General features: G+C 42.6%; 1 protein-coding gene and 1 pseudogene across 1 annotated transcript; both read right to left on the bottom strand.

Annotated features, from left to right (window-relative positions):
• Window positions 1–4,528: 4,528 nt before the first annotated feature.
• Window positions 4,529–29,885, bottom strand: LOC122702000 (annotated as a pseudogene).
• A 36,233-nt stretch (window positions 29,886–66,118) lies between these two features.
• Window positions 66,119–66,579, bottom strand: LOC122702073 (60S ribosomal protein L10-like). Its single transcript, XM_043915584.1, has 2 exons — window positions 66,575–66,579; window positions 66,119–66,454 (listed from the first exon to the last, which is right to left on the bottom strand). Exon 2 carries the CDS (start codon window positions 66,434–66,436, stop codon window positions 66,134–66,136), a length of 303 nt encoding a protein of 100 aa, XP_043771519.1. The 5' UTR covers window positions 66,437–66,454; window positions 66,575–66,579; the 3' UTR covers window positions 66,119–66,133.
• Between the last annotated feature and the right edge of the window lie 5,510 nt (window positions 66,580–72,089).

Genomic DNA, 72,089 nt, shown 5'->3' on the forward strand with positions numbered 1-72,089 from the left:
GTTTTTCACGATTTGAGGAGCCTCCACACTGTTGTCCATCTTTGTTCTTACTAAGGTCCATCCTCAACGTCAATGGAGATGAGTTCACTTTTGTCCACACTCTCTCCACAGGTCACTGTCTGTGCAGTTTCTGACCATGGCCATTCTGACTGGTGTAAGGTGATAGATACCCCGTGGTACTTTGGATTTCCATTTTTCGAACACTTAGCAATGTTGACAACTTTTCATGGGACTTGTTTAGAATGGAGTGATTGAAACTTGCCTGTTCAAATTGGCTTCTTGATGGTCTGCCCAAGTTGGACTTCCTTTTCACTGACCAGCCCTAGGACACTTTGTGAGAGGACGTATTTCCTACTGACTGCCTTGTGGACCTTATGAATATGGAGTGCCCATCCGCACACCTTTGCAAGTGGTTTTATGGCAGAAAGCCAGAAGGTGACCACAGGTCTTCAGGCCTCACACTGATTGTTTTTCTGCTATAATTTCATTGTGACTGTATATTGGAGTAGAGTTAATTTGTGTTGTGTACAAGAACTTGATTCAGTTCCGCTTAGACGTTCATCTATTCTCTTTCGGGTTCTTTTTTCCTATAAGGTGATTACAGCGTGTTCTCTAGCCTTTCCTATGGTATTCAGTAGGTCGTTTTGGCTTCTCCATTTGATGCCTATTAAAGTGTATGTCATGGTCTGTGCGAGGGTTGAAAGAATTTCCAGATGGGAGACAGAATGAGAAGGAATTAAAGTTTATTAGAGTGGGAGACAGTCAGAACAGTGGGTGGGCTCAAGGGAAAACCAACATTGAACAGGGGTCCTTAGTCCACTTTTATACTCAGGGTTCAAGGAGCGAGATAGGGGTCTTGCAGGTCATTTGCCAATTGGATGAGGCACGTATACTGGGTGGGGGAACTGTAAGGCAAATAATTTCTCCCTGTGTGGGGTAGAGGGGGAAATAGGTTATACTGCTCAGGAAGACCTGAAATTCGTTCTGCCTTAACATTTTCTTACTGAGAATCATAAGTTGGTTTTGTAAGTCTGTGACACTATTTCTCTTGTGTAAATGAGTCCCTTTGTATGAATTTTTAGATTCCACCAGTCAGGGTTATCTTATGCTATTTTTCTCTCTCACTTCCTTTAGTATCCCAGTCTCTGGGTCAATTCATGCTGTGGCCACTGGCATTATTCTGTGCTGTTTTATGACAGCAGGATTCTGGTGGAGAGGTACACCTCTTAGACTTCAATTTCTGTTTTTGGACAATTGGTTTGATTCTAATGCCTTGGCTCTTGTAAATCATGCTGCCCTGAAAACAAGAATGTGTGTGTCATCTCAAATTCTGATTTTCTCTGGATCTAAGCCCAGGAGTGGGAGAGTAGGATAGCTCGATCAGAAGTGTCGACTAAAATTTATAGTCACAACCTGAAAGTAGAGAGTTATTTTATTTGGTGGAACGTTTAGGCCTCTGAGCCCAGGAGATAGCATCTCAGTAGCTCTGAGAAACGTGCTGCAAGGAGGCAGGAGGGGAGTCAGGCTATATGCAAGTTTGCCACATAGGCAGCAGGTATTCTGAATATCACAGACCAGGTATCAAATCAAGGAATTTAGCGTTCTATGTTGTCGGGAGTTGCAAGCCTCTGAGCTCACTGAATTCTTCCTTTCATATGCATCTCAGCCATCTGGCCTGAATCCTGTGTCCTTGTTTTCTTTCATTCCCCAGCTCCTCAGCAGTCACCCTGAGGGTCGGAAGCATCTGAAGGATCGCAGTTTGGGGTGCCCTCATTCATATTTGGAGGCCAGAAATCGCTGATGACTGTGACATATCCTGTTTATTAATATGGCAGGAGGTATTTTCACTTCAAAGAAGGTTATCCTATTTTAGTTTTTGTTTTTTTGGTTTTTTTTTTAAAGAAATTCCTATGCTGCTTTGCATATTTCCTGTACTCATTTACATCCCAAAGAAGAGAAAAGGAGGATTCCTTGTTCTCTAAGCCCTTTGTGGGACTTAGTTTCAGTAGATCTTTTTGATCCTGGTCTTTCTGAGCAATATGAGGTGATTCCTCATGATGGGTTTGATTGGCCTCCTTTTAGGAAGTAGTCATGTGTGATAGGGCCCACATGGGGTATCATTGATAAGATGGCTTGTTATGTCGACCTCACAAACAAAGAATAAATCACAGTGATCCTTGAGGCTGACCAAATTGCCCAAATGGCATCCTGTTATCTCACTGGCACCTATCTTCTCAAAGCTGCGAGACCACCAGATTCCAGACCTCCGGCTACATGACCATCCCTTCAGAGAATTTTTCATTGGTGGGGTGTTAGAAGGATTCCGTCAAAAAGGGAGGACGCTGGTTCTGCTTAAGAGCCAGTCACCATCTCTTTTCCCTCTAATAAATTTCCCTTTTCTTGCATGACTGCCTAGCTCACTCTCTTTTTCTTTGCACTCGCCTTACAATGTGGAGTATGTTTCTAAGTGCTTTTGGACTTGGACCCTGCTTTGAATCTTTTTCAATGAATTTTCCCACAGACGTTACTTGAAGGGAAGGAATCATTTACAGCCTCTCAGGCCTTTTGAATAAAATTAGGCTTTCCTGGTGGCTCAGTCAGTAAAGAATCTGCATGCTATGTGAAGACCAGGGTTCAATCCCTGGGTCGGAAGCTCCCCTGGAGAAGAAAATGGCAACTCACTCCAGTTTCTTGCCTGGAGAATCCCATGGATGGAGGAGCCTGGGCTACAGTCCATGGGGTCACAAAGAGTCGGACACGACTGAGCGACTAAATCACCACAGGCCTTTTGAATAGTAAAACTCCTTGAGAATGGGTTTTAAAGCTGTTTTACTGGACACAGTCACAAGGCGGCAGCAGTTCTTCATGCCCAAGTCTGGTTCCTCAGGCAGGCGAGAGCCTCAGGGAAAATCCTGTTCTTGGATTGTCGATTAGAGTGGAGTACTTTGGCCACCTGATGCGAAGAGCTGACTCATTTGAAAAAACCCTGATGTTGGGAAAGATTGAGGGCAGAAGGAGAAGGGGACGACAGAGGATGAGATGGCTGGATGGCATCACCGACTCGATGGACATGGGTTTGGGTAGACTCCGGGAGTTGGTGATGGACAGGGAGGCCTGGCGTGCTGCGGTTCATGGGGTCGCAAAGAGTCGGTCACGACTGAGCAACTGAACTGAACTGAACTGAACAGCTGAACTGTACTGATCAGCCGCTTTCGGTGTTGTTGGTATGGAAACCGGCCACAAGGCGGCAGCATTTTTTCATGTCCCTTTCTTTTTTCTTTTTCTTTCTGTGCAATTTCATTTTGATCTTATATTGGAACAGAGTTGATTTCCAATGTTGTGTTTGTATAACGTGTACAGGGACTTAAATTCAGTCATGCATAAATGCATATCTATGCTTTTTCAGGTTCTTCTTCCCATATACAGAAGATCCTAAAAAGTACTGAGCATCATAAGTCAGAGAAGAGAATAAAAATGCAGCAAGAGGTTGTGAAGGTGTTGGAAACAAATGCAAAATCCAAGAAATGTAATCCAGTAGAAGCAGGGCTCTACAAATTTAAAGCATGGAAACTGGATTCTGGTATTCTTTTACAGGGGGTGCATTTTCCCTAGGAAACTGCCAGAGAAGACACCCACCTTGCCTATTGGCTTTGATTTTGAAACACAGAAAAGAATCAAGCAGCAAGAAGCAAAGAGGGTATTGGAGGATAAACAATTTAAATTTAAGCAAAAACTTGCCCTACGGTATTTTGTTAGGTGTTGTGGGTGTTCCCGATAAGAAAGAAATTCCACTCACTGTCCCCAGGACTCCTACCTTTGTTCAGAAAAAGAGAACCCCCAAACCCACCCAAGATGATGAGGATGAGAAGCAGTCAGCAGCCAACAATTGCCCCATTGTGGAATGCCTTTTAAGCCCAAAATCCCAGCGAGGAAACCGGTGGAAATACACCCTTTCTCTTTTGATTCAGAAAAGTCACTTACAGAAAGAGAAGAAAATAAAACAGCTGCAGAAAAGGGAGGTGCCCAAGTTCTAGGAGCTTTCTTTGCCTCATTTTACCCCCATTAACCTGCAGCAGAAGGTGAAGAACACAACTCAGGTTGAGCCTTCTGCTTGGCGCCTGGCAGAAGAGGAGCCTGAAGGCACAGTCTTGGGTTCTCTCTATACCCTGGTGACGAAGAAGGCTCCTCCTGGTGTGATGGAAAGAGCAGCTCTGGTTCCCAGATGGCGTCTGCAGCCAAGTCTAGCAGTGGAGTCAGCTGGAGAACTTGGGTGGTACCCCCTTAGTCAAGGGCTGCTCACTTACAGGAGTTTGTGTTGCTTCCATCCTTCTCCTCTTTTTTATATAAGCCAGATTATATAGTTAATTTAGTTTGTAATTTATTCACTTAAAGTGTAATTTTTACTGCTTTTATCCTTCACTTTTTATATTTAAATTTAAAAATAAAGATACTTGATTTAGTTTCTAGTTTATGTCTGGTTCTTTCCTCTTCTCAGTGCAAAATGAATTTGGAGTTAAGGAGCACTTTGCTATGAGGAGGGAGCCTTGTTAACCGCCTGACGAGGAAGAGACTGGACTGGTGTGTCCCTCACGGAGGCTGTCTGCCGGCTTCGGATGGAGCTGCTGTTCAGGCACCTTCTTCCCTTTTTGGTTCTGACAATGAGGGAACGCTGAACAGGACATGTTTTAAGTCCTCCTGTGATCTGGGCTGGAATCAATATGTTTGCCTTACTAAAAATTAAAAGAGGCAGTTCCATACTCCTCTCAAAGTGATTATTAGCATTTACATCTCATCAGCACGATAAGTGTTCTCTTTCCTCCATGTCTTCTCCACCATTTACCTTTGTAGACTGAGGATGGCCTTTCAGACAGGTGCAGTGTTCCGTCACTGTGGTTTTGATTTGCACGTCTCTAACAATTCCTGATGTGCAGCACATTTTCATGGGCTTTGATTTAACTAGTGTGTGTGGAATTGACTGTGGAAATTTTCTTCTTCACAGTCTGCCCAGTTTTAATTTATTTTCAATTAGTTACGCATGGAAATTTTTAAAGTGCTAGTATCATTAGAGCCCAGCAGTCCTTGTGAATATGAAGAGTTTATGTGTTGCAGTGAAATAAAAATTAGTTTTCTTTTTCTCTTTTGTCTTTTGAGTCCTTGTCTACTTTAACTGTTCCTGATCTACAATCCAGAGAAGGCAATGGCAACCCACTCCAGTACTCTTGCCTGGAAAATCCCATGGACGGAGGAGCCTGGTAGGCTGCAGTCCATGGGATCGCGAAGAGTCAGACATGACTGAAGAGACTTAGCAGCAGCAGCAGCAGCAGATGTACAGTCTGCATTGATAATCAAGTTTCCTTCTTTTCAGAAGGCTAACCTGTTATGTCGGAGAAGGCAATGGCACCCCACTCCAGTACTCTCGCCTGGAAAATCCCATGGACAGAGGAGCCTGGTAGGCTGCAGTCCATGGGGTCGCTAAGAATCAGACACGACTGAGCGACTTCACTTTCACTTTTCACTTTCATGCATTGGAAAAGGAAATGGCAACCCACTCCAGTGTTCTTGCCTGGAGAATCCCAGGGACGGGGGAGCCTGGTGGGCTGCCATCTATGGGGTCGCACAGAGTCGGACACGACTGAAGCGACTTAGCATCAGCAGCAGCAGCCTGTTATGTAAGCTATATCCGGCACCTGTGTGGGTGTGTGGGTGTGTGTGTGTTAGTTGCTCAGTTGTGTCTGACTCTTTGTGATCCCATTTACTGTAGCCCACCAGGCTCCTCTGTGCATGAAATTCTCCAGGCAAGAATACTGGGATAGGTTGTCATGCCCTTCTCCAGGGATATCCCGCACCTATCACCCTCTAACTCTGCATGAGCCACACTTTGCACCTATTATCTTTTAATTTTACGCTAGTCACATCCTGATGCTTAACTTTATGGTACTCTCTCTACAAACCTTCCCTTATAGTTTGTTTTTCCCTCTTTTGGCATTACAGAAAGAAAGCTGCAGTGCAGTCCACAAAAGACAAAGGACCCAACTCCTGGGACTGCCAGCCAGACCCAAGTTACTGGGCTCTCTGATGCCAGCCTATTGACTGTTTTGAAACAATGCAAAAAGAAAGAATACAGGATCCTTACATGTTTGTTTTTTTCTCCAACCTCTGACTATGAGCCCCAACTGTGTGATCCCCTTCATTCCCCATGGAGGGAGACACAGTTCTTGAGGCACAAGCCTACTGTGTTCTCTCCTCTGCCAGCTTGGGGATTAAAGTCATCTTTCTATTTCCTCCAAAAAAAACATTTATTTCTACAAAAGTATAAGGGTCCTATATTCTTGTTCCTTTTTGCATTGTTTCAAAACAGGTCATAGGTTAATCTTCTGAAAAGAAGGAAACAGTTATCAACGCAGACTACAGATCAGCAACAGCTAAAATAGAGGAGGACTCAAAAGGCCAAAGAGAAAATACTTTTTCTTATTTCACTGAAGCATAAGCGATAGCTTTAAAGTTTCTGTTGCAGGAAATGCAAAAGAGGCAGGATTTCTTCATGCCCTAATCCTGTTACTACAGTAACCAGAGCCTTAGGGTTACTCCTAGTCCATGGTTTCTTCTGGCACATGCCAGAAGCCTGTGTCTCATTAATCCTTGTTTTTTTGTTTCTTTTTTAAGTTAGTGTTTACTTTTTTTGGAGGATAGCCGACTTACAAAGTTGTGTTTGTCGGTGTAGAGATTCTTCGTCAGTTATTCCCGTGCACATATTGATTCATCTGTTTTTTTTCACATATACATTATTACAGAGTGTGTAGCACACCACTCTTTCTAAAAATAGGCCCATGTTGATTCTATAGTCTATACGTATTTGTGAGTATAAATGAATCCCAGCCTCCTAATTTATCTCTTCCACCCCCCACTCCCCTTCGGTAACCATGTTTGTTTCCTAAGACTGTGCGTGCATTTCACTTTTATAAAATAACTCATTGGTATCAGTCTCTCCTTCTGAAGTACTTCACTTACTATGACTGTTCTAGATTAATCTATGATTGTTCTAGACTATCCCTGCAAAAGCCATTATTTTTTTTTCATGGCTGAATCATATTCCATTCTATGCAAGTATGACTTCTTTATTCATTCATCTGCCCACATACACATTGCTTACTTCCATGTCTCAACTGTTGTAAATGCTGCTGCAGTTCACACTTGTGTGCATTATTGTTCAGTCTCTACTTCTAATTTGCAAAACCAAAACAGCCCCCATGAGACACTCAGTCCCCATTCCCCTCCCTCAGCTGCTGGCACCCACCATCCTGCTTTTTGTGTCTATGGAGCCAACTGCTCTAGGGGCTTTGTTTGAGTGGACGCAAGGATCATTTGTTCTTCCCTGTCTGCCTTATGTCACTGAGCATAATGCCCTCAGGGTTCGTGCACTCTGTAGCCTGTGTCAGAACTGCCTTCCTTTCAGGCTGAACAACATTCATTGTGTGGATGGACCATGGTCTGCTTGTCTGTTCTGTCGAGGGACCCATGGAATATCTACATGTATCTCTCATGTCTTATAATATTTGTGGAATAACTTCAGAAAGTCCCATGATCCAAAAGTCATTCACCATTAGCTACTTCATAAACTTTTTTTATTTTGAAAACCATCAAAGCTCAGAAGAAGCGAAGAATGTATGTGAACCTCACTTGTGTTTAGGAATGAACACTTCAGGGTATTCATTTTATTTAAGCCCCAGTGTGTGTGCCATGCGTGTGTGTGCGCCTGTTTGCAGACATGTGCTGTTCATGTGCACGGTGTGTGTAGGTGTGCACTGCATATGTGTGTGTGAGGGTGGTGGTGGGTCATGAGGTTGGGGCTTGGAGCCCTAGGTAGGCAGGCAAGCGCAGGTGGGAGTTCCCCATGGGTTCTCTGCTCTGATGGCATCTATGCCCTACCTCTGCCCACATTCTCTGCTTGGATGCAACATGGTGCCCTGTGGGCGTCAGCCCCAGCATAAAGTCACCTGACCGGGAGCCTAGGAGGTGTCAGCCCCCTCCCACCCCCACCCCACCACCAACACCCTTCCAGGCTGCGGGGAAGCAAGACCTGAGTGCACTCCACCCAGAACTGACCTTCAGGATGGACGGACCATCTCTCCACACCGGACCGTGAGGGACCGTCCTTCCTGGGCATCAGGGGCAGCACCTCCGCTGGTGAGCCCCCTGTCCGACAGTGAGAGACCCCAGGTATATGACTTGTGCCTCCTGGGAGTGCAGCCCTAAGCTACTTTGAACCTGACCAAGTTCTGTCTTCATGGTAGATTCAGACCTCTCCAAGTCCTGTCTACACTGATTATGTTTAGATGAGACCGTGTGCTTCGACAATGGGAACATTTACACCTGACCGGGTTCTCTGTGCGGTAGGACGTGGAGACCTGGGCAAAGACCCAGCCTGGCCTCCGTCCTGGAAAACTCCATGCCTGCATCTGAATGTCAGTGCTCAGATGTCTGGGGTCTGGATCTGAGGTGAGCTTCTCTGGTTAACCGTGCTCTTCTCTGAGTGGGGTTCCATGGCCCTCCCAGGGGTCAGCATTGAGGAAGGGCTCCTAGGCTTTCCCTCTGACGTGTACACCTTCCCTGGTCTCATCAAGACACCTCAGGTAGGCTCCCTGCTTTTTGTCATTCAGTCTCTAGATCGTGTCCAACTCTTTGTGACCCCATGGACTGCAGCACACCAGACTTCCCTGTCCTCCACTATCTCCTGGTGTTTGCTCAAACTCACGTCCATTGAGTCGGTGATGCCATCCAGCCATCTCATCCTGCATTGGCAGGACATGTCTCCTGCATTGGCAGGTGGATTCTTTACCCCTGAGTCACCAGGGAAGCCCCCAGCCATCTGTATTTAAATAAGCCTCTGGGTGATTCTGTCGTGTCCTAAAGTGTGAGAACCATGGTTACAAGATATCGGTAGAGCTGTGATGAATGGATCTGGGGAGGAGCGTGTGGTAGCGAGATGCCAAAGACAAAAATGGGTTGAAAGAAGAGGGATTTCCTCTTCTAATCAGGGAGCTACCTAACATGTCTCGATAAGCCAGCAATTGGTGGCTCACCAGCCCAGCATCTGGTGTGTTTTCTCAGCACCTCAGCGGGACAACTGCAGGTTCGAGCCTGCAGGAACCAAGGTAGTGTGTTCAACATTTTCATGACAGCTGTAAAAACAGTTAATATCACACAGAAGCAACGGGAAAAGAGGAGGATTTCTCTGGGACAAGTGGGGGGAGGAGAAAGACCCTACACTTCTATCTACCAAGCCAGGAGCTTACAGGAACTCACTCGTTTCCACTGTAGGAGCTCAACCAGCAGAGACCTGGTGTCCTAACCAAGGGTCATGGGAATCGGGGTGCAGGGTCTAGAGAGAGGGGTCACCCTGGAGACTGTGGACATGTGACTCCAGTTTCAGGGTCTGGGGAGGGGGGTCACCCTGGAGACTGTGGACATGGGACCCAAGGTACAAGATCAGGGGAGGGAGTTCACTCTGGAGACTATGGGTTTGTGACCCCAGATGCAGGTCTAGGAGGGAAGTCACCCTGGAGACTGTGGACATGTGACCCCAGGTATAGGATCTGGGGAGGGGGGTCACCCTGGAAACTGTGGACATGTGACCCCATTTTCAAGGTCTGGGAAGGGGGTTCACCCTGGAGACTGTGGGTTTATGACCCCAGATGCAGGTCTGGGAGGGAAGTCACCCTGGAGACTGTGGACATGTGACCCCAGTTTCAAGGTCTGGTGAGGGGGTCACCCTGGAGACTGTGGACGTGTGACCCCAGTTTCAGGGTCTGGGGGTGGAGTCACTTTAGAAGTTGTTGATGTGTGACCCTAGGTGCAGGGTCTGGGGGTTGTGTGGGTCTCACCCCTCTGCACCAGTCAGGACCGTGTGTACCCAGAAACCCCCGTCTCGGCCCTTTTCCTGCAGCGTGTCTTGTTGCCTCTGGGATTTCCAGCATCTGAGTTGAGGGCGTTGCCCTGGTTAGCCTGTGGTCCTCTGTCTCCTCCTGTCACAGTCACATGAAGTCAGGCCCTTGGGGCAGCTGTGCCCCATGGTCTGCGGAGTGACCGATAACCCTTGGTGAGCTCCTTCTGAACCCCACTTGAGTCTGGCCCCAGCACAGTGAAATCTGTCCACTGACCCCAGGCTGTGAACCCCACTTGAGTCTGGCCCAGGCACAGGGACGCCCGTCCATTGACCGCACGTTGTGCCGAAGGAAAGGAAGCGTGTGTTGCAGGTGCTGAGCAAGGAGTCCAGGGCGACCCGTGCTTAAAAGGCTCACATCTCTGAAGGCTTTCATGGGAAGCTTAAAGACAAGGTTAAGGAGGGCGTTATGGAGTGGGTGATGAGCTCAGAGACCTTCTCCTGATTGGCTGGTGGTGAGGTCATCTGGAGTCAGCATCATCACCTTCTGGTTCTAACGGGTCTGGAGTCTGTGTACCTGTGGGCAGCGTGCAGTCAACTTCTCCACCTGGTGGGAGTATCAGCGTGTATACGACAGCTCACAGGGCACGGCTCGGAATTTTATCTACAGCCGTTGAGGAGGAACATAGGTCCTTGACTTTGTTTAATGTCTAGCATTGTTTTATCTTCTTTGAATGTTTTTCTTTCATGTTCTCACTTGAAAGAACCTGCATGTTCTCACTTCTCTGGTTAAATGTGCTTTTTGGAGATCAGAGAAGCCTGGGAGTCTAAAGGTTTTCTACAGACAGAAGGCAGGCAGAGGACATGCTATGTTATTCCTTAAAATTTGATTATTTTTTGGATTAATGGATTAATCAGCGCTTCGTAGGTTCTTCTCTTGTTTTATTCCCACCTCATCCTGGGAAAGTCAGTTTCACTGATTAAAAGACACAGTAGGGATTTCCCTGGTGGTCCCGTGGCTAATAGCACTTATAGTACAGGGTACCCAGGTTCATTCTCTGGTCAGGGAACGAGATCCTACATGCCACAGCTAAAAGATCCCTCTTACCAGACTGGCCCCAGTCAAATATATTATAGTAAATGTATTACACATATAAATAAAAATTCTAATTAAAAGTGAAATACTTGGTAAAACCCATACATAGCCATTCTTGCAAGTCCTTATCCAGAGTTCACAAGGCCGTGCTCCGTGTCCACAGACGGGATCCCATGACAGTTAGAGAGATGTCACTGGACAAGTAGTGCCTCGAATACCAGAACTCCGAGAGGCAGTGTTCTTGATAAACAGGCAGGATTTGTGATTGCTGAGTTCATTCACTTATTTCACTCTTTCCTTAAATGTAAGTCTATGCTTGAAACAGAGCAGGACCCTGTGGTCCACGCACCCCCACCCCCCGGCCCCCACATCATGTCCTCTGCCTGCCTTTTGTCTGTGGAAAATTTCAGTCAAAGAGTAACTTTAATCAGAGAAATGAGAAATGATGAAACAAAGGAGAAGAGTCAAAGGAGACTAAGTAATAAAAATGTAGTCATTAAGCATCGTCAAGGACCTTTTGTTCCTTCTCGAGGTCTGTAAATAATATTCTGAGTCACATCCCGTGAGCTGTCTTATAGATACCAAAACATCAGGTGGAGAAGTTAACTACACGATGATCAGATTGTACCCAGGACATGAGCTGCCACAATCCAGAGAACTGGCCACAAAGAAAACTGAACAAACTGACCCTGGAACTGAAGATTAACTCTACTTTAAACAAGTTAATGCTGGTCAGACTACCGATGACCAATTTCAAGATGACTGTCCCCGCTGACTGTTCTGTTTCTGCCTGTATCCCCACCCCCGCCTCATCTATTAAAGTTCTCACGCCCTGCTTGTGGGGGAGGGAGGGGAGTCAGCCTTTGGACAGAGGTCCAGCACCCCGCTCCCCAAGCTGCTGGCATCTAAAATAAAGCAAACTTTCCTGTCCACCAACCTGGCCTGTTTATTGGCTTTTGAGCAGCGAGCAGCCAGACCCCACGTACTCTTTCACTAATGTGCTGATTAACGATTGTTTTGATAAACAACTAGGTATTGGTTTAGGTTTATTTTACTGTTAACTATCTGTGGGTTTATGCTTTCTGATATAAGCTTTATGCAAGGAGAAGTATTTCTTGTTACTAATGTAAACAGTATTGCTTCTATTAATTAATTAATTCATCTGGTATTAATTCACAGGCATGTGTTTTCTTTTGGTATTTAGGTGATGGTGTGATTGACCTTGAATGCTTTCGTAATTGATGGCAGCTTTTAAGCCAACTGTGGTGTTGTATATGCTTATTCTCTAGAGAGACGTCTATTGTTGTTGTCATTGTTTAGTTGCCAAGTCATGTCTGACTCTTTGCAACCCTATGGACTGTGGCCCGCCAGGCTCCTCTGACCGCGGAGATTCTCCAGGCAAGAATATTGGAGTGTGTAGCCATGCCCTTCTCCAAGGGATCTTCCGCACCCAAGAATCAAACCTACATCTCTTACATCTCCAGCATTGGCAGGCGGATTCTTTACACTGCACTACCAGGGAAGCCCAGAGACATTTGTACCCTGTATCTAAAAATCTGCATCTAAAAACTTGTGTCTTTTAAAATAACACTGAAAGTTATATTAAAAGTTATGTTTTTAAATAATATTTAAAGTTGAACTAAAGTTCTTTTCTGGACAACCAGCTATCACCAGGCTTATAAGACTTACTAGCTCTACTCATAAATCATTGGATGAGTTTGTTCTTGTAACTGCCCATGAGCAGCCCCTCTGGCTCCAGAATATTTAACTTCTTTCATCATCCTTTCTGGTACTTTATCTGTAGCACCAGCTTTTAATTTCTATCTTCTACACATAAATGTTAAGTGAATCTTTCATTTACTTATAAGAGTTGAATCTGGTGGGAAGTTTGGGCTGGTTTTAGCACAAAGTGTTCTGAGGTTTAAAATCTCCTCTAGGCTTCACTTTGATCCATCCAAGCACACTTTCCAGGATGCTCATCTTATCAGGACTTATCTCTTCTTGTATGTTAGGAGCTTATTAATGGGTTATGAAGTTATTGATATTGGAGAAGGTGATTGTGTGTGCTTCATGACTCAATCAAGCTCTCTATTCTTTATTTACCCTAAATTCGCCTTTGGTTTTTTTATTTCATAAAAACTTTTGTATAAGTTATGTTCCTGAGACACAAAATGTAGCCTACATCTTCCTCTCCCATGGGCTATGTCTTGACCAAACATCTGATAATTATGGTAATTATGCTTTCTGCTGTTCCTCACCAGGGTTCCCCAAGGATGGGGTTTCCCGGAGTATGTTGATTATCAAACAGGCTCCTCTAGAGGAGCATGAATCACTGTCAATTTCTCTAACTTTTAGGCTGATGCTCATCCTATTCTGGTGAATAATTTTGTGTTATAATTATGTGAACGTAGGGTTAAGCATAGAGGGATATCTAATCCCAGTGTGGATCTTCGTTGTGGTGTAATCAGAAGTGTTAAAGTCAGCTTCATAGCTTATTTATATTTTTTTATTATTTTTATGTTTTAATTTAAAAGCTTGTCTTCCACTTTTATTGATATGTAATTGACATATAGCACTATACAGTTTTAAAATATATGACATAAGGCAACTTACATACATGATGAAATGATTACCACAAAAAATTTAGTGAACACCCAATCTTATATAAATACAACATTAAATAATTGAGAAATATTTTTTTGTGTTGAGAACTCTTAAAACTCTCTTAACTTTCATATGCAACTTACACAGTGTTAATTTTATTTTGTAGCTTATTTTCTTTTAGCTATGGATTTTTACAGCTTCACTAGGACTTAACTTTATTTTAAGGTAATCTTTAACATGCTTTACACTGGATTTCTACTGATGTGAGTTAATCTTAGGACCAAAGTGGCTGACATACCATGTGCCAACCCAAATTATTAGTTGATATAACTTACTCAGACTTCCTCTTGTGTGTGTTTAGCCTCTCAGTCGTGTCCGACTCTTTGTGACCCCATGGACTATAGCCTGCCAGCTTCCTGTGTCCATGGGATTCTCCAGGCAAGAATACTGGAATGGGTTGCCATTTCCTCCTCCAGGGGATCTTCCCGACCTGGGGATGGAACCTGAGTCTTCTGTGTCTCCTGCATTGCAGACGGGTTTTCCACCTGCTGAGCCTCCTCTTAGGGCTTACCTTTCATTCCAGCCATTTCCCACGGGGCAGGGTTACACAAGGCATAGCTTTTATGCACCTGGTATCTGCTCCTTTTAATCTTCTATGTTTAGAGACCATTTTCACTGGATTCAGATAATTACATGTGTAATTATATCAATATTAGACATTAGTACACTAGAACTTGTGTGTTTATGGGGTTATTAAATCCATCCAGGCATTTACAGGGTTTCATTTTAATTATTAAGCTACATCACCAGGTTGAGTAGGACTTTGCATGGATAAGATTTATGTGTTTAAGCGATATATTGGTATTCAGTGTAGTAGTTTGGGTTGGGTTAAAATTAGAATTGAAATATTTAACATTTTTTTTCTTTTGAAGATTGTTAAAGTATACTTTATTGCTTATTTTGTTTGAGGTACATGGCAGGTCCAGAGGGATGTCTTTTTTTTTTTTTTTTTAACATACATTACCTTTTTTATTGGGGTATAGTTGCTTTACAATGTCGCGTTGGTTTCTGTTGTACAACAAAGTGAATCAGCTAAGGTATAAATATATCCTCTTCCACCTGAGCCTCCCTCCTCCCCATCCCACCCCCCTAAGTCATCACAGAGCACAGCGCTGAGCTCCCTGTGTTTTACGGCAGATTCCCACTAGCTGTCTATTTTACAAATGGTAGTGTATATATATGTCAATGGTACTCTCTCAACTCATCCCACCTTCCCCTTCCCTGACTGTGTCCTCAAGTCTGTTCTCTAAGTCTGTGTGTCTACTGCTGCTCTGCAAGAAGATTCATCAGTACCTTGAATCAGCATTTTACTTCAGTAGGCCAGGACACGGGGGCTCAGACACGGTTCATTAGCTGGGGCACAATTAGCTCCTCATGCTGTCTACTCCTTGCCCAGTGGCCAGAGACAGACTGGTCTGGAGGGGAAGGGGCATGTATTCAGCAAAACTAACTGGAAAATGGGACGGCAGGGGAGACAAAATTGTGATAATTTAAAGTGGCTCTGGGTGGTGGCTTTTGTTAAAAGCACTAAAACAAAAACCCAGTTCCAGGAGCGTCTCCAGGAACCAAGCCTGCAGCTGACTCAGCGCATCGTATTAAACCCAGCCGTGCCACTCTCTGTGTTTCGCCACACGATCATTTATAATAAATCTGTCAATTTATTGGGCTTTCCTGGTGGCTCAGCTGGTAGAGAATCTGCCTACAGTGCAAGAAACCTGGGTTCGATCCCTGGGTTGGGAAGATCCCCTGGAGAAGGGAACAGCTACCCACTCGAGTATTCCGGCCTGGAGAATTCCATGGACTATACACTCCATGGGATTGCAAAGAATAGGACACAACTGAGCAACTTTCACTTTCACTTTGTCAATTTATTACAACTGCTACACTCAACAGCTCTTTAATATACCGTGGGTATCTCTGCAGTTTGCTGTTGTAAAATCATGCAGAATGTATAGTGATACAGCTCAGTTCAATTGTGGGTTTCCATTAAACAGCTTCAGTCTACTCATCCATAAGATAAACTTTTAACCATGGTCAGAGTGCACCTAGCCCAGCTCACTTAAAAACCAAGTGAAGTAATTCATTTATTTATTTGTTTATTTTTGGCTGTGCAGGGTCTTCATTGCTGCTTAGGCCCTTCTCTAGTTGTGGCAAGCGGAGAATACTCTCTAGCTGTGATGTGTGGACTTCTCATTGCAACTTCTCTTGTTGCAGAGCACAAGCTCTAGGGCACAGGCTCAGTAGTTGTGGTTCACAGGCTTAGTTGCTCCACAACATGTTGGATCTTCCTGGACCAGGTATTGAACCCATGTCCCCTGCACTGGCAGGCAGATTCTTCACCACTAGACCTCCAAGGAAGCCCATGAAGTAACTTAAACACAAGAGAATTTTATGGAAGCCATACAGGCAAACAATTCCAGTAGTTGAAATTCTTCAGAAGGAAGTAATGAGCGTATAATTTCAGTTTTATATTTAAAGCTTTGCTTGTGTAATAGTTTGAAATCATTTCTTAAAAACACAGCAATACCCACACCCCCAAACAGGAAACTGATATAGTGGAATGCTGTGGAGAGACAGCAGGGAACTGTGGGTTTATCTACACACACACTAATCAGAAAAATCATTAGTGGCTGTTTTCTCTGGGTAGTGGAATCACAGAAAATATTTAAAACTTTCTGTTTGCTTTGCAGTAAGTTATGAATTTTCCCATATATGTATAACTTTGATAATTTTTTAAAAAGAGAATACTTGAGGGGAAAAAGTCAATGTTTCCCTGTAAAACAGCATTTAAATAGCTCTTTCCAGAATTTTCTTTCTACAGAATTCCATTATTCGAGGCTTGTGGTAGAACAGTAAGTGCAAGGCCATTCCTGAGCATTATCAGAAAAGTCTGTTTAGCAAAATCACTGCCTTTCCAAGTAATCACAGCAGCAAAAGAAAAGGATTTCTTTCCCATTTCCCATCATTATAAGTTTAAATTAAATTCTCTCTTCTCTTGGTTTCTTTGTTCTCACATCTGTGCTGTTTCTCTGTGGCTTAGAAGAGGGCCATTTTGTGATATTGTCTTGTCTCTATGGAAACTCTAAGAAAATACGGAAAGAATTGGCCAAGTTGGAAGGAACACACACAGTGAAATCCATTCCTTTGGTCCTTTTGTGGACTGTGATTGTCCAGGGCGTCTCTGTCTCCTCTGGTTCTGATGCTGAAACACTTCACCTCTCGTTTTGTACAACCTCTGACCCCTCTGAGACACAGTGTCCCTCCAACCTGCGGAGGAAGGCTTTGCTCCCTACCTAACAGCACCAGCAAGAAAGTTGTTCTCATCTGGGCTAACGTGTCTGGGGATCCGAGGTAAAGGAAACAATGCTTTACTTGCTTTATGTACCCTTTTCCTTCTCCTTGATGGAAGCTAAGGCTCTGTAAATGTTATTGTGTTCTCTACAGACTACTTAGCAAAAGGGTTTATCCTTTCTTCTCTGTTGAAACTCAAATGAGAGCCTTTAAAAATGTAACCTCTCTTCAGGTAATGCAACAGTAACACATATATTGATGTGTGTGTAATATAGCATACACTTGGCCCAGATGGACTTGTTAGGGTCCACACAGGGCTCATAGCATATTATTTAAAGATGATCCATTGTGGTGACCTGCCAAACAAGGGATGAAGTCACAGTGGCCACATTGCCCTGTGGCATCCTGTTTTTTCCTTAAAGTGATATCCTGCTTTTCCCTGCTGGTGCCAGTTTCTTGGGACTATGTGACCACCCGACCACGAGACCCCTCTGACTACATGATCACAAGACCCCAGCTGCGGGCTGAAGATAGACAAAGGCCCCCTCCCTTCAGGGCACAGTTTCCCATTGATAGGGTATAAGAAGGGTTGGTTGTGAAGGAAGAGTACTGGTTTCTCTCTAAAGCCAGTCACTTGCTTTCTTCCTATAATAAATCTTTCTCTGCCTGACTGTCTGGCTCATTCTCTTTTTCTCCACACTCACCTTACACTTATAATAGCAAAAATTTCAATGAAATTATTTAATATGTACCATTTTCCAAAATATGCCTTATTGAAGATCAGCTCAGCAGATGAACTGCGTAGAAGCGCCAAAGCACTTCCCAAAGCCATACTTGCAAGAAAAAAATGTCATGGTAAATGTTTGGTTGTCTGCAGTCTGAACTGATCCACTACAGCTTTCTGAATCCCAGTGAAACTATTACACCTGAGAAGTATGCTCAGCAAATCAAAGAGATGCACCAAAACTGCAAGGCTTGCAGCCAGCATTGGTCCACAGAAAGGGCCCAATTCTGCTCCATGACAGTGGCCCACCCCACGTTAGCACAACTAACACTTCAGAAGTTGAACAAATCGGGCTACGACGTTTTGCCTCATCTTCCATATTCACCTGACCTCTCGCCAAATGACTACCACTTCTTCAAGCACCTTGACGACTTATTGCAGGGAAAATGCTTCCACAACCAGCAAGATGCAAAAATTGCTGTCCAAGAGTCTGTCATATCCCGAAGCATAGATTTTTTTTTTTTCTACAGGAATAAACAAACTTATTTATCATTGGCAAAAAATGTGTTGATTCTAATGGTTCCTATTTTGATCAATAAAGATATGTTTGAGCCTAGTTATAATGATTTAAAACTCATAGTTCTAACTCATATTTACATTTGCCCCAAACTAATAGATGGACAACAGGCACATAATAAGATGCTCAGCATCACTAATTATAAGAAATGTAAAACACTTGAAGTACCACCTCACACCAGTTAGAATGGCCATCGTCCAGCCCTCCTCATAGATGGGACACAAATCAGGGGTCTTTATGAATCTTTGTACCTATTTGTGTCTTTCACTCATAAAAATGATTAATAACAGAGAGGCAGAAAGTAGCACGATGTTTTGAAAGGTTCTTAATTCTCATCAAATGAGAATTTCTAGCGAAGTATTTATTTTAGATAAAACTGAAAGATGGTATTAAATGTGAAATTACGAAAAAAAAGGAACTGAAGAAGCTCTGATGCAAACACTGTTTAATTCTTTTGTCAATCACAGGGAGAGGGTACTAAATGTTTAATGGCATTTTAATTATGATAACCTGGGAATTAGATTTCTCCAGCAGTGTTAATGCTGACGGAGGCTATTTGATACATTTTTAAAAGGTCATGTAGGTGGGATTTACATAGACAGGAGCAGTTATATACACATTCAGATAACTAACATTTGCTTTGCTAGTATGTATCACTGTAAATCTAAGACAGGACACAGAACAATAGATTGAAACATTTGTAGAACCAATGAAACAGGCAAATTAGCTAGTTGCCATGGATTTTTAATTGGAAAATTGCTGAGTAGATGCAGGTATGGTATGGTATTTTAACTTAGTATCTTCCTTTATCAGATAATTTCAATAATTTGAGGATGTGAGAAAGAAGCAGCACATCTTCTGTCTTCCATTGTTTGTGATTGCAGGAAAAGGGTGTTTGATATTCTATATCTGAAAGACTAGAAGGCTTTTAGTCCTCAGGGCAACAACCAGTGTGTTGTAACTCTGCTCCCTTGGGCACATGGAGCTTTAGAACTTCCTATAAACCCAAGTTCAACACTGTTCCTTTGCTTAAGTCTCAGCTCTCTGAGTAAGCTAGTATTCATGCTACCCCCAGGAGCGTGGGTAAGCAAGTTTCATCTAGAGAACTAGAGTGCATGCCCATGGAATTTCATGTAGAAAGAAAACAATCCTCCAGCCCAAAGCACAAGATCTTGTCTGTTTAATAAACACAACGTGTGTCTTCTTGCTTAAACCCTTTAGTGTTGCAAGTTATTGTTCTTATCAAAACTCTAATAAAACATCAAGCAAGCCAGTATAATTAGGAGCAACCTTGACTGGAAAAGGAGTCTATGTTCCCTGCCAGGAGAAAGCTCTAGATAATAGTACTTGACCAAGAAATGTGTCCATTCCAGGCTGTGTGACTGCAGCAAATTGTTTCCCTTTTTCTTTCACATATTTATATTTATGGGCTTCCCAGGTGGCTCAGCGGTAAAGAATCCACCTGTCAATGAACGAGGCACAGGAGATGCAGGTTTGATCCCTGATTGGGAAGACCCCTGGAGGAGGAAATGACAACCCACACCAGTATTCTTGCATGGGTAATCCCATGGACAGAGAAGCCTGGCGGATTACAGTCCATGGGGTCACAAAGAGTACAAGTGACACAATCATTTAACAGTTTGCAAAGGACACAGCTCAGCACTATCATTTAATAGTCGCAAAGGTCATGACTGAGCACAATTATATAATAGTTATTTTACTTCTTTTTTTAAAGCAAATTTTATAGAGAGAATAAAGGCTGAGCACAATTGAGTTCTCAGAAGCTAGAATGGATATTCAGCCTATTAAATTGATCATATCACCAAACGTTAGCAAAGTCCTTCATATTCCAGCCTTATCAGCAAACTCGTCCATCTGTATAGGTATTTAAATACTGCAAGACCTGAAACAAAGCAGAAGCTAGGAACACATAGTTTGCTTTGACTTGAAGAATTTTTTTTTTTATCAAAATAGCATTTTCAATGTTAAACAAGGAATGGTGAAGCCCTCTAACTCTTCAGGGCTATAACTGTCAGTTCCTGGTGGTTAGTTTTATTTTCAGTACTCTTTGCAAAGACTGTTTCAGTACAAATAGTTTGTGGGAGAGAGACTTCTCTGAGTGGGGTCTGAGGCCAGATCCAGGGCACTCTCTTACTAACACCATTAAAGAAAAAACTCAAGTGAGCACTCCTGGATGGCAACTTACTCTTGGCCTGTGGATCCATCAGACTGGCTTTTACATGGAAGTTCCTGAGGACAAATGTGTGTGACTTAATCTTCTTCTCAAACCCAGGACACCTGAACACTTGCTCGAGATCCCCAAGGAAAACAGAGATCTTGAGAGGACAAAGCAAACTTCATCACCAACTCCTTTATGATGGTCTCCGGTGATAGACGTAACAACATGGAGAACATGCCTACCATCAGATGGTCCCCAGAGCCCAGGACCCCAGCAGGAGGACCACAACCACAACCATGGGCCACCCAACTTGGAGTATCAGACCTTCACTTCCTACCACATCTCCCAGCATGCAACAAACACTAATTTTGTTGAATGGATGAGAGAGTATCGCCCTCATGACAACGAAAGATGATCTGGAGCAAAGAGCCTGGGTGGAGGGAACTGTGCGTGTCTCATCACCTGTTAAATGTGAGAGTCAGTGGCCTTATTCTGCACAACACACACACCCAGAACACACACACACCATAGGTGTGGGACACACACAGAACACACACACACACAACTCACACACGGAACCTTTTTCATGGGAGCAGAGTAAGAGCAGGGCCTTGGTCTCTTTGGGCTGCTATAACAAAAGACACAGTCTCGGAGGCTTATAAACAATAGATGATTCTGGAGGCTGAAGCCCAAGTGTGGTTCTGGTCAGGGTCAGGGTCCGGTCCACGGGGACCTCACAGGGAGAAAGAATCTAGGGGAGACACAAATGTAGCAGGAGCTGAAGTGAACATCCCTAGGCCAAATTTTGAGTTATTGCTTTTTCTATCTTTTTACTTAACAAGATAAATTTAAAAGCCAGATGTGATTAACCAGGATTATTATTCTTTTTAAAATTAAAATTAATAGAAATGTTGCACCAACTTTGCATACTTGGGATCAACCACCCTTGATTGTGGTGTATAACTATTTTTATACATTGTTGGGTTCTATTTGCTAATATTTTCATGTAGATTTTTCTGTTTATGTTCATGAGAGAGATTGGTGTGTAGTTTCCTTTCACTTTTTAGAATTCACTTTCGGCTGTGCTGGGCCTTCATCGCTGCGTGGGATCTCCTCTAGCTGTGATGAACCGGGGTTTCTCTCCACTTGTGGTGCATGGGCTTCCCTTTGAGGCGGCTTCACTTGTCGTGGAGCATAGGTCTAGAGCACGGGTTCAGGAGGTGTGGTGACAAGCTTAGTCGCTCTGTGGCATGTGGAGTCTTCCCAGGCCAGGGATAAAATCTGTGTCCCCTGCATTGGCACATGGATTCTTATCCACTGTACCAACAGGGAAGTTCATTGCATGACTTCTGTTGTTTTAAATTTCTCAAGGTGTGTCTGTGGCCCAGAATGTGGTATGGTATATCTTTGTGAATCTTCCATGTGAGCATGAGAATAACATGTGTTCTGTTGTGGCCATATTTAAAAGGTGTGAATTGTATCCAGTTGATGAATGTTATTTTTTTGATATTTATTTATTTGGCTGTGTTGGGTCTTTGTTGCGGCACACCGGATCTGCATTGCATCATCTGGAATCTTTTGTTTCCGCTCACACACTCTCTAGTTGCGATGAGGAGGCTCAGTAGTTGGGGGTGTGGGCTCTAAAGCCTGTGGCTTCAGTAGTTGCAGCACACGGGATTAGTTTCTCCATGGCATGTGGGCTCTTAGTTCCTGAACCGGAGTTTGAACTCATGTCCTTTGCATTGCAAGGCAGATTCTTAACCACTGGACCACCAGGAAATTTCTTAGATGTTATTGTTGGGTTTAACTGTGACCTTCCTGATTTTCTGCCTGAAGATCTGTCCATTTCTAACAGACAGGTGTTGAAATCTCCAGTTCAGATAGTGGATTTACCTATGTCTTTTGCAATGCTATTAGTTTCTCCTTCACACAGTTTATCCATTATTAGGTTCATTCACATGAAGGATTGTTATGTCTTCCTGATAACTGATCCCTTTATCATTATTTAATGCCCTCTTTATCCCTGATACCTTTCCTCACTTTGAAGTTTGTTCTCTGTGAAATTAATAGGCTAATCCTGCTTTCTCTTGACTACTGTTTACAAGTGTATTTTCCTTCCTCTGTTTGTCTTTATACACAGCATGAGTTTCCTATAGACAATGTATGACTGAGTCTATTGTTTTGATCCAGCTTACAATCAATTATTGGTCATTTATATCACTGACTTTCAAAGTGATTATTGATGTAGTTGATTAGTATCTGCCATATCTGTTACTGTAGTTTATTTGTTGCCCTTTTCTAATTTTTTTCTACACTTTTCCTGCCTTTGTTGATTTTACCTGAGCATTTTGTATGATGTCATTTTCTCCCTTTTATTAGCATGTCACTTAAATATTCTTTTTAACTTTTTTTAGTGGTTGCTGTAGAGCTTGCATCATACATTTACAGCTAATCAAAGGCCACTTTCAAATAATGTCATAAATCAAAGGTAGTATAAATACTTAAAAACAACAAAATAATCCTAGACCCTTCATTCGATCCCTTGTATCTTTGCTTCATTCAATCCCTTGTATCTTTGTCATTTTTAAAATTTATATACAAGCATGTTGTTGTTGCTTTTTAGTCACTAAGTCATGTTCGACTGTTTGTGACCCATGGACTGTAGCCCTCCAGGCCCTTCTGTCCATGGGATTTCCCAGGCAAGAATACTGGAGCAGGTTGCCATTTCCTTCACCAGGGAATCTTCCTGACCCAGGGATCGAACCTGGATCTCCTGCATTGGCAGGTGGATTCTTTACTGCTGAGCCGCCTGGGAAGCCCATATACAAGCATGCATTAGCATATATAAGTATATAATATATGCTTACATAATTGAATATACTGTTGGTAGTACTATTTAACAAAATGTTATCTGATAGATACATGAGAAATAAGAAAAATAAAAGTTTATTTAGACTTCACTTTTTCATTCTTACTTTATGTAGGCCTGAGTTTCTGACCTTCTCTCTAAACAACTGTTTTTTCCTTTTGTCTAAACAATTTATTATTTTCCTTCTCTAAACAACTGATTTTTACCATTTCTTGCAAGGCAACAAATTCACTCAGTCTTTGTGTGGCTGAGAAAGCCTATATTTCTCCTTCATCTTTGATAGATAATTTTGCAAGATATAGACTTCTAAGTTAGTCATTTTTTCTCAACACTAAATACTGTACTCTCTTCTTACTTTCATGGATTCTGAGAAATCAAATGTAATCCTTAACTTTGTTCCTCTAGGGTGTTAGAGAATGCTCAAAGAAAATTTATGCAATGCAAACTTTAACCCTTCATGAAGCAAACAGTCTCCACTAGGAAAACTGAAAAATGGGGGAGAAAGCAAGAAACTTCTCTAAGAAAGAGTGAAGAACAAGATGGAGACAAATATGAAATTTCTGATTGGCGGGGCAACACAGTCAATATTGTTTAGGATGAGAAGGAGCAAGGTAATAACTATAGAGCCCAGAATGGGGATTGACTGGCTGGATATGCAGTGTTTCTGGTTCAGAGAAGAATTATGCCCAGAGACACAAAAGTCATGTTAAGTTGTTTTTTTTTTTTTTTTGCCTGTCATGACTCTTTTATTGATTCAGTCAGTTTCAGGTTTGGGATGCAGCACTCCGTGTGCAAGGCAGCCGAGAGAAGGGGCAGACATCCATAAAGGAGGGAGATAAGAGAAAGAGAGAGAGAAACTCTTGAGGAACACAGACTGGAAAGATGTTAAGGAGAATCCAAGGCCAAGATAAAGAACTACTCGGGATGCACTTTTGGAGCTGGTCTCCGGAATCCTTCTTCACCATTGCCATCAGCACCAGAGCGCTGACTAGCACAGGTACAGGATGGGCTTCCCCAGCAGGATCTCATAGAGGAGGGTGGCAGACAGGACCCCTTGCTGGTAAGACACGGAGGTGACACCACAGTCTGCTCACACACCCAGGCCTCAGTGCTGGTGTTCTGGGTGACAGGCCTGCCCTGTCCTCCTCCTCCCACTTGTCCTGGTCCGTGAGCCCATGAAACTGGACTTGGCGGAAGTGGTTGCGGGGGTTGTGCCAGAAGGCGGCAGTCACTCTCAGCTGGCTGTTCAGACAGCATCTGGAGTCATCTCGCGTGGGGTCCTCCCTGTAGGGCTCAGGGTCCGTGCTGACCCCAGTCGTGACCTGCTTCCTGTTCATCCACCAGGTCAGCTCCACGTGGTCGGGGTAGAAGCCCGTGGCCAGGCACACGAGTGTGGCCTTCTGGGTCCAGGAGATCTCTGCTTCCGAGGGTTCGAACACAGCCACCTTGGGCGGGTGCACCTAGCTCAGATCGTCTACGACAGTAAGCTTGGTGGCTGGGCCGAAATACTGCTCACATGAGCCTGGAGGAAGAGCCCCGCACTCCGCGTTAAGTTTTAATTTGCTGCCATGGCACCCTAGGCAGGAGCAGCTCAATCTTGGACCTAGAAAGTTATTTCAACACCAGACAAGATGCTTTTCTTGGTTTCCCCCCGCCCCCCCCCCCCCCCCCCGCCTGATGTCCTGATGTCTCTCAAGATTTCTTGTTTATCTTTAGTCTTACATAAATTGAGCATAAAATTCCAGCCAGTATTGTTTCATAACCCTAAAAAAGAAGAAGCCATTAAAGTGCTGCACTCAGTATGCCAGCAAATTTGGAAAACTCAACAGTGGCCATAGGACTGGAAAAGGTCAAATTTTATTCCAATCCCAAAGACGGGCAATGCCAAAGAATGTTCAAACTACCACACAACTGTGCTCATTTCACATGCTAGCAAGGTATTCCTCCAAATCTTTCAAGCTGGGCTTCAGCAGTGTGTGAACTGAGAACTTTCAGATGTACAAACTGGATTTAGAAAAGGCAGAGGAACCGAGGTCAAATCAACAACATCTATTGGATCATAAAAAAAAACAAGAGAATTCCAGAAAAAACATCTACTTCTGTTTCATTAACTACACTAAAGCCTTTGATTGTGTGGATAACAACAAACTGTGGGAAATTCTTAAAGAGATAGAAATACCAGATCATCTTACCTGCCTCCTGAGAGACTTGTATGCACATCAAGAAGCAACAGTTAGAACTGGGCATGGAACAATGAACTGGTTCAAAATTGGGAAAGGAGTACATCAAGGCTGTATATTGTCACCTTGCTTATTTAACTTCTATGCAGAGAACATCATGTGAAATGTGGGACTAGATGAGTCACGGACTGGAATCAAGATTGTCGGGAGAAATGTCAATAACCTCAGTTATGCAGATGATACCACCCTTATGGCAGAAAGCGAAGAGAAACTAAAGAGCCTCTTGATGAGAATGAAAGAAGAGTGAAAAACCTGGCTTAAAACTCAACATTCAAAAAACTAAGATTATGGCATCCCATCTCATCACTTCATGGCAAATAGATGGGGAAATAATGGAAACAGTGACAGACTATTTTGGGGGGGCTCCAAAATCACTGCAGATGGTGACTGCACCATGAAATTAAAAGACACTTGCTCCTTGGAAGAAAACCTATGACAAACCTAGAAAGCATATTAAAAAGTAGAGACTCACTTTGCCAACAGGTGCGTGTCTAGTCAAAGGTATGGTTTTTCCAGTAGGCATGTATAGATGTCAGAGTTGGACCATAAAGAAGGCTGAACACCAAAGAATTGAAGCTTTCAAACTGTGGGGCTGGAGAAGACTCTTAAGAGTCCCTTGGACAGCAAGCAGATCAAACCAGTCAATCCTAAAAGAAATCAACCCTGAGTATTCATTAGAAGGACTGATACTGAAGCTCCAATACTTTGGTCACCTGATGCTAAGAGCCAGCTCATTAGAAAAGACCCTGATGCTGGGAACTATTGAAGGCAGGAGAAGGAACAACAGAGGATGAGATGGTAGATAGCATCACCGACTCAGTGAACATGAGTTTGAGCAAGTTCCAGGAGACCGTGAAAGACAGGGAAGCCTGGAGTGCTGTAGTCCATGGGGTTCCAAAGAGTGGGAAACAACTTAGTGACTGAACAACAACTTGTTTCATATGTTTCATTTGTTTCTCTCTGCTCCTTCAGTTAGACTCTGAAGACCCCCAGGTGGGTCAGGTTTGAGCTCCTATATTTCCCCAAGTGCAGCCTTATTAAGAAGAACAGAGTGCTCTCTCTGTCAGAGTATAAAGGGTTTTCTCACTGATATTTAATGTAAAGACCTGGTTGAGCTCCTCAGGATAAACCCCCAAAAAATAAAGTCTGACGCTCTTTCCACTGTTTCCCCATGTATTTCCCATGAAGTGATGGGACCAGATGCCATGATTTTAGTTTTCTGAATGTTGAGCTTTAAGCCAACTTTTTCACTCTCCTCTTTCACTTTCTTCAAGAGGCTCTTTAGTTCTTCTTCACTTTCTGCCATAAGGGTGGTGTCATCTGCATATCTGAGGTTATTAATATTTCTCCCAGCAATCTTGATTCCAGCTTGTGCTTCAGCGTTTCTTCCAGCCCAGCGTTTCTCATGATGTACTCTGCATATAAGTTAAATAAGCAGGGTGACAATATACAGCCTTGACGTACTCCTTTTCCTATTTGGAACCAGTCTGTTGGTCCATGTCCAGTTCTAACTGTTGCTTCCTGACCTGCATACAAGTTTCTCAAGAGGCAGGTCAGGTGGTCTGGTATGCCCATCTGTTTCAGAATTTTCCACAGTTTATTGTGATCCACCCAGTCAAAGGCTTTGGCATAGTCAATAAAGCAGAAATAGATATTTTTCTGGAACTCTCTTGCTTTTTCAATGGTCCAGCAGATGTTGGCAATTTGATCTCTGGTTCCTCTACCTTTTCTAAAACCAGCTTGAACATCTGGAAGTTCACAATTCACGTATTGCTGAAGCCTGGCTTGGAGAATTTTAAGCATTACTTTACTAGCATGTGAGATGAGTGCAATTGTGTGATAGTTTGTAATAAAATGTTTATAAACAATGTCCACAAGAAAGGCACAGGATCTGTATAAATAAAGCAACTGAGTCATTCTGAAAGAAGTAATGGAAAATGCCAACAAAATGGAAAGTATGAGAAGAATAAAAGTATCAGTTTCTCCCAAATTATCATAGAATTCAAACAGTCTTAAAGGACCGCAATACTTTACAAACATTTTACCATGTTAAACTATTAGCACCATTCTCAAATTGGTAGCTTTAGATGAAATATGTGTGGAGTGTTACATCCGTAATTTATTTCGGCAGCTAAATGATATTAAACTAGATAAACACTAGTCTTATCTTTATAAAAATAAATAAGATTTAATTACATCTTCAAAAGCATTTAAATTCAGCTTAATTTGTCATTCTGATTTCTTTATATTTTTCATTCCAGTTTATCTTTTAGTTTTAAAGATAATGTTGAAGTAATATAATTTTCATTGAACAAATTGAGGTTATCTATTGAAGGGAAAGTAATGTTTAGATGGAAGAAAAAAATGAGTCATATTTTGTAAACTTTTAATGCCTTCATTTTAGCAAAATCACTGTTTTCAGTTATTTATATAAATATCCCTTCCCTTCAACAGAACACCAAAGCCGTGCAGTGATAGTGGTCTTGGATATTTTGTCAAATTTCAGTCACATAGCACTCATAATTTCACACCTGTTAAAGTCTTGTCTTGGAGATTCACATATTATTTGGTAGTTTATTGGTATTTGTAATTTTATCTTGAAAAAGGTAAACAAGACACACTCACCTCACTTGCACCGTGGCTCATGACTCTTAGGAGGGGCTGCAGGGGAGTTCCTGAGTTCATCTGAGAAGCTGGCAGGGCGGTGAGGAAGCGCGGGCGTCCTGAGGAGCCGGAGGGGGGACGGGGCACAGGGGGGGCCTGGAGGAGCTCTAGGTCCAGAGAAACTATGGAGGGGCTTTGACCACGCTTTCTCGACCACAGTACTTATTTATTTTTACTGTGGTATCTTTATGCTTTTATTTGTACCTTTTACTACTGTAATACAGACAAAATGGAAGACCAGTATTGGACTGTAAATTCCACAATGTCATATCACTTAAGACCTATCTAGTTCTTGGTGAGGATTATTCTCAACGTCATGATCTATGAAGCTATAGCACTGATTACTGTAAAACTCTTTTTGCATAAGTATGAAAATATAGTATCATGGGTCTGAAATGTTTCTGAAACAATCTCATAGGAAATAGAAACTTTTATTTGTTTTTTAAATATTTATTTATTTTTCTGTACCTGGTCTTGTTTGTGACATGTGGGATCTAGTTCCCTGACCAGGGAATTGAACCCAGGAGAAAAAAATGCATTGCCTAATTGCATTGGGAGAAAAAAATTTTTTCCCTAATTTTTATTTAGTTGTTAGCTCTGAATATGGCCACTAAGATTCTGTACAGAAAGGTCTGGATATGATGAAGAATTTAAGAATAGAAGACTTAGAGAGGAGTTTTGTGGTGGTAAACAAAGCAAAACAGGGAAAGAGCAAGTAACACTTTGCTTTAAATGTAAGACAAGTGCAAGTTCAAAAACGCGAAACGTGGGAAAGGCCTCTCCAGTATTTATTGAAGAAAATATTGTGTGATGGGCCAGGCAGTTTCCAATCCTGTGAACTGTACATTCTAGCAGGCAGAGGGGACACCCCATTTTCTGAACCCCAAGCATGCCCTTGACGTGTTTTTACCAGAGAGTGTGGTTGAACCTATTTGAGTTGTTGTGTGAAGCAGCAGAATCCGGTGAGTCAAAAATGCACACGTTCTGACGTTCTACAGGTTATGAGGAAGGCCTTACAAACAGGTTTTAGTGAACAGATTTCACTCCTTGTGTTGCTTCCATTAAATATTAACAGTTCTGTGATGAGGCAGAACCAAAGAGGGTCAAAATCATGCATGGATCATTGGAGTCAGACTTTGTAAAAAATGTTTGCCATGCTAAGTCATTTCAGTCGTGTCCAACTCTTTGTGACCCCAAAGATTGTAGCCCACCAGGCTCCGCTGTCTGTGGGATTTTCCAGGCAAGAATACTGGAGTGGGTTGCCATTTCCTTCTCCTTAAAAAAAAAAAAAAAGTTTATTTATGCATGTATTTATTACGGCTGGGTCTTTGTTGCTGCATGGGCTTTCCTCTAGTTGCAGGGAAGGGGCTACTGTCTAGTTGCAGCGCATGGGCTTCTCATTGCAGTGGCTTCTCTTGTTGTGGCGTGCAGGTTTGCTGCTTGTGGCACGTGGACTCAGAACTTGCGGCTCCCGGGTGCTATGATGTGTGTGCTCAGTAGTGGGGGCCCAGGGGCTTAGTTGCCCCGCAGCATGCGGGATCTCTCTGGACCAGGGATGGAACCCAGGTCTCCTGCTCTGGCAGGCCGATCCTGTACCCCTGAGCCACCAGGGAAGCCTTGGAGTTAGTCTTTTAATAAGTGAGCCTCAACAAGAAATAGCTGAGCCTTATGGACGACCATGGTCCTCTTACTTGCATTCATCTCCCTAATAATAATCCCTGGTGTTTATTGAGTGCTCTCTATGTACCACACAATCATAATGCTCTTTAAATGCATTATCCAATTTGTTATGTAATTGTACCAAAGATAGGTTGATGTTTAACGCCCCATTTTCAAGTAAAGTGCATTCACCACCATCTATTAATACTGTTTCCATGAGCTCAGCTTCTCTAGATTAATCCTGTTATGGAAGGCTTGCAAGACACATGTCTCAGCAGGTTATAGTTGAAGGATTTTCTTCTAATGTATTCTTTTATCATTCACATTTAATGTTTTTGTGTTATGCCTACTGGTGTTGTTTCTTACTGAAATTAGTCCATTTCTACCTAAGTACATCTCATAATGTCAGCATATTATTTGTGAATTCCATAATTGTAGCTTAAATCATGGATGATACTTTGGCATGAGTTATGTTTATTTGTTTTTTATGCAAAACCTTCTCCTGATCATCACTTTCTCCTTTCTTAGCTGTCTATGATTTTTATCTGTTTCTTACAACTTAAATTGATTTGTTAAAAAAATCACATCATCCAGGTGGCCTGTAAAATACTTCCTGTTATTTTTAGGTAAGAAAAGGGAGAAAATAATTCCCTGGTAGTCCAGTGGTTAGGGCTCCATGCTTCCACTGCAGGGGCTCAGGTTTGACCCCTGGTCAGGGAACTAAGATCCCACAAGCCACTGGGCCACTAAGCCCATGAGCCACAACTAGAGAAGAGCCGTGTGCTGCAAGGAAGACCCAGCACAGTAAAAATAAAAATGTTCCCTCCCTCCTGTGTCCCACCTCATCCCACGCCTCTAGGCTGATACATATGTATACTCATGGCTGATTCACATTGTTGTAGGCAGAAACCAACAAGACATTGTAAACCAATTATCCTCCAAACAAAAATTTAAAAAAATAATAATAATATCAGGCCTCCCCTCAAAAAATCAGTGGAATATGTAATGAAGGTACATGAGTCAAAATTCAATTATTTGAAAAGAAGTTAAAAATTTATAAATTTAAATGAAAAAAAATTTTTAAGTCATGAACTTTGCTTTATCTTCCTGGCTTATGTATTAACCCTTTCCCTTCCCAGGGGTAGGGGGTGGAAATCTCATGAACTAAAACAGAATATATTTGAGAAAGACAAGTATTTGAGAAGAATTGCAGCAAATTTGCAAATATTTATTGACTTGTGCAGATTCAATAGCTAAATCATTTTATGAATTTTTCCTTTTTCTCTCATGAACACTTTCTAAATGACTCAAGAAGCTGTCATTGGTAACTCACATGGAGCCTGGCTATTTTTAATTATTGGTTCAGAATTCAGAAAGACAAGTAAATACATATGCAAGTGTTTGTGTATTCATTCAAATTTTCGTTTAAAATTTCAGAATCAATAGCAAATGAATACATTAACTCTTTTGCTCTAGGGAGTATATTTCTACTTTCAATATTGGTGGTGGATGCTTAGTCACTAAGTTGTGTCCAACTTTTGTGACCTCATGGACTATATAGCCTGTCAGGCTCCTCTGTCCATGGGACTCTCCAGGCAAGGATACTGGAGTGGGTTGCCATGTCCTCCTCCAGGGGATCTTCCCAACCCAGAGATTGAACCTGCATCTCCTGCATTGGCAGGCAGATTCTTTACCACTGAGCCACCAGAAGTCCATTTTCAATAATAAATTACTACACCTACTGTGCATTTTTGAGCTGAGTAAGGTAACACAGAATCAAATTATGTTATTTTTCTATTCATGAAACAATATTTCATGTGACGAACTAAGGGCAAAGTCATCTTTGAAACTGTGTTATCAGAGAAATAGGTAATTAAATTAACTTTTAACCCAAGAAGGCTCTGCAGTGGTGATCTGACATTGATTAAAGTTATATTAAAACCACAGTGTTTTCACAAACTGTTTCAGAAGAGAGAAGAAGTTGTAACCATGCATCTAGGTATATCTTCCCTTCCTGGAGTTGCAGTGCCTTTCAGAAATGCATGTCTTTACCCCTGTCCCAGAACTGATTTTCAAGTGTGCACAGTTTCAATTATTAATCATTATGGAATCATGGGAAGCAAAACCTTTCTTAGATGCACTCATCTTAACCACTAATATCATCTTGTCTTTAGAACATTCACACATCAGCTTTTCACCTCATCGTCATCTACCTTTGGATCCACATACATTTCTGATATTTTTTGAGACCAGAAAAGCCTAAGGAAGAAGAAAGCCCAGAAAATAAATAATTACGTTGTTTTCTCCATGTGTACTTGAGAATTGTCAGAGATTTCTCATTTTTCCATGACCTGAGGTTAGTTTTCCCTTTGTGACTTTTTCTTCACATCTTTAATATGTGCTGTGTTTTATCACAGAAAATACTGCTTTTCAATGAATTCCAATCTCTCCTTTGAAAGCTGTCAGAAATGTTCAGCCTTGTGTGAACAAAAGAACGAAAGCTGCCTAGAACAAATCTGAAACTGTAATACCTGAATGCTATTCTCCACAAAGAAATAAACAAGTGTTTTAGAACAAGATAATAGTAATATAATAAAAATAAGATTGGGAGTAACAAAAGAATCAAGCAATAAAGTTTGAAGACACATTTTAGCTTGGGAAAGCAAACGTAAGTTGTGGATAATTTGTATGTGCTCAAACAAATTAGTTAGTGCACTTTCAGGGTGAAATGCAGATTGCTCTGTTTAAAGATGTTTCTTTTTATCTAGACAGATATCTTGATGCCGAATCCAAGTGGAAGATATCTAAAAGTCACATTATGTGTGCACTATAATTATATCATGTCCATAGTTTGAATAATTCTGAGTTTGTATATTTGCAAAAAAAGTTTCACTGGAAATCCAGAACCACAACTAAATTTGTTCAAAATGTCAGTGGTATTGACGGGTAAGAAGCAAAGTCAGGTGAATAATCTGGAGAACAGAGCAGAAACTATTTTAAAATAAACACCAGTTTAAACTGTTCTGGCTATGGCATTTGGTTTGCCTGAGTAAATATGATATTGTTTCATAAGACAATTTAAAAATGACATGAAAAAAGAACAGCCTTCCAAATTAACAGCTTAAAGTCCATTTTGTAGTACTGAAATAAAAGGATGAAGTTTGAAAAAAGAGAAGAATCAATAAAAACATATTTGTGAGGAGATGAGAGTACCCACGTTTTGTTTAAATAGTGTGTTGATTGAATGTTGGCTTGGATTACTGCATTCAGCCTTTGAAACAGTTCCATGCACAGCCCTGATGCTAACTTCCAACGTAATGCCAGGGCTGAGTCACCAGAACCGGGTGGTGGGATTTTACCAGTAAGGCTTTGTGCTGTCCCATTTCAGTGTGGACCAGAGGAGAATGTGGGAGTCATTGCAGGGCCTCAGGCAGAATAGGGTTAGGATGAGCACAGTCGCTGCAAGCTGATGTGCTGGTGATAACTTGCATTCGAAGATGCGACTTCAGAGGCAGATATTATTGAATGGTGAAAAAAAAAAAAAAAAAGATATTTCCCTTGATATGAAATTAACCCTCATGCTCATTACTATGTATGAAACAGATAACAAATGAGAACCTACTGTATAGCACAGGGAACTCAGTGCTCTGTGGCGATTTAAAAGGGAAGAAAATCCAGAAAAGAGGGGGTTTATGCACATGTATAGCTGATTTACTTCGCTGTGTGGTAGAAATGAACACAAAATTGTAAAGCATCTATACTCCATTTAAAAAAAAAAAACCTGATTGGATACAAGGCACTTGTGTAGGCTCTAGGGTTTGCAAGCACTGGATAAGCAATCGGAACCTGTCCTCGTGGAGCTCAAGGTCTAGTGGGGAGAAAGAGAAGATGGGGGATTAATAAATCCATAAACAAGGGAAACTGCAGAGATATATGTCGTTAAGTGTTGTGAACAAACAAGAGCGAAGCGATTTAGGGAATTTCTGGCGATGATACGGTGTTTGTAAAGATGGCTAAGGGTATCTCTCTAAGAAGGTAGCATTTGAACAACAGCCTGAGAGTGCGGGAGCTCCGTGTGTGCCAGAGATGAGGGCACACTTGTGGAAGCGTGTTCTCAGGAGAGGGAACAGAACCTGCAAAGACCCTGAGGCGGGGGCGCAGCGAGGAGGCCTGTCTGGGGCCAGTGAGTGGGAGCAGGACTGAGGAGGCGCAGGGCGCGCAGGTTATTTATTGTGACGACTGTGACTCCTGCTCCAAGTGACAGGAAGGCTTTTGAGGGGGTGGTAAAGAGAGGTTTTTGTCGACTTAGTGTGAACAGCCATTAGATTTACATTTAACCTCCAATTCTATCACACTGACGGTTTGTTTTTAAGTTTCCAATATAATATTAAGGCTTCTTAGGTGGTGCAATGGTAAATAATCCACTTGCCAGTGAAGAGATGCAAGAGACACAGGTTCGATTCCTGGGTCAGGAAGATCCCCTGGAGAAGGAAATGGCAACCCACTCCAGTATTCTTGTCTGGAGAATCCCATGGACAGGGGAGCCTGGGGGGCTACGGTCCATGGGGTCGCAAAGAGTCAGACACGACTGAGCATATTGTCAAATGAAAAAAAGCATTAGAAATGCCCAGGGGTCCAGTGGCAGCTGGAGAATGAGATGTTGACTGTCTCCTGAATATGAAACCATCATAGGAGATGATACACACTTTCTCTAGCATATAAACCCTTCTATAACCATAGTATTCTAAAAAAGGCACTTTCCGACTTTCAAATATTTCATGTGTATGTATTCTTTCTGTTGTAAAGAATGTAAGATAGTAACAGCACACTTTATTGATCATTAGAAAATATGTGTTTAACAGAAAGTTGTTTTCAAAAAGCTGATAAACACTCAGCAAAGATCATTAAAATGATTTCTTTTTAAACTCTCTTCTTAGAGTAGGTCACTGCAGTCCATAAATGTGTTTTTCATCCTTTTCAGCACAGTCATAGTCTTGCTATTTAAGACTTACAGCGTGGACCTCTTGTTAGTCTTATTTCTTTGGTTTTGATTTTTGTTTTATTTTTGGCTGTGCTGGGTCTTCTTGATGCACACAGGCTTGGTCTAGCTGCTGCGACAGGGGGCTGCTCTCTAGTTGCCGTGCGTGTGAGGGCTTCTCCTTGCGGTGGCTTCTTCTTTGCTGTTGTGGAGCATGTTGTGGACTCTGGGTGCACGGTTTCAATGGTTATAGCTCTCGGGCTTAGTTGATCGCAGCATGTGGGATCTTCCCAGACCAGGGATTGAACCCCATCCCCTGGATTGACAGGTGGATGCTTACCCAGTGGACCACCAGCGAAGTCCCAGTTGTTAGTCTTGATACATGACGTGGTGCCCCTGGATCTTGGCGTGTTGGTTTTAGGCTCACAAACGCTACAAGTGTGTCTCACTGGAAATAAAGCTGTGATGATCAGTCTACTTACTCCTGAGAAACAGTCATCAGAAACATTAGTCTAGTTTTTATTGATGTAAACACACTGTTTTTCACAGTGAACCATAGTTGGCGCTGGAATGTTTGTGTTGTCCTCGATGCTTGAGGAGAAAAAGTTTTTCTTTTTTTTGTATTGAATTTCTAGTCACAAGTAAGCAAGTCTAATTTTTTTTTTCTTGACACACCTGGGTAAATAATTCAAATGTAATCCTTTCTTTCAAGTCATAAGAAATCACAAATTGTCTAATATGTGCTTAACTGACTTTGTGCTTAAGATCACTAACAGTGAGACTAAAAATGATAATAGTGAAACACAGCCATTATTTCTGCTGATGATGAATTTTTAATAGTAAGTACAGAGCTGAACCTCTACTGTTCTCTTGCCATTTATGTAACATGAACCAAAATATTTCCATTTTAGATCCCATTACATTGTATTTCTTGGTGGCTTAGAGGGTAAAGCGTCCGCCTGCAATGCAGGAGACCTGGGTTCAATCCCTGAGTCAGGAAGATCCCCTGGAGAAGGAAATGGCAACCCACTCCAGTACTCTTGCCTGGAAAATCCCAAGGACGGAGGAGCCTGGGAGGCTGCAGTCCACGGGGTTTCAAAGAGTCAGACACGACTGAGGGACTTCACTTTCACTTTCACATTGTATTATAATTGTGGAAATTGTCACAGTTCCCCACTCTACACTTTAGGAATGTGTTGTAACAAATTTTTATAAGTCAAGATATATAGATCAAGCAAGTTGTTTCCACTTGGAAAAATAACCAGGCTCAGCCTGCTGCAAACCTTCAGGAAGCATCTCAGTGGGCTGTTTAGTTGGCAGAATAACATGACAAAAAGAGAGCCAATTACATGAGAAAAATAAGGGCCACTTTTGTCAGCCATAGCATGCATAGTTTTCTTGCAATAAAATGATGGTTATAGTCCTTGTTTATCTGAAGTTTTTAAATGTGTTACAATAATATTTTCCTTCAGCACATTTCACCGTCTTGTAACATTTCTTTGCAATCATATAACATTACTCAATATTCTTACTTAGTAAAAATGGACTCAGTATTTTTTTTCTAAAAACTTATTTTGAAATTTATTTGGCTGCCCTAGCTCTTAGTTGCAGCATGTGGAATCTTTCATCTTCATTACAGCATGCACACTCTTTAGTTGTGGCATGTGGGATTGAACCCACACCCCCTTCACTGGGAGCATGGAGTCTTAGCCACTGAACCACCAGGGAAGTCCCTGGACTCGGTATTTTTGATTCATCCAATTGCCACTGTCCTTCCTTTTATGATACATTTGGTCTTGTGCTTGAGCATTTACTATTTCAAATAAATTCACTATGGTTCCATTTTTTATGTACTTTTCCCCACTGCAACATGGTATCTTAGATTCCATCTGGTTTGGGTCATGGAGATGAGAGTGAGGGATGAAGTGTGTGTGGAGCTTACAGTACCATCAGTCCCAGTTTTCCCCAAACATGAATTTAGAAACACCCTTCACTCCTCCGTCTCTGAGTCACTCTCTTCTGTGGAACACACCAAGCACTGCTGATCAAATAGAGCTTTACTGTTTTCCTTCGATCTGTCATTGTTAGCGGGCCTACCTGGTGGCTCAGATGGTAAAGAATCTGTCTGCAGTGCAAGAGGCCTGGGTTAGATCCCTGGGTTGGGAAGATCCCCTGGAGGAGGGCATGGCCCTCCTCCGGTATTCTTACCTGGAGAATCCCCATGGACAGGGGAACCTGGTGGGCTACCGTCCCTGGGGTCCCAAAGAGTCAGACACGACCGAGCGACTAAGCACAGCGCAGCACATCACTGTTGATGTAGCAATTACAGGCCTCCCCTAGTGCCTCTGGGGGGTAAAAAATCCACCTGCAATGCAGGAACCACAGGAGATGGGGGTTTGATCCCTGATCAGGAAGATCGCCTGGAGGAGACAATGGCAACCAGTCAGGGAACGTTTCATTTTAAGGAATCCTATATGTTGTTTTCTGTTTCTCAAAGGCCCTCTGTTCTCTATCAGTTCCTGGAAAACAGGAACGAGAAGAGCTGCACGCAGTTCTCAGGACTGAGGTCATGAGACGGAGCGCATACGTGGATTCCTTTCAGTAGCCTTTTACTTTCCTGTAAAACTACGTAGTCATGTTCCTATTTCTCAAGATAGGGATTGTCTTTTGGCCCAGTGACATTGTTATTCCCCTAGTTACTCTTGTTATGGCCCTATGATGATTTTTATTTCCTTAGTTACTGTTCTTATGAGTCTGGTTTTGGTATTTTTGCTCAACCTTATTTTCTGCCTAAAGCTTCCTTGTATAACAATATATAAGCACACGCTGCCTGAAATAAAGCACCCTTGTTTCACTCGAGACTTTGGTCCCCCACGTCCTTCTTTTCATCGCTTTCTCTTCGTTGACTGTCGTCCTGGGTTCCCAGTCTGCAAAGACCACAACAGCAACCCATTCCCGTATTCTCACCTAGAGAATCACAGTCCGTGGGATCACAAAGAGTAGGACATGACTAAAGCACGCACCCATGCATATGACAATTACCCTTCAGTACCTCAATGAAACAGTAACTACCAGTAATATAGATATTTCCATTGTACTTCTATAAAAGTAACAGGAAATACTTTTTTAAAAAATTGGGTCTTATATTCGCTTTGTTTCTGTTCAGTTGCTAAGTTGTATCCAACTCGTTGTGATCCCAGGGACTGCTGCCTTTTCATACCATTCATGGGATTTGCCAGGCAAGAATATTGGAGTGGGTTGCCATTTTCTTCTCCAACAGACCACATTCTATCAGAACTCTTCCCTGTGACCTGTCTGTCTTGGGCAGCCCTGCATGGCATGGCTCATAGCTTCATTGAGTTATTGCAAGCTGTTAAGAATCCACCTGCAATGTGGGAGACATTGTCCTGCCACTTTGCCAGGACAAGGCTTTAATGTATAAAATAGATAACTAACGAGAACCTGCTATATGGCACAGGAAACTCTCTACTCAGTGCTCTGTGGTGACTTAAACGGGAAGGAAATCCAGAAATAAGATGAATGTTAGCTAAGCCTACTGTGGTAATCATTTCACAACACGTATCAATCAAAACTGTCATGCTGTATGCCTTAAACTTAAACAATGATGTATGTCAATTATTTCTCAATAAATCTGGAAAAGTAATAAAATAAACTTGAAAATTAAAAAACAAAAAAATTAGGTCTTATTGGGGCCATTTAGATAAGCCCCCTGAGAAGCCTTCTGTCTTCAAGGGGGTCGTCCTTCAAACACCAACCTCCCCTTCTGAAGTTTCAGTGTTTCTTCAGTTCCTATGTGCGAAATTCAAAGCCTCTGAAATGGTGTACAGAAGTGCTCCTAATCTCAACCTTGTAAATCACCCTCACCTTCTCTTATACCCACACACTTCTTTGTCTTAGGCATACAGAGTCATCTGTGATTATTTCTGTTCATCTTCTCTCCTCACTGCCTGGAAAACTCCCAGCAACCTCTAAGAGGTAACCTAAGTGTTAACGTCTCTAAACTGAATCCTATTCAGGATTGAGCACCTCCCCTGAAAGGTTTTCTTCTGGACCCTGGACCTGCTTTCCTTGTGCTGGGGCTTGGCTCAGCCTGGCGACCCGATACGCTGAAGCCCCACAGTGAGCTGTATGTGCCGTGAATAATTTGTATCATAACATCGGATATCACTGAGTGACTGAACAAGGACTCACAAGCAAATCTTTGACAGTTGCTATTGCAGGGAATGGCCACAAGACTACAGGCCTTTCTCAAGCCCAATTGTGAGTACCTGGGAAATGAAAGCTTTTGAGAATTTTAATTCAGGGTTGTAATTTAGTGTGGAATTACTTGAATGAAAACCCAAAAGCTTTTGTGTTTTTCCTGAGTATTCTTTTTTAAATTAACCTTTAGTTCTTATAGTAACACTGATAGGCAACATGTTGTCAGTGGCAGGTGAACAGAATATATTTTCTATTTTGCTGTTGTTATTTCTGCTTTCTCACCATTGTGCCCTGATTAAATTCTAGAGACATAACTTCTGTTTCTTTTTAATTTGCCGTCTAAGCCACTGGGGAAGCCCCTCATCGCATTAGCAGAACAAAATGTATACCACCAAAGTTAGAAATCTGATTATGAAATAACATGTTCCCAATTATTTGGAAGTAGTTAGGTCTTTCTTTTTGAAAGGAATGACTTTGAAATAACCTAAACTTTGGGCAATCTTGAATTTCTGTGTCAAAATAGCAGAGGTATTTGAAACATTCTTTCCATTTATTTGAACCCTTCTCTGACAAACTAGACCACACAGTTCTTTTGCCCATTAGGCTCAGGCAGTTTGATAAAAAAGAATGAATAAAGCAAGACATCTCAAATGTCCTGAGACAGTCTGGTAAGTGATTTGTCTCACAAGAAACTGCGAGGCTTGAGTTCACTGCTGCTGACACATAATACACCTCGTAAGCATGGACAGGTCACTGAGCATAATCTTCTGTCAACCAGAGACCAAGGGTTTCAGGAAAAGTGACAGTAAGCGCTCACCTCCCACTGACTCTGAATCTGACTTTCTGAGCTTCTTGAAAGTCAAAGTCACTCAGTCGTGTCCGACTCTTTGTGACCCCATGGACTGCATAATCCATGGACTATACAGTCCGTGGGATTCTCCAGGCCAGAATACTGGAGTGGGTAGCCTATCCCTTCTCCAGGGGATCTTCCCAGCCCAGGAATTGAACCAGGATCTCCTGTATTGCAGGTAGATCCTGAGCTCCTTTCTTTAATGAATTCCATCCCCTTGCTTTCCTCCTGAGGACTGATGGCGACAACAGCCCACAGAGCAGAAGGTCTGGTCCAATAGCTGACGACGGGCTCTTCTCTCCCCTTCCCAGTCCTGCCTTTTCACCTCTTTCTCTTTCCTCTGCTCATTGCTCACCTTTGCCATTATCGTTGGGAGGCAGTGGGCAGGCATTATCCTTCATCCAAAACAGAACAAGTGAAAATGCATTGCTATCCCAATAGGAACATTTTAATTTAGACATAAGAGCAGCTCACAATGAATATGGACATGTACGGTTTTCCGTAGATTTGTTATTGTTCAGTCACTCGGTTGTGTCTGACTCTTTGGGACCCCATGGACTGCAGCACACCACACTTCAATGTCTTTCATCATCTCCCGGAGTTTATTGAAGTTCATGTCCATTAAGTCGGTGATTCAATCCAACCATCTCATCCTCTGTCACTCCCTTCTCCTCCTGCCCTCAATCTTTCCCAGCATCAGGGTCTTTTCCAGTGAGTCAGCTCTTTGCATCAGGTGGCCAAAGTATTGCAGTTTCAGCATCAGTCCTTCCAATGAATATTCAAGTTTGATTTCCTTTAGAATTTACTGATTTGATCTGCTTGCAGTCCAAGGGACTTTCAAGGGTCTTCTCCAACACCACAGTTTGAAAGCATCATTTCTTCAGTGCTCAGCCTTCTTTATGGCCCAACTCTCACATCCACACATGACTACTGGAAAAATTGTAGCTTTAACTAGACAGACATTTGTCAGCAAAGTAATGTCTCTGCTTTTCAGTATGCTGTCTAGGTTGGTCATAGCTTTTCTTCCAAGGAGCAAGCATCTTTTAATTTCATGACTGCAATCACCATCTGCAGTGATTTTGGAGCCCCAAAAAATAAAGTCTGTCACTGTTTCCATTGTTTCCCCATCTATTTGCCATGAAGTCATGGGATGGGATGCCATAATCTTCATTTTTTGAACGTTGAATTTTAAGCCAGCTTTTTCACTCACCTGTTTCACCCTTATCAAGGGTGAAACTTTCTGCCATAAGGGTGGTGTCATCTCCATATCTGAGGTTATTGATATTTCTCCTGGCAACCTTGATTCCAGCTTGTGATTCATCCAACCCAGCATTTCAGTGATGTACTCGGCATAGAAGTTAAATAAGCAGGGTGACAATATACAGCCTTGATGTACTCCTTTCCCGATTTGGAACCAATCTGTTATTCCACATCCAGGTCTAACTTGCTTCCTGACCTGCATACAGATTTCTCTGGAGGCAGGTCAGGTGGTCTGGTATTCCCATATTTTAAGAATTTTCCACAGTTTCCTGTTAAAGGCTTTGGTGTAGTCAATAAAGCAGATGGAGATGTACAGCCTTGATGTACTCTTTTCCTGATATGGAACTGGCCGCTTCCTCTGCCTCCCCTTGGGACCCTTGTTGGGCGGAAGTGGCTGCCACGTGATGGGGGACATAGCAGCTCTGGAAAAGCACAGGTGACCTGGAAGTGGGGCCTCCCTCCCACTCTTACCTGTGCAGCTGGACCACACAGAGGCAGACGCCCCAGTTCCGGCCAAGCCTTCCCGCAGCCCCCATGACACTCTGCCTGCATCCTGCAGACACCGATCTCCCAGGTAACCTGCCCCAAGCGTCCCATTAAGAGAGAGAGCAGTGAACAATGGGATACATGTGTCTTTCTCAATTTTGGTGACAATACACAGCCTTGTCCAGTTCTAACTGTTGCTTCTTGACCTGCATACAGATTTCTAAGGAGGTAGGTCAAGTAGTCTGGTATTCCCATCTCTTTAAGAATTTTCCACAGTTTATTGTGTCCAGTTTATTAGAACTGGACATGGAACAACAGAGTGGTTTCAAATTGGGAAAGGAGTACATCAAGGCTGTATATTGTCACCCTGCTTATGTAACTTCTGTGCAGAGTACATTATGTGAAATGCTGGACTGGATGAAGCACAAGCTGGAATCAAGATTGCCGGGATAAATATCAATAACCTCAGATATGCAGATGACACCACCATTATGGCAGAAAGCGAAGAAGAACTAAAGAGCCTCTTGATGAAAGTGAAAGAGGAGAGTAAAAAAGTTAGCTTAAAACTCAACATTCAGAAAACTAAGATCAAGGCATCTGGTCCCATCACTTCATGGCATACAGATGGGGAAACAATGGAAACAGTGACAGACTTTATTTTGGGGGGCTCCAAAATCACTGCAGATGGTGACTGCAGCCATGAAATTAAAAGGCACTTGCTCCTTGGAAAAAAAGCTATGACCAACTTAGACAGCATATTAAAAAGCAGAGACATGGAGAAGGAAATGGCAACCCACTCCAGTGTCCTTGCCTGGAGAATCCCAGGGATGGCGGAGCCTGGTGGACTGCCGTCAAAAAAAAAAAAGCAGAGACATTACTTTGTCAACAAAGGTCCATCTAGTCAAAGCTATGTATGGTTTTTCCAGTAGTCGTGTATGGATGGGAGAGTTGGACTATAAAGAAAACAGCGCTGAGGAACTGATGCTTTGGAACTGTGGTGTTGGAGAAGACTCTTGAGAGTCCCTTGTACAGCTAGGAGATCCAACCAGCCCATCCTAAAGGAAATCAGTCCTGAAGGACTGATTCATTGGAAGGACTGATGCTCAAGTTGAAACTCCAATACTTTGGCCACCTGATGTGAAGAACTGACTCATTAGAAGAGACCCTGGTGCTGGGAAAGAGTGAAGGCGGGAAGAGAAGGGGACGACAGAGGATGAGATGGTTGGATGGCATCACTGACTCAATGGACATGAGTTTGAGTAAGCTCTGGGTGTTGGTGATGGACAGGGAGGCCTGGCATGCTGCGATTCATAGGGTCGCAAAGAGTCCGACATGACTGAGTGACTGAACTGAACTGAACTATTGTGATCCACACAGTCAAAGGCTTTGGCATAGTCAATAAAGCAGAAGTAGATGTTTTTCTGGAACTTTCTTGCTTTTTCTCTGATCCATCCAATCTTGGCAACTTGATCTCTGGTTCCTCTGCCTTTTCTAAATCCAGCTTGAACATCTGGAAGTTCACATTCACCTACTATTGAAGCCTGGCTTGGAAAATTTTGAGCATTACTTTGCTAACATGTGAGATGAGTACAACTGTGTGCTAGTTTGAACATTCTTCGGCATTGCCCTTCTTTAGGATTGGAATGTAAACTGACCTTTTCCAGTCCTGTGGCCACTGCTGAGTTTTCCAAATTTGCTGGCATATTGAGTGTAGCACTTTCACAGCATCATCTTTCAGTATTTGAAATAGCCCAGCTGGAATTCTATCACCTCCCCTAGCTTTGTTCATAGTGATGCTTCCTAAGGCCCATTTGACTTCGCATTCCAGGATGTCTGGCTAAAGGTAAGTGATCACACCATCGTGGTCATCTGGGTCATGAAGATCTTTTTTGTATAGTTCTTCTGTGTATTCTTGCCACCTCTTCTTAATATCCTCTGCTTCTGTTAGGTCCATACCATTTCTGTCCTTTATTGTGCCCATCTTTGCATGAAATATTCCCTTGGTACCTCAAATTTTCTTGAAAAGATCTCTATTTCTTCAAGAAAATTTCTTGAAGAGATCTCTATTTCTTCATGAAGAGATCACGTAGGCCCAATCAGCTCCCAGGAGCCCGATTTCCTCATTTAGTGGTGTTTTGATATGACCGAGTGATAGTCCATCATACACACGGAGCACATCTAGTTGAAGCTTTAATCTGTCGGTGAGGATTTTGCTGTTTCTCGGTGTTGCCTCTTGTAGGCGGTGCTGCAGTGCTCATTGGGGTGCATGTGTCTTTTAAATGATGGATTTCTTGGGATCTAGGACTAGATGGGGTAATGTTAGATCCTAGACCTAGTCTAGTTTATTTTCAGGCATTTGGAGACTGTTAACTATCCTTTGTGTTGCCAGACTACCTTCCCACCTATTGTGTAGGGGGTTCTTTTTACTCAAGGCTCTCTCCTACATTTATTATTTGTAGATTCATGAGGAAGCCCAATCTGAAGGGTGGGTTTTGATTTCTGGTTGTCATTTTTGATTGGCATCCCTGCAGTAATTAGGGATGCAGAGCATCTTGGCCTGTGGTGGAGATTTGGGTTTTGTATTTTTTTTTAAATTCCTTAAAGGGCATGCGGAAAATTTCCCTTTGCTTTTGGCTTCCTAAAAGTCCATTGTGTTTGGAATTCCTCTCTGCAGAGCCCACCCCAGGAAATGGCCTCAGGGTAGCTGTGATTAACAACCCCCCAGGACATTTGAATGTTGGCTTAAAACTCAACATTCAAAAAACGAAGATTATGATATCTTCATAATCTTTATGGCAAATCGATGGGGAAATAATGGAAACAGTGACAGACTTTATTTTCTTGAGCTCCAAAATCACTGTAGATGGTGACTGCAGCCATGAAATTAAAAGACACTTGCTCCTTGCAATAAAAGCTGTAACAAATCTAGACAGCTTATTAAAAAGCAGAGACATTACTTTCCTGACAAAGGCCCGTCTCGTCAAAGCTATGGTTTTTCCAGTAGTCATGTATGGACGTGAGAGTTGGACCATAGAGAAGGCTGAATGCCGAAGAATTGATGTTTTTGAACTACGGTGTTGGAGAAGACTCTTAAGAGTCCCTTGGACTGCAAAGAGATCCAACCAGTCAATCCTAAAGGAAATCAGTCATGAGTATTCATTGGAATATTGATACTGGACTGATGGACTGATGCACTGGACTGATGCTGAAGCTGAAACTCCAATACTTTGGCCACCTGATGCTAAGAGCTGACTCACTGGAAAAGACCCCAATGCTGGGAAAGATTGAAGGCAGGAGATGGAGACGACAGAGGATGAAATGGTTGGATGGCATCACCGACTCAATGGAGATGTGTTTGAGTAAGCTCCGGGAGATACCAAAGGACAAGGAGGCCTGGCGTGCTGCAGTGCATGGGGTCGCAAAGAGTCGGACACAACTTAGCGACTGAACAAGGACATCTGAAGTAGAAGTGCCATTAAGCACAGGTGGGGCTGTTGTCATTACAGGAAGTCTCCACAAGGTGGCGGCAGTACGTTTCCCTGCCGGCCTCTGGTTCCGCAGACAACCAGAGCCTTAGGGAACGTGGGCTTCCTGGGCTGTGAATTGGAGTGGAATGTGCCAGAGCGAAACACCTGCAGCCTTGTGTCTCACGGCTTCTTCCCCCTAAAGCTTCACACACCCGACCCCCAGACTAATCCCAACCGGGACCACGGCACCCAGCTGAGGGTACTTAGGTGCTAGGAGGCTGCACTCTCAGGAGGAAGGCTTGAGCTGGGAACCCCAGCACCAAGAGATGTGCAGGCTAGGTGACTATTGCCTCCACGAGCCTCCAGGCTTTGATCCCCCTCAGGACTCTGGTCCCAGCTGAGACAAGCCAACAGTTGTGATTTTCAAGGGGCTCAGAAATAATAAAATTAACTAAAAAGGGGCTCAATGAAGGTCACCTTGCCAGGCTGTCTGGACTCCACCCCAGTCCAACCTTGGGACTCAAGCCTACTCAGGCTCCTGGGATGCCATAGAAGCCCAAATGAGGGAGGTTGGAAAGAATAAAGTTGGCACTGATTTTCTCTCCTTTCCTTTGACTTCATGTCGATGCTATGTAGGAGTAGAGTCAATCTGCCACCCTGCGCTTGTAGGCAGGGTACAGTCGCCTGATTCAGGCACGACGTATCCATGGAGCATATCCAGTCTTTTTTGGGTTCTTTTGCCACAGAGTTTATTGCAGAAGGCCGAGCAAAGTGCTGAGCATCTGGTCCTTGTGGCTTATCTATCTCACATACACTGTTCTGTGTATATGAGGAAGGAAGGAAGAAAACAGTCTATGTGGAGTATCTCTTAGAGATGCATGTTTCCATGTATATAGATGAGAGATAGAGATTTCTGTATGTGGAAGAGAGGAAGGAAGGAAGCTGGTAATCCTTGTGGATTACTATTACAGACACAGATTTGTGTCTATATTAGTCCCAACCGCCTAATTTATCCCAGGCACTTCACTTTTTTCTTGAACTCTTGGTTTGAATTTGAATTCTCAGTCTGTCTTCAGGTTGTAAATTCTTTCGTTTCACTTTTTTTATTTTGCCTAGAAGGGACATCTTATGTTATTGCCTTCCTTTGTTTGGCTGAGTTCCTTTAGGGTATGATCCTTCTAGATCTATCCCTGTGGCTACCAGTGGCACAACTTCCTCACTTCAGTTCTGGTTTTATGGCTAATAGTCCATCGTATATATGTAGCACATCTTGTTTAAGCTTAATCTGTGAGTGAAGATTTTGCTGTCTCTGTGTCAGCTATTGTGAGTAGTGCTTCAGGGCTAGTTGGGGTGCAGGTGTCTTTTTGAATTATGGATTTCTCGGGATCTAGGCCCAGACGTGGGGATGTCAGATCCTAGACCTAGCCTCTCTCGACGGTGTCTTTTCAGGCATTCAGAGACTGTCCATTATACTGGATGTTGTTAGCGTTCCTTCCCGCCTACTGTGTAGGGGCGTTCCCTTTCCCCAGGCTCTCTTGCCTTTAGTGTAGCCTCCTGAGGATGCTCTGATGGGACTTGATTTCTTGTTTTCATTTTGATTGGCATTCCTGCAGTAGTTAGGAATCCTGAGCATCCTGTCCTGTGTGGACATTTGGGTTTTTGTTTTTTCCATGAACGGTGTGAGGAGAATTTACCTGTGGCAGTTGGCTTCCTGAAAGCCAGTTGTGCTTCGAATTTATTTCTGCAATCCTTGCCCCAGGACTTGTCCTGAGGTCAGCTGTCATTAACAGACCCCAACGCTTGAGAAATAGAGGCGCCAGTAAGCGCCGGAGGTGCAGTTGTAGTTACAGAACGTGTCCACAAGGTGGCAGCACTTTCCCTGGGGCCACCCCTGGTTCCTTGGGCAACCAGAGCCTTAGGGCAACTTGGCTTCCTGGGCTGTGAATTGAAGTGGAAAGTGCCTGAGCAACACTTTAAGAGATTGTGTCTCACTTCTTCCCGCTAAAGCTTCACCCCTCCCCTCCAGACTCATTCCAGCCCGGGCCACAGCACCCTGCTGAGGGGCCTAGGAGGCTGAACTCTCAAAAAGGAAGCTTGAGTTGGGAACCCCAGCACCAGAGGTCCTAGGGGCTAGGTAACATTTCCAAGGTCCTGGAAGATAGAGGGTCGGATCCCCATCCTTGGGGAGCATTAGGGACTCTGGTCTCAGTCAGGGAAACCAAACAGAAGCGGTTTAAGAGGGGTCTCAATTAAGGGCGCGTTGCTCGGCTGTCTCAGCTCCACCTCAATCCAGCAATGGGACCCAAGTCTGCTCAGGCTTCAGGGATGGAATGGCAGTGCAAGTCAGGAAGGTTGGATGGGATAAACAAGGCAATGCTTTTATTTTCCTTAATTTCATGCCTATGCTATGTTGGAGTATATTAATTTTGTGCCTTTCTGTTTGTCATCAGCGTACAGCTGCCTGATTCATTTATGAAATATACAAACAGCACATCTGTTCTATTTGTATTCTTTTGCCATAAAGTTTTTGCAGATGGTCAGCATAGTTCCCTGGGCTGACCATCAGGTCCTTGTGGAGCATCTAGTACAGACACAAATTTCTGTGTATGTGTTATTCCCAACCTCCTAATTAATTCCTTGGCCTTTCCTTTATTTTTCAAAAAATTCTTGTATTTGAAATCTCAGAATCAATTTTTGCGTTGTAATTTGCTTCCTTTGTATCTCTTTTTAAATTTTGCCTAGAAGGGACATCATATATTCTTGTCTCCCCCTGGTTGATTTTGCTTAGAATGTGATCCTCCAGCATCCATTTCTATGGCTACAAGTGGAATAATTTCATAATTTCAGTGCCAGCTTTTCACTGCTGAATAATAGTCCATTGTTGGTAAGTCCCAGGTCCTTTTTGAGCTTTAACCTATCAGTGGACATTTTGCTGGGTCTGTGTCTTAGCTCTTGTAAGTAGTGCTGAAGTGAATGTTGAGGTGCATGTGACTTTTTGAATAATGGCTTTCTCAGGATATAGGCTGAGATGTGGGAATGTCAGATTCTAGGGTTAGCTCTCTTGAAAAAAAATTTTTTTTCTGCCATGCAGAGGCTGTCAGTTCTAGCAGCTGCTGCCAGTGTTCCTTCTGCCGAACATGTGGGTGGCTCCCCATCCCTCCCTGCTCTCTCCCACGTATATTGACTTAAGAGAATGGCCTTTCTGCCTGGTGGGATTTGATTTCTTGTTGCCGTTTTGATTAGCATCCTTCCTGCAATAATTAGGGATGCTGAGCATCTTGTCTTGTGGTGGTTAGGGTATTTTTCCTTTCATTTTTTTCTTTTAGGCATGTGTGGGAAATTTATGTTTCGATTGGCATCTTGCAAGTTGGGTGTGTTTGCAACTTTTTTCTCTAATACTTACCCCAGGACCTTTCTTGAGGCAAGCTGTCATTGACAGCACCCCCCCCCCCCCCCCCCCCCCCCCCCTTTGTGAATTGGAGGTGCCAGTAAACACCTTTGGTCAAGTTGTAGTTTCAAAAAATGTCCGCAAGGTGGCAGCACTTTTGATGACCACTGCGGTTCCTGGGGCAAACGGAGCATTAGGGAAAGTTAGCTAGGGTAATGGAATAGAGTGGAATGTACCTGAGCGAACATTTAAGGGGTTGTGTCTCACTACTTATTCCCCCTAAAGCATCACAGACACGCGCTCACACGGCTTCCAGACTACTCCCAACGGGAGCCACAGCGCCTTGCTGATTGTGCTTCAGTGCCTAAGGAGTCTGCACTCTCAGGAAGGAGTCTCCAGCACCAGGAGACTGGAGGTTAGGTGATTCTTGCCCCCAAGGTCTTTGAGGACTTGATCCCACTCGGGTCTCTGGTCCCAACCAGACCACAGCGGACTGTATAGGCTTAAAAAGGGCTCAACGAACACCCTGACGGGCTGTCTCGAAAACACAGCAGTCTAGGCTGGAGACCCAAGCCTGCACAGGGGCCAGGACGGATCACACCCCAAGTCAGGGAGATCGGAGGGAATAAAGCAAGCCCTGCTTTTCTTTCTTTTTCTTTAACATCGTGCTGATGCCATGTTGGAGGATAGTCGATTGCAGTGTTTGCTTGTCCTCAGTGTACAGTCACGTGATTCGAGTATAACATATCCGTGGTTTATCTCTATTGCAGTTTTGCACTATTTACCATAAAATGTCAAGAAGAGTGCCAGGCATCAGGTCCTTGTGAATTATATGTCTCAGATACACTTTTCTGTGTACATAAAGAAGGAAGTTAGGAGATAATTTTTGTGGATTATCTCTTAGAGATACAGATTTCTGTCTTTAGAGATACGGATTGCTCTCTATATATGGAAGGTAGAAAGGAAGAAATGGGATAATCACTGTAGATTATCTATTACAGTGCAGATTTCTTGTGTATGTATGCCCAGACGTCCTAATTCATTCCTGGGCCATCACTTACATTTCTCTGGAATGCTTCCTTTGAATTCTCAGAGTCTCTTTTTGGGTTGTAAGTTTGTTGCCTTGTATGTCTACTTTTATTTTGCCTGGAAGGTACCTCATAAAGCGTGGTCTTCCTCTGCCTGACAGACTTCCCTTAGTGTATGATCCTTCAAGGACCACCCCTGTGGCTACTACTGTCATAATTACCTGATTGCAGTGATGGTTTTTTATGAGTGAGAAACAGTCTACTGTATATATGTACCGCAGCTTGTTTCAGCTTTAATCCCTCGTTGGAGATTTTGTTGGTAGTGTGTCTCGGCTATTAGAAGCAGTGCTGAAGCTTTGTTGGGCTGTCTGTGCCTTTTGATCAATGGTTTTCTCAGGATATAGACCAAGGTGTGGGAATGTCAGATCCTAGTTTTAATCTCTCTGAGAGTTTTTTTCCAGGCTTTCAGAAACTGTCCATTATACTGACTGTTGCCAATGTATATTTCCAGAGACAGCTTAGGGGGATTCTTTTTCCTCCAGGCTCTCGCCCACATTTTTTGGCTGCAGATTGGTGATGATGACCGCTGTGACTGGTGGGATTTGATTTTCCATTGTCGTTTTGAATGGCACTCCTCCAGCAATTACGGATCCTTAGTATCTTGTCCTGTTGTGGAGGTTTGATTTTGTTTTGGCTTTTTTTTTTCCCCCTAAAAGGTTGTCAGGAGAATTTGCCTTTGACAATTGGGTTATTGAAAGTCGGCTGTGTTTGGAATTTATTTCTCCATTATCCGCCCCAGGACATTTCCTGAGGCGGGTAAAGTTAATTTCTGTCATTAACAGAAATCCAGCCCTCCTGATTTGAGTTGCCATTGAACGCCGGAGAAAATGTTGTAGTTACAGAAAATTTCCACAAGGCGGCAGCATTACTCAGGTCTACCTTTGGTTCTTGGGGTAACAAAAACCTCAGGGAAAGTTTGCTTCTTGGGCTGGGAAATAGGGAGGAGTGTGCCTGAGCTAACCCGAGAGGGCTTGAGTCTCAATAATCTTTCCCCATACAAACAGCCCGCCCCGGCTAATCTTTCCAGGACCACAGCACACCGCTGAGGGTGCTGAGGTGCTATGCTGGGAGGCTGCACTCCCAGGAACAAGGCTTGAGCTGGGATCCGCAGCACCTGGAGAGGTCGAGGCTAGCTGAGCCTTGCCCTCAAATCCCCGGAGGCCCTTGATGCCATTCGGGACTCTGGTCCCAGCCAGAACGTAGGAGACAGTAAACCTTTAAAAGGGTCAACCGAGGGCACCCCCCCAGGCTGTGTCTACCACCCCAGTTCAGTAGTGGGACCCAAGCCTGTCCAGGCTCCAGGGACATGATAGCCTCCCCAGTCAGGGAGGCCAGAGATAAGAGAGGAGGCTCTGCTCTTCTCTGCTTTTCTTAGCATCCTGTCAATGCCGCGGTGCAGTGCACTCGATTTGCAATCTTGTGGTTCTTGTCAGCAAACAGCTTCCTGACTCAGGTATACGTATTTATGGGATGGGGTAGCACTATTTTTTTTTGGCCATAGAAGGATGAGAAGAGTGCTGAACATCAGCTCCTTCTGAATTATCTATCTCCGTGTATACATAGGAACAACTTAGGAGATAATTATTGTGGATTATCTCTTAGAGTTACAGATTTCTGTGTATCTGTGCAAGGAACGAAGTTCCCAAAGACCATGGTCTCAGGCTAATTTCAGGGGTTTAATCTGCTGCACCTGGGGGTGCAAGACCTAATTTCTTTCCCCTTCGTCCACCGCATAGCCCCTGGTGTTCTGCTTTGGTTTCGGACACAGGTCTGCCTGTATGCTGCTCTGGTGTCTGTTCTCTGCCCAGACAAGAGGGGGTGAAGGCCAAGACTTATCAGGGCTCACTTGTTCAGTCAGGCTGGCATATGGTAGCCACAGCTGGGACTTACTGGGGAGTGCCTGCAGCTGTAGAGACCTCCTGGATGTTGCTATAGTCTGAGGTGTGTCATGCACTCTCCCAGAGGAACTGGCCCTGCATCGTGAGTTCCTAGGAAGAGCCAAGCTGCTTAGGCTCCCAGCAAGCGGCGCACAGTAACCTCTGCCTGCTCACAGCTTGGAGGCAACGGCCACCTCTAGAGTCAAGACCACAGGGGCAGTGTTTTGTCCGCCGCCTCATGTGTTTTCCCTGGCTTTGGCAGTGGCTAGTGGCTTACGTTTTCCCCTCTGGAATCATAAACTGAAGTCCTTACATAAGCATAAAGTGAGTGATAACTAATGTAAAATTAATAATGTGCTATTATTCTTCGCAAGAGTTGGACACGACTGAGCAACGTTCACTTCATGATGATCATGATTATTCTTCCTGTTTGATAACTTTGCTTTCAAAGAATTACATTACTACACATTATGCCCTTCTTACTCTCTTTTAACTGGAGAAACCGCGTTTCAGTCTATCATCACAAATAAGCAGGTTTTTTTTAAATATAATGTTACTACTATTGTATTATGAATATGACTGTAATTCTATATGCCGAGAACTTTTATGATTCATTCATTAATGCATAATGTGAAGCAATCATGTGGTTTACTCTAGGCTACCAGAAAGCAATCATATTTCTGCTTCTTCATTATCAATGCATGAATCATTGTACCTGGTAATGATATAAATAAAATTTTCTTTTTCATATCATTTTTTCATTTTTGATGTCTAGCATTAGTAATACATATAACACCTACAGTATTTTGTATCATGTAAGATAATATTGATGTCTGTACTGACAGACCATCTTGTAAACAGATGATATAAACTTAAAGTATTGATTAATACAGCATGGCAACTCACTCCAGTTTTCTTCCCTGGAAAATTCCATGAACAGAAGAGCCGGCAGACTGTGGTCCATGGGGCAGCAAAGAGTCAGACACAACTGAGATAACATCGGACTAACATGCCTGAGATAGCACACATCCACAAAATATACATAAATCTATTTACAACAACAACTGACGGACCATCTTATGAACAGATGATGTAAACTTAGCGTACTGATAAATACAGTATAGTACTATAAATGTATTTCCTTTTCCTTATGCTTTTAATAGCTTCTTTCTCTAGCTTACTTTATTGTAAGAATATAGTATATAGTAAATATAACACACAATATGTTTTAATAGACATTTATGTTATCTTTAAGGTTTCTGGTCAGCGGTAGGCTAATAGTAGTTAAGTTTTAGGGGATTCAAAACTTATATACAGACTTTCAACTGTGCAAGAGTCAAATGTATATTAAAATTCGAGAAGATACATTTTAGAAAGAGAGAACAATGAATGCAAAGGTCCTGAAGTAGGAACACCCTTGGCATGTTTGGTGAACAAAAAGATGGCTGGAGCATGATGACCAAGAGAAAGAAGGGTGGTAGTAGATGAAGCTGGAGAGGTGAGTAAGAGCCAGAATATGTGGAAAATGGTTCTCAGTACTCATTGCTCATTAGAATCAGTAAAAGTGCTTTAAAAAATACACATCACTAGGTCCCCTCTCTTCAAGAAACCGATTTAATTAGACTTAGGTAGGACTGAGACAAAGGTGTTGTGAAAACATCTTTGGGGATACCAATGGATAGCCAAGGTTTGGACATTCTAATACTGAGACTTTCAGAGAAACTGGAGTAGGAAGACACATGTGAAAGATTATGTGTAGAAACAGAGAATTAATGAAGGCTACCCCGGTAAGCTAAAGAATCATTTCCAAAGAATTGCTCTTTCAAGAACATTCCCCCACAGAGAACTCTGAGCAGTCTTAATTGCTAGACCTCCTGAGAACATAAAAGCATCCTCTGCCAAGAAAACTTAGCCCAAGAGACACCAACTAATAAACTGTCAAGACAATCCATCTTTCAAGTAAGCTGATGTGTCTTGAATTTCTATCATGTGTCAGACAGTGTGTGCTTGGCACTTCTTTATAAGATCTCATTTTATCTTCACAACAATTTCATTTTACCTATGAAGTAGATCCATTTTAAAGATGATAATACTCATCTTGGAGAGATTAAGTGTCTCACATAATACCACACGTTAAGTGGCAGAGCTGAAATGTGAACTCATGTCTCTCTGATTCCAAAAATTCTATGATTGTCACCCTGTGCTGTATGCAAGACCTGGTTTGCTAAGGTTGCAAAGCCTTAGCTGGAAGCAAAAGCTAAGAGCCTCGTGATGAAAGTGAAAGAGGAGAGTGAAAAAGTTGGCTTAAAACTCAACATTCAGAAAACTAAGATCATGGCATCTGGCCCCATCACTTCATGGGAAATAGATGGGGAAACAGTGGAAACATTGACAGACTTTATTTTCTTGGGCTCCAAAATCACTGCAGATGGTGACTGCAGCCATGAAATTAAAAGACACTTGCTCCTTGGAAGAAAAGTTATGACCAACCCAGATAGCGTATTAAAAAGCAGAGACATTACTTTGCCAACAAAGGTCCATCTAGTCAAAGCTATGGCTTTTTCAGTAGTCATGTATGGATGTGAGAGCTGGACTACAAAGAAAGCTGAGCACCGAAGAATTGATGCTTTTGAAAGTGGTGTTGGAGAAGACTCTTGAGAGTCCCTTGGACTGCAAGGAGATCCAACCAGTCCATCCTAAAGGAAATCAGTCACCCTAAAGGAAATCTGTCCTGAATATTCATTGGAAGGACTAATGCTGAAGCTGAAACTTTAATACTCTGGCCACCTGATGTGAAAAACTGACTCATTTGAAAAGTCCCTGATGCTGGGAAAGATTGAAGGCGGGAGGAGAAGGGAATGACAGAGGATGAGATGGTTGGATGGCATGACTGATTCAATGGACATGAGTTTGAGTAAACTCTGGGAATTGGTGATGGACAGGGAGGCCTGGCGTGCTGCAGTCCATGGGGTCACAGAGTCGGACACGACTGAGAGACTGAACTGAACTGAAGGTTACAAAAGTCAATCTTTTTTTTTTTTCCAAAACACTGCTTCTCTAGGAAAATTCTCTTGAGTTTCTTATGAAATACCTCCAGATATAGAATGAATCTAAGACACTCTGGTTAAGTGATAATTGTAATAGTCATTACCCAACTATCCGTACCTCCCCATGTAGTGATAGAAAATGCAATCTAGCCAAGTGACAAGTTCTGGCCAATGAATGGGAATGAGTGAGAACAACTTCCATCATTTCTAGGGTAGAGCACATAATTTCTCCCTATACCACATCTGCTAGCAACCCTTCAAATAACAGTTGTTCCATCAGCCAATTCACAGGAGAACCATGATGGACAAGAAGTAAGAGCAAAAAAATAAAGGAATTTTTGTTTTTTTATTGATGACTGAGATCTGTGGGATTGTTATACAGCATAGCACATTTCATCATTTATCCTGATACAGATTTGGTCCCCTGTCTGTGTTTTATAGGGATAACAAATTACCAGTTCTATTTATGTAAGACACATACCCCAAGGCAAGTATGTGTTTTTTATTTTGTTGCCAAATCTATATGAAATTTAAAACTCCAAGTCCTTTAGTGGAAAGCATTCCTTGAGACATTTTTTCAGTATTAAAAAATCAGTTGTCAAGGCAGTTGAGTGGAAGATTAATAAAAGCCATATTCATACCACAAATCCTTCCTTGGACAGAAAACGCACATATGAACCAAACAAGGGTAAAAGGAAAGTCCCCGAAAGAAGAACCTATGTATATTAATGTTCCAGTGGGAGAAATACATCAATTTATTCAGCAAATATTGACAATGTTACTAGATTCCAGGTATTGTTCAGAGTTACAGAGATAGGATAGTGGCCAGAACAGACAAAGATTCTTCTTTTCATGGTGAGGGAAGATAATGGCATGGGTTTGAAAGCATTTAATTGTGCCAGTATAAACTCTCCTTATTTCTCATATGATCTGAATAAATGAGAAATGTGGAAAGCCAACACCTGCATTCTTGCCTCAACATTTAAGGTTAAGTATGAAGCAATACATGTGGTAATGTAACCTACATCATTTGGGGCCCTGAGATGCAGGTCATTAATTTGTCTTAAACTCTTAAATACTGGTTTTTTATTTCCCTTCACAGGAAACAACAGTTCTTTCTTCTTCTAGCTGCACCTGGAGACCTGGCCATTCTCCTGGAGAAAGAAGTAGAATTGATGTTTTGATCCTACGTCTGGCATCTAGGGTTGCCTTCATCCTCTTGGGAACCTCTGAAGCTATAACAGTACGGTTTAAGAGGAGATTCTTCCATGAGAGTCTACTATTGGCTCCCTCTAGTGTATTTTTAATCTAAGTTATAATGTTGTTCATTGCTGATTGTCTATTCTTTATTTCTTCCTGTTGCTATTGTTCAGTTACCAACAACGTCTGACTCTTTGTGACCACATGGACGGCAGGTCACCAGGCTTGCCTGTCTCTCACCATCTCCTGAGTTTCCCAAGTTCATTTCCATTGACCAGGTGATGCCATCGAACCATTTCATCCTCTGTTGCCCTCTTCTTTTGCATCCAATCTTTCCCAGGATCAGGTTCTTTCCCAATGAGTTGGCTGTTTGCATCAGGTGGCCAAAGTATTGGAGCTTCAGCTTCAGCATCAGTTCTTCCAATGAGTATTCAGGGTTGATTTTCTTTATGGTTGACTGGCTTGATCTCCTTGCAGTCCAAGGGACTCTCAAGAGTCTTCTCCAGCACCACAGTTTGAAAGCATCAATTCTTCAGCACTCTGTCATCTTTATTGTCCTGCTCTGACATCCATACATGACTACTGGAAGGACCATAGACATGAATGTATGGACCTTCATTTGAAAAGTGATCTTTGCTTTCTAACACACTGTCTAGGTTTGTGATAGTGTTCCTGCCAAGAAGAATCATCTTCTAATTTCATGGCTGCAGTCACCATCTGCATGATTTTAGAGCCCAAGCAAAGGGCTTTTCCCCTTTTGCTTCTGCCTTTTCCCCTTCTGATTACCATGATGTGATAGGACCAAATGCCCTGATCTTACTTTTCTTAATATTTAGTTTTCAGCCAGCTTTTTCACTCTCCTCCTTCACTCTCATCAAGAGTCTCTTTAGTTCCTCTAAGCTTTCTGCCATTAGAGTGGTATCACCCACATATCTGAGGTTGTTGATATTTCTCCTAGACGTCTTGATTCCATCTTTTAAATAACTTATTTCTTCTAGGCCCTTGTTAAACACTACTTCTGTCTTTTCACTTTGTTTAACTTACTGTGTTTGTGGTCTCCTTTCTGCAGTCTGGAAAGCTCATAGTTTCTCTTATTTGTGGGGTTTGCCCCCCATAGGTAGGATTGGACTAGTGCATTTCAAACAATACTCATTGGGGGAACTTGTGTCTGTATTCTGGTGGATAGAGTTGAATCTTGCCTCTCTGAAAGTCAAGGCTGTGTCCAGTAATGTGTTTTGGGTTGTCTGTGTGCTTGGTATTGTTTGGGCAGTCTATCCGCTAATGGGCAGGGTTGTGTTCCTGTTTTGCTAAAGGATCGGCATCAGGCATCTGGCCCTGAAGCTTGCTGGACGTTGGGTGGCATCTGGTCTTATTGCTGAGCTGGAGGCCTTTGGGACAGCTCTTGCCAATTAATGCTCTATGGGACTGGGAGTTCTCTGGTAGTCCAAAGTCCTGAACTTGGGTTCCCTCACCTCTGCTGTTGAGGCCCAACGCCTTACTGTAGCACTAAGACTTCACAGGCCATATAGCACAGAAGACAAAACCCAAGACTAATGGTGAAAGCAACATTCAACAGCCAAGAACACCCAAAGAAACTCAATGCCTACAAAGAGAAGAGTGAAAAAGGAAAAAAGGATAAAAATGGAGTCAGAAAAGAAGAGAGCACTCAAGCCAATAAACAAAGCCATAAGTCAAAAAGAAAACTAAAAACTAAACTAGAAAAAGTACAAAATCAAAAACACAGGGGAAAATGCAATATAACTAAAGAGTACTGTAAAACTAAGGAAATAAAATAAAATGAATATCTAAAAGTAAGATGTTTTTAAAAGCAATAAGTAGTTTACAAAAAATAAAAATTAAAGGAATAATAAAGAAAGGACAATATTAGAACAATATGCAAAAGAAAAAAATAGAAAATATACAGAGAGGTAGTAGAAGAATGTCCTCATAATTCCTCCATTTTCCACTTCATACAGTGTGCTCCAGACAAACTGCCTACTCAGAAAGTCCTCCAATATTTTTAGGAAGATCTCTGGACCTGTTGTTGGCTGTGTGGGGTCAGCTCACACTCAGATCTTGCCTTACTCCATCTTGAACTTGCTCCCGAAATCCACAATTGCCCCTAAAGTCTCAGGCTAATTGCAGGGATTTAAGCTGCTGCACCTGTAGCTGCAGGTGCTAATTCCCTTCCTCTTCTTTAGTCACACAGCCCCTGGATTTCTACTTTGGTTTTGGGCCAGACTCTGCTTATAGACCACACTCTGGTGTCTGTTCCCCACCCATTCAAAGGCAGGCAAAGGCTGAGGCTTATTAGGGCTCACTTGCTCAGCCAGGCCAGAGAAAGGGCAAGGTATGGCAGCCACAGTTGGGATATATCAGGGAGTGCCTGTCATGGTAGAGACCGGCTGGATGTTGTTACAGTCTGAGGTGGGCTGTGCAGTCTCCTAGAGGAATTGGCCCTGGATCATGAGTCCCTTGGAAGAGCCTGGAAGAAGGTCGGCGGTGGCCTGCTGCAGGGTTGGGGGCACTGAGTGTAACAGTGTGTGCATCGGACCTTTTGAAGGAGGTCGCCATTATCTTCATTCCCTCCACCATAGTTTGGCCTCAGGTCAAATAACAGGGTGGGAACACAGTCCCACCCTACAACAGAAAATTGGATAAAAGATTTACTGAGCATGGCCCCACCCATCAGAACAAGACCCAGTTTCCCCCTCAGTCAGTCTCTCCCATCAGGAAGCTTCCATAAGCCTCTTATCCATCAGAGGGGAGATAGACTGAAAACCTCAATCACAGAAAACTAACCAATCTGATCACATGGACCACAGCCTTGTCTAACTCAATGAAACTATGAGCAATGAGCAATGCCGTGTAGGGCCACCCAAGATGGATGGGTCATGGTGGAGAGTTCTGACAAACCATGGCCCACTGGAGAAGGGAATGGCAAACCACTTCAGTATTCTTGCCTTGAGAACCCCATGAACAGTATGAAAAGGCAAAAAGATAGGATGCTGAAAGATGAACCCAGGTCGGTAGGTGCCCAATATGCTACTGGAGATCAGTGGAGAAATAACTCCAGAAAGAATGAAGAGATGAAGCCAAAGCAAAAACAACACCCAGTTGTGGATGTGACTGGTGATGGAAGTAAAGTCCAATGCTATAAAAAGCAATATTGCATAGGAACCTTGAATGTTCGGTCTATGAATCAAGGTAAATTGGAAGTGGTCAAACAGGAGATGGCAAGAGTGAACATCCACATTTTAGGAATCAGCAAACTGAAATGGACTGGAATGGATGAATGTAATTTAGGTGACCATTATATCTACTACTGCGGGCAAGAATCCCTTAGAAAAAATGGAGTAGCCATCATAGTCAACAAAAGAGTGTGAAATGCAGTATTGGGATGCAATCTCAAAAATGATACAATGATCTCTGTTCATTTCCAAGGCAAGCCATTCAATATCACAGTAATCCAAGTTTATGCCCCAACCAATAATGCTAAAGACACTGAAGTTGAATGGTTCTATGAAGAACTACAAGACCATCTAGAACTAACACCCAAAAAAGATATCCTTTTCATTATAGGGGTCTGGAATACAAAAGTAGAAAGTCAAGAAACACCTGGAGTAACAGGCAAATTTGGCCTTGGAGTACAGAATGAAGCAGGGCAAAGGCTAACAGAGTTTTGCCAAGAGAATGCACTGGTCGTAGCAAACACCCTCTTCCAACAACACAAGAGACGACTCGACACATGGACATCACCAAATGGTCAATACCAAAATCAGATTGATTATATTCTTTGCAGCCAAAGAGGAAGAAGCTCTATACAGTCAGCAAAAACCAGACAGGGAGATGACTGTGGCTCAGATAATGAACTCCTTATTGCCAAATTCAGACTTAAATTGAAGAAAGTAAGGAAAACCACTAGACCATTCAGGTAGGACTTAAATAAAATCCCTTATGACTATACAGTGGAAGTGACAAATAGATTCAAGGGATTAGATCTGATAGGCAGAGTGCCTGAAGAACTGTGGATGGAGGTTCATGACATTGTACAGGAGACAGTGATCAAGACCATCCCCAAGAAAAAGAAATGCAAAAAGGCAAAATGGTTGCCTGAGGAGGTCTTACAAATAGCTGAGAAGGGAAGAGAAATGAAAGGCAAAGGAGAAAAGGAAAGATATGCCCATCTGAATGTAGAGTTCCAAAGATCAGCAAGGAGAGAGAAGAAAGCCTTCCTTGGTGATCAGTGCAAAGAAATAGAGGAAAACAATAGAATGGGAAAGACTAGAGATCTCTTCAAGAAAATTAGAGATACCAAGGGAAATTTTCATGCAAAGATGGGCACAATAAAGGACTGAAATGGTATGGACCTAACAAAGCAGAAGATATTAAGAAGAGGTGGCAAGAATACACAGAAGAACTATACAAAAAAGATCTTCATGACCCAGATAATCATGATGGTATGATCCCTCACCTACAGCTAGACATCCTGGAATGTGAAGTCAAGTGGGCCTTAGGAAGCATCACTACAAACAAAGCTAGTGGAGGTGATGGAATTCCAGTTGAGCTATTTCAAGTCCTAAAAGATGATGCTGTGAAAGTGCTGCACTCTATATGTCAGCAAATTTGGAAAACTCAGCAGTGGCCACAGGACTGGAAAACATCAGTTTTCATTCCAATCCCAAAGAAAGCTAATGCCAAAGAATGCTCAAACTACCACACAATTGCACTCATCTCACACGCTAGCAGAGTAATGCTCAAAATTCTCCAAGCCAGGCTTCAATAGTATGTGAACGTCCAGATGTTCAAGCTGGATTTAGAAAAGGCAGAAGAACCAAAGATCAAATTGCCAACATCCATTGGCTCATTGAAAAAGCAAGAGAGTTCCAGGAAAACATCTCCATCTGCTTTATTGACTACACCAAAGCCTTTAACAGGAAACTGTGGAAAATTCTTAAAATATGGGAATACCAGACCACCTGACCTGCCTCCAGAGAAATCTGTATGCAGGTCAGGAAGCAAGTTAGACCTGGATGTGGAATAACAGACTGGTTCCAAATCGGGAAAGGAGTACATCAAGGCTGTATATTGTCACCCTGCTTATTTAACTTATACGCAGAGTACATCATGAGAAATGCTGGACTGGATGAAGCACAAGCTGGAATCAAGATTGCCAGGAGAAATATCAATAACCTCAGATATGCAGATGATACCACCCTTATGGCAGAAAGTGAAGAAGAATTAAAGAGCCTCTTGATGAAATTGAAAGAGGAGAGTGAAAAAGTTGGCTTAAAGCTCAACATTCAGAAAACTAAGATCATGGCATCAGGTCCCATCACTTCATGGGAAATAGATGGGGAAACAGTGGAAACAGTGACAGATTTTATTTTCTTGGGCTCCAGAATCACTGCAGATGGTGACTGCAGCCATGAAATCAAAAGACGTTTGCTCCTTGGGAAAAAAGTTATGACCAACCTAGACAGCATATTAAAAAGCAGAGACATTACTTTGCCAACAAAGGTCCATCTAGTCAAAGCTATGGTTTCTCCAGCAGTCATATATGGGTGTGAGAGCTGGCCTATAAAGGAGGCTGAGTGCCGAAAAATTGATGCTTTTGAACTGTGGTGTTGGAGAAGACTCTTGAGAGCCCCTTGGACTGCAAGGAGATCCAACCAATCCATACTAAAGAAGTTAGTCCTGAATAATCATTGGAAGGACTGATGCTGAAGCTGAAACTCCAATACTTTGGCCACCTGATGTGAAGAGCTGACTCATTTGGAAAGACCCTGATGCTTGGAAAGATTGAAGGCAGGAGGAGAAGGGGACGACAGAGGATGAGATGGTTGGATGGCATCCTCAACTCAATGGACTTGAGTCTGAGTAAACTCCGGGAGTTGGTGATGGACAGGGAGGCCTGGCGTGCTGCAGTCCATGGGGTTGCAAAGAGTCGGACATGACTGAGCAGCTAATTGAACTGAACTGAACTGGAAGAGCTAAGCTGCTTAGGCTCCCAGCATGGTGCTGCTCACAGTTTGGTGGCAGCTGCCACCTCTGGGTTCGAGACCACAGCAGTGGCATTTTGTTTGCTGCCTCAGGCACTCTCCCTGGCTTTGGCAGTGGCTAGTGACTTACACTTCCCCCTCCGGGATTGTAAACTGTAGTCAGGTCTATCTCCACCGCTGGTACTTCTGCCTGTTTTAGCGGCCTCCACTGGGTATACACCTGCTGTCTGGGAGTGGGCAGAGTTAAAGGGCCCTGATGCCAATGATCTCTTGTCTCTGGGAGGCCCAGTATTTTCCCTGGACTCCCTCAGCTGTCGTATTTGCCCCCTCAAAGTATCCTCATGGCAGTCAACCCCAATCCTCTCCCTGTGGTCCCACCCCCCACCCCCCATCCCTCATGAGCCTGAGCCTCAGCACCCAGCCCCCACTCTCTGTGAAGGGTGTGAGTTCAAGCCGTTTCTTAGCTGGAAAGTGCTATTCAGCAACCATCTCTATGGTGAAGTCTCTCTGTTTTGCCTTCTGAGCAACTGTTGCTGCATTCCCCTCTGAAGTTTTGAAGCTGCCCCCAGCCCCCTACCCCCGCGTCTGAGTGTGCGGAAACTTTTCCTCCACAACACCCTCCCTGGGGTGCAGGTCCCTGTCCCGAAATTCTTTGTATCTTTTTTTAATCTTTATCTTTTGCCCTACCTCATTCTAAGGAGATTGGCTTGCCTTTTTGGAAACCTGGGGTTTTCTGCCAGCATTCAGAAGGTGTTCTGTAGGAGTTGTTCCACATGCAAATTAATTTTTGATGTATTTGTGGGGAGGTAGGTGATCCTCCTGTCTTATTCCTCTGCCATCTTGGAAGTCCCCCACAATGGAGTCTTGTCAAATTTTAATTAAGCATTAAAATAATCCTCAGCCCTCAGCAATAACTTTCAAACCTCTCAAAGTTCCAGTTCTCATTTGTAAAATAATGGTACTACTAGTGCCTACTTTATAAGAGTTTTATAAGGATTACAATGAAATAATAGCACATAGGATCCCAGGAAATTATGAAGTATTGTATTCATGTTAAAATAGCTGGTACTACTATGTGAACCATTTCCAAATGAAAGAAATCTCTGAAGATGAAACAGACTCCTAGCATCTGGATTGGTGTGCTTATCCCTGAGGAGCGATTCAACATTCTTAGCCTTCAATTCAAACAACTTACCTTAGGGGTTAAGTGCATATTTTCTATTCTGATATGATTTGCAATGTCCCCTAGTAACCTATGGGTTACAATTGCTGTATTCCCTCACTCACCAGGGATGGAGTATGTTCCCTAAGGTCTCAGCCAATGGTCCAAGCTGCATGTCCATATACTCCCTGGGGTCTACTGCATAACAAGGTCCCCGATGTTTATCATCACTGGAAGAAATATCGGTCCTTCCAAAAGAATCATTAGAGGGCTGGTGGCAATCTAAATCTAATGATGGTGACTTATTACCTCGCCTTCCTAGTTACTGCAAGAGGCTCCCACAGGACACCTGAATAACCAAGTAAGAAAGCATAGAATACATGCTGCTCCTTGCTGGAGGGAGAATTCAGTTCTTATAATCCAAAAGAAACATTAAAAGGCCTCAGAGAGGCTCAAGGAGCCAAATGGATCCCAAGTCACCATTGGATAACTTTGCCCCAAATTTTGGATGAAAGCACTAACAGGAGGGAACATGTGAGAAGTGGAGTTTGGGAACAGGTTACCCAGGAACTGCTGATTTTTGCAGGGGCAGGGGTATTCCTGAGAGAGAATATTGAATACCATCTCATATCCCCAACTCTGGCCTTGAGGCTGTTATAATAAGAATTTAATAAGCAAGACAGATATCTAAAACTGTCTGTCCAGCAATCATCTTCCTGGAGTAGCTGGAAGACAGTAGCTTCCTGTCTCCTCAACTATAAGTCTGTCAGGATAGCTTTCATGTTTTTCCTTGACCCCATCCCCACCTTGGCTGCTATTAATTTGTTCTTAACCAAACCCAAATCTTTTCTCCAGAGTTTTTCAAACTATAAATAAATAGGCAGTCTCTTGAGTGGCAGAGATCTTAAGATGAAAAACCTTAGAGTTAACAAAGGCCAGTGTCCAGTGTGGAGAAAGCCAGTTTTCGGGGGAATGAAACAATCTCTCCACACAGAGAGGGAATTCTCTGGTGGTCCAGTGGTTTAGGATTCAGAGATCTACTGCCCTGGCCCTATGTTTGATCCCTGGTTGGGGAACTAAGATCCCGCAAGCCAGAAGTGAGGCCAAAAAAATTACACCAAAAACAAACAAAACACACACACACACACAAAACAACAATGAAATGGAACAACAACAACAAAAACCACACAAAAAAATAGAGACAAGAAAAGGAAAGTACAGATTCCTATGACATTCAAGAGTCTCTGGTTTCCCAAGGCCCAGGCGTACTCTGGTCTTTCTATCATTTGATCAATGCACTCTTGATTCAAGAAGCTAACCAGCACTTCCTTTCCAGCAAGCTATGTAGATTTGGGTTCTGTCACTTCCAACCAAAATGGTCTTAACCGATAGATGAAGTTCATATGGGCCAGAAACAGAGTTCAATATCCAGGCAATCTTTCTATTTCACCTCTGGAATGCCTCCAACTCCTGTGTGCCTCTGGAATCTTCACTTCTTCCACATTTTCTAAACACCACCAGAGTAACCATCCTAAATACCTCTTCTTCACAAATATATTCTGATTCCCACATCTCCTTCCGCACCACCACTAGGGCTACCCTGTCTATAAACCTGTCCACATGTCACATGTGCAATAGCTCTTCTCAGCCAGAAGGTAATACCCTCCAAAACAGGTACCACCCACATCTTATTTACCTGTGACACCCTAGTGCCTAGCTCAGGGCATAAAATACTCTAGTGTCCAGTGATTATTTGCTTCCCTGGCCTGTCTCTATGTGGAGTTGATATGGTCCTTACCAGGCTGCTTGACTTTCTGGAAGATACTAATCTAACCCTCATCCCAGCTGATTACCTGCTCTTAACTTCTGTGTTCATTAATACTCTGCTCCCAGACATTCATAGTATTTGCTTTTACTGTATGTTGCTGAAATGTTATGGATTGGGTACAGAAATGAACTAAAGAGAAACCTCTTTGTTGAATTTACTATAGGAATGACAGTAAAGATGACGGTCACAGTAAGATACAGAAGAAAATTCTCCCTCTGGTCTCAGTATCCGGAAAACGTGAGATTTTTCTGCACAACTGGTCGGTATTACCTTTATGGACACTCCGTGTGCCTGACCATATTCCCCTCTAGGGAGAGCTCTTGCCAAGCTGCTGGCACACTTCCAGAAAATGAAATAGGTCTTTGTGGCACGTGTTCTGTGTGTTTCTCTCACTCTGGTTTGTATCTTCCTTTCCTACTCTATTTTTTATTTACCTGTATTTCCTCATCTCTCTTTTTTAACAGAAAAATATTTTGTGCAATTCTCCAATAACCACAATTACTGATGTAGCCACCTGTTGGACACTGCACCACTTCTCAATCCTTGGAATCAGATTGGAAACAATCAACATCATTTTCTCTTCCACATTGATTTTCATACTGTACTTTTTAAGTAAGAGATCTAATACATTCTTTATCCCATTTCCTTGAATATAATTTTTATTTTAGAATAGTTATTTACTTACAGAAAAGTTGCAAAAACAGTACAGAGTTCCCACATACCTGTCACCCAATGTCCCCATTGTTAACATCTAACATTACCCTAGCACATTTGTCTCATTATGAACCAATTTTAGTACATTAGTATTAACTAAACTCCACAGTTTATTATGATCTCACTAGTTTTTCTGTATTGTCCTTTTTCTGTTCGAAGATCACTTTGATGTAGTAATGTGAAACCATATTACATTTAGTCATCATGTCTCTTCATTTCTTTTGGTCTGTAACAGTTTTTCAGACTTTCCTTACTTCTGATGACCTTGACAGTTTTAAGGTGTGATGTGTGCTAGTTGAGTCCTTTGTAGAATGTCTGTCAAATCAGGATTTGTCTGATGTTTATTCCGTGGTCAGACCGGGGTTATTGGTTTTGGGGAGGAAGACTGCAGAGGTAAAGTGCCATTCTCATCGTACCACGTCAAGGGTGCATGCTATTAACTTGGCTTGTCACTGATGATATTAACCTTGATCACCTGGCCAAGGTACCATTTCCAAACTTTCTCCACTATAAAAAAGATACTTTCTGTACTCTACTCTTTAAATCACACTGCTAAGCACAGCCCAAACCCAAGGGGAGGGAAGTTGAGCTCCACCTCCTTCATGTGGCACCTACATAAATTGTTTGGAATACTTTTGCCCTATTTATTTATTGAATTTTTTTTTTGGACAGGAAATAGCATTTATTGGTGAGCGTGATTAAGGAGGGAACAGAGCTGATGCTCAGGAGTGCAGGGCCCACCATTTGTCCAGGGGACCACGATTAGGGATGTATTTGACCCCACAGCCGTCCGGGATGAGTCGCTTTTCTGCCACCATGTTCTCAAATTCATCCGCATTGAACTTGGTAAATCCCCACTTCTTGGAGATGTGGATCTTCTGACGGCCAGGGAACTTGAACTTGGCCCGGCGGAGGGCTTCAATCACATGCTCCTTGTTCTGCAGCTTGGTGCGGATGGACATTATGACCTGGCCAATGTGGACCCTGGCCACTGTGCCCTGGGGCTTTCCAAAGGCACCGCGCATACCTGTCTGGAGTCTAGACTGGGAAACAGGAGGCCAGTCATGAATGCCCACTAGGAAGAGTTGTCTCCAAGGTCCCTTAGGGCTACCTGTACAGGCAACAGGTTGCATATGAATCTTTTTTTTAATAAATATACTCACAGCTATTTTCTTTTTCCTCAGCATCTTTTCAAAGATTGAATTGGATGGAATTTGGAGATATTAAATGAGGTTGTTTTCAGTTCCAAAATGTGTTCAAAACCCTTATCAGCATCAGTAATATTGAAAACAGGTTTTCAACTGAAGAGACAGGCTTTTATAAATCATTGTGCATTTTTTAATAATTCATTGTGGGGTGTGTGTGTGTGTGTCCAGGAGCTTAATTATGCATATGAAGAACTAAAGACTCTGGGTAACTCAGAACATAGGGTGGGAAAAGATGGCAAGAATGTGTAAATACCTTTATTCTTGCCCTGAAGAAGATAAAGGTTAACTAGAAGGTGGGCTGTGTGCCTGCCCACAAAAAGGCTCTCTACCCAGGGACAGAACACCACACACACACACACACACACACACACACATATTCCAATAGTGCATGTTAAGTCTGAGGGAGCATAGCCTGAGAGGTCTTATGACCCATTTCTAGAGAGAAGCTCACAAACTCTATATCTCCATATATAAATGTGCCCCACATGTACAGATGAGTAAAAAGGAAATGGTGGTGTGGAAGAGAAGACCTAGATGTCCCTAGCACCCCAACATGACATAGAAGAGAATCTAAAAGTGTTCCAAGAGGGGTGCTGAGAAGAGGTGGAAGATTTGCAGGCAGGACTATAAAGAGGACCTTTCAACTCTGGTAGCTATAGAGCAAAGCATGCTGGGGACAGTTCACAGTGGATGAAGCAGAAGGGTGCAAGGATTAAAGATCAGTGAGGGTTGCACCTTTCAGCAGGAGTACCATAGATGATGTCAATAACCATGGGCCAGATTCTGTTCTTTGATTCCAGGATGACACATTAGCCCTCTGAATTCTATACTGCATCCTGGGAGATGGAAGGGAAGGTCAGTATGTTGACTGAATTTTAGCTTTAAACTGGACAAAAAAAAAGTTTTTTATTGGAGGATAGCTGATTTAAAATATTGTGTTAGTTTCTGCTGTATAGCAAAATAAATCTGTTACACATATACATATACCCATTCTTTTTTAGATTCTTTGTCCATACAGGCCATTACAGGGTATTGTACATAACTCATCTTTTCAATATTGTCATCCACCATTCCCTAAGAGAAAGCTTTGCTTTAGAAACTTGTCTATTTACCATCCCTGACTAGGCCTGCTTATTATCACCTCTACGTCTTTCTCCATGTCGTAGTCTCCTGACCACCAAAAGCTCTCTCTTCTACCTATAGTCTTGTCATCCTCCAAAGTTCAAGACTCACCTCTTCTAAGAAGCTGCTCAGGCAGCTCAGCCTGCAGTGAGCTGTATTATATCAGAGCTCCCACGGGGAGATGGAAAGAACAAAGGAGAAAGGTGCCTCTTCCTAATGAGCATTGTCATTGTTCACCCCTTGCTACTTGCCAGGCACTGCCTTCCCCTTATAAGGACACTTGCGCTCACCTAGGTCATCTGGATAACTTCCCCATCTCAAAATCCTTAACTTAATCACATCTGCAAAGTCCCTTTTGCCACTTAAGTAACATATTCACCTATTCTCAGGGAGAGGCTTTATTCAGTCTACCACAGTGGAGTTCATTGATTAAAGGAGTTCATTTATTAAAGAACTAAGGCTCATGTCTGAGCCCAAAAGATATACTGCCTTCTGGATATCACGTGAGGTACCAAAGAACACAAGGTGAAAATTGCCACTGTCAGACACCGTCACCACCATTGCCACCAAAAAGCAACATTTAGGCACAGACTTCATGCGATCCAGTCCTTGTTGCTTATAATGGACATTCAAAAAGGCATAGGCAGGCACGGTTTACATTCAAACTATCAATGACATTGTCTCAAAATGGTTTTTAGTGAGGTAACATTAGGACGCGCATCTCATTCTGTGGTAGCACACAGACAGTGCTCAATGAAAGTCAAGAGTCTGGAAGATTTTTCATAATCTCCTCTAATTAGTGAGTTGAGAGTTCCAGTGTGATTTCTCTGGCTCTCCTTGGGCAGGTTTGCCAGGCCAGATCCATTATGCCCCAATACTTCTGGGTTATTCAATAGTCATGTCAAGAAGTCCTGATAATATAGTCCACTTGAGTAGTATGAATCTTGATATTGTCAGTTCAATGGATGATGGTAATCTATTAAGTGGGCTTCCCCCTGGTAGCTCAACTGGTAAAGAATCCGCCTTCAATGCACAAGACCCTGGTTCGATTCCTGGGTCAGGAAGATCCCCTGGAAAAAGGAATGGCTATCCACTCCAATACTTTGGCCTGGAGAATTCCATGGACAGTATAGTCCATGGGGTCATAAAGAGTCAACACGACTGAGCAACTTTCACTTTTCACTTTCCATCTAAGTGGTAGAGTTAAGCCATTGTTTGGCACTGAACCATGAGAGGAGGTTGCTCCTGCATTTCCTCCTTCCTCCTCAAACTGTGTCTTATAAGTTGCTATCCCTTTAACCACAGGTTGTTCAGAGAAATAAGAACTCTCCTCCCAGGGGATTGTGATCCTCCCAGCTACACACCAGAGAATTGGGGCTACAATGGCATAGATACCACCAAGAGAAAAGAAGGAAGAAAGCAAATTTCTGGCAGATACAGTGTGGAGTCTTTGTGAAGGAGCTGAAGGCCTTTCTGGATCAATAAAACCATTTTCTGGTAAGGTAAAAAAATGCATGTGGTATCATGAAAGTGACTTTAGTAAATGAGAAGTTGTGAAAGTGTGTTTAAATCCATAGAAAGCTCTAAAAGTCACATTGTCTTGTCTTAACTGAATAACTGCAGGCCCTGGATAAGAATGTCTCTTTGACAGAAAAATGGGCTGTTCTTCTATTTAATGAAGTTTAGTAGAAATATTACAAAAATATGTGATAGTATTTCCTTTCACTGGTTTTGGAGACAACAAGTGCAAGCTGCTTACTAGATGAATGGCCTTTGGTAAACTGCTCACATCTTAGTGCCTCAGACATCCTGCCTTCTAGGTCTGTCGAGAAAATTAACAAGTTATTGGATAGAAATGCCTAACACAGTGCTCAATACGTGTTTTTCACTGTTCGTTTTCCCTAACACATTGGAAATAACTGAGACTTCAAAAATTGCCTAGTTCAACTCTTTCACTTTTACAGATACCTTCTGGAGAAATTTTGTTAAACACATTTACATACAGATTTCTACAGAGATAATGTCTTGACCCAAAACAGTCAGTAATTCCTCAGATTTGATCCTGGAATCATATTAACTTTCCACAGAATACAAAATCAGAAAATGGGTCTCTTCAATGCAAAATGGCAGCTCTTCAGAGTTTTGTGGTCTCCTTAAAAATTTGTCCATACTAAACCTTTAAGAGAATCAAAAGCAGACAGAGGAGATAGGAAGAAAATTATTGGCAAAAATATTTTAAGTTCAATTAAGAAATCCTACTCTATATATCTTGACTTGTTTTTATCAGTAATGATCATGTTTGCATATGTAAAGCCATTTCACTCTGTTTATCACATAACATATGGAATGCTGAAATATATATTCAGATCCAATCATTTTATGACATGGTTTTAGATTTGTTGGTATGTTAATTTGATGATTTATTAAGACATGGAATATTCACCAATAGAGATATGGAAAATAAAACAACTCATGAAAAATTACTTTTCAATTTGGAGAAGATGGAGAGGAAATTTGCATTAAAAATATTCACTATATTTTCTGGACTACTTTCTCCGGGAAGCAAGAATACTCCTGGTGTCCCATATCTTAAGCGTCTTTCCAATACATCATTAAAATGGAACCAAGAAAGGTCAAAATGATGTATTAATAAGTGAAGGTCAGACTGCTTCAGATGAATTGGAGCTCATTTTAGCCCCAAGAGCCTGTCAGGGCATTAAAAGAGGCGGAAATAGGATAAGGCACCAAGATGCTGGTGGCTCCAAACCAATACTTTTCTAGGGTTTTTGTACATCAAGCAATTAAAGCCTTCTGCCAAAAATAGTTCTGAGGTTTGATTTTTTTTTAATGTGCAGCATCTATTGAGTCCTAGTCATATACCTTGCACTATCCTAAGGCGCTCATTTGAACCCTACAACTAGCCGATGAAGAAGATACAATTATTACTCTCATTGCACAGTTAAAATGAGACTTAGAAATATTAAACACCTTGACAAGGTCATCCAGAGAGGCAAGTGTGGATGCATGATAGTGTGTGATATGTGTGTGTGCATAGGTGTAGTTTATGTGCATGTGTACATGCATGTGTGCATGTGTGTTTTTAGAAGGGGGATGGGTTCTTGCTTTCAGCAGAATGATCCTTCTCCTTCCTACCTGGACATAATAAAGATTTTTTAATATCAATGATATTGCCAGACTTAATTTATGTAACTATGGCTAAATTGGGCTTCCATGGTGGCTCAGATGCTAAAGAATCTGCCTGCCAAGCCAGAAACCCGGGTTTTCCTGGATCGGGAAGATCCCTTGGAGGAAGGCATTGCAACCCACTCCAGTATTTTTGCCTGGAGAATCCCATGGACAGAGAAGCCTGGCAGGCTACAGTCCATAGAGCTGCAAAGAGTTGGACATGACTGGAGCGACTGCTTGCACGGATGCATTGCTAAATTATGCTGATCATTTCTTATAAGTTTTCATATTTTCATACATAAAACTATAAATATTAGCCAAAAAAGAAGAAAACATGATCATTTTGTTGTAGTTCAGTCCCCCATTCTTGTCCGACTCTTTGCAACCCCATGGACTGCAGCACACCAGACTTCCCTGTCCTTCACCATCTCCCAGAGCTTGCTCAAAGTCCTGTCCATTGAGTTGGTGATGCCATCCAATCATCTTGTCTTCTATCGTCCCCTTCTCCTCCTGCCTTCTATCCTTCCAAGCATCAGGGTCTTTTTTCCAATGAGTCAGCTCTTCCCATCAGGTGGCCAAAGTATTGGAGTTTGAGCATCAGTCCTTCTGATGAACATTCAGGGTTGATTTCTTTTAGGATTGACTGGGTTTGATCTTGCAGTCCAAGGGACTCTCAAGAGTCTTTTCCAACACCACAATTGGAAAGCATCAATTCTTTGGTGCTCAGCCATCTTTATGGTCCAACTTTCACATTCATACATGACTACTGGAAAAGCCATAGCTTTGACTATACAGACCTTTGCTGGCAAAGTAATGTCTCTGCTTTTTAGCACACTGTCTAGGTTTGTCATAGCTTCCCTTCCAAGGAGCAAGCACCATTTAATTTCATGGCTGCAGTCACCATCCACAGTGATTTTGCAGCCCAAGAAAATAAAGTCTTTCACTGTTTCCGTTGTTTCCCCATCTACATGCCATGAAGTGATGGTACTGGATGCCATGATCTTAGTTTTTTAAATGTTGAATTTTAAGCCAGCTTTTCACTCTCCTCTTTCACCTTCATCAAGAGGCTCTTTAGTTCCTATTTGCTTTCTACCATAGGGTTGTGTCATCTGCATATGTGAGGTTATTGATATTTCTTCCAGCAATCTTGATTCCAGCTTGA

Source organism: Cervus elaphus, chromosome 10 (genome assembly GCF_910594005.1).
Source record: "Cervus elaphus chromosome 10, mCerEla1.1, whole genome shotgun sequence".
In the NCBI taxonomy this organism is placed as follows: domain Eukaryota; kingdom Metazoa; phylum Chordata; class Mammalia; order Artiodactyla; family Cervidae; genus Cervus; species Cervus elaphus.

What these genes read in the sequence shown, in the direction of transcription:
- LOC122702073 (XM_043915584.1), bottom strand. Translation starts at nt 66,436, where the DNA reads ATGCGCGGTGCCTTTGGAAAGCCCCAGGGCACAGTGGCCAGGGTCCAC.